The 72,089-nt window shown below is 38.9% G+C and overlaps 4 protein-coding genes across 5 annotated transcripts; 2 read left to right on the top strand and 2 right to left on the bottom strand.

Annotated features, from left to right (window-relative positions):
* The first annotated feature begins 1,987 nt into the window (after positions 1–1,987).
* LOC143886306 (myb family transcription factor MOF1-like) lies at positions 1,988–5,556 on the top strand. The gene is made up of 6 exons (XM_077390247.1): positions 1,988–2,807; positions 2,907–2,983; positions 3,085–3,121; positions 3,511–3,664; positions 3,781–4,018; positions 5,204–5,556. The coding sequence occupies exons 1-6, from the start codon at positions 2,681–2,683 to the stop codon at positions 5,513–5,515; spliced, it is 945 nt and encodes a 314-aa protein (XP_077246362.1). The 5' UTR covers positions 1,988–2,680; the 3' UTR covers positions 5,516–5,556.
* A 2,372-nt stretch (positions 5,557–7,928) lies between these two features.
* On the bottom strand, positions 7,929–33,094 carry LOC143886756 (uncharacterized). 2 transcript variants are annotated; one of them, XM_077390868.1, is made up of 7 exons: positions 32,812–33,091; positions 29,142–29,188; positions 24,709–24,865; positions 24,367–24,565; positions 10,653–10,782; positions 8,865–9,038; positions 7,929–8,445 (listed from the first exon to the last, which is right to left on the bottom strand). In XM_077390868.1, exons 1-7 carry the CDS (start codon positions 32,975–32,977, stop codon positions 8,287–8,289), a joined length of 1,032 nt encoding a protein of 343 aa, XP_077246983.1. In that variant the 5' UTR covers positions 32,978–33,091; the 3' UTR covers positions 7,929–8,286. The 2 variants fall into 2 exon arrangements, with proteins under 2 accessions (XP_077246983.1, XP_077246984.1); XM_077390869.1 differs by lacking the exon at positions 8,865–9,038 and having other exon boundaries at positions 32,812–33,094.
* A 13,863-nt stretch (positions 33,095–46,957) lies between these two features.
* Positions 46,958–53,180, top strand: LOC143886757 (phytoene synthase 2, chloroplastic-like). Its single transcript, XM_077390870.1, has 6 exons — positions 46,958–48,028; positions 48,203–48,253; positions 49,384–49,556; positions 51,112–51,347; positions 51,673–51,865; positions 52,724–53,180. The coding sequence occupies exons 1-6, from the start codon at positions 47,569–47,571 to the stop codon at positions 52,910–52,912; spliced, it is 1,302 nt and encodes a 433-aa protein (XP_077246985.1). The 5' UTR covers positions 46,958–47,568; the 3' UTR covers positions 52,913–53,180.
* A 3,098-nt stretch (positions 53,181–56,278) lies between these two features.
* Positions 56,279–59,378, bottom strand: LOC143886760 (glutathione S-transferase F12-like). Its single transcript, XM_077390872.1, has 3 exons — positions 59,156–59,378; positions 58,618–58,666; positions 56,279–57,059 (listed from the first exon to the last, which is right to left on the bottom strand). The coding sequence occupies exons 1-3, from the start codon at positions 59,300–59,302 to the stop codon at positions 56,614–56,616; spliced, it is 642 nt and encodes a 213-aa protein (XP_077246987.1). The 5' UTR covers positions 59,303–59,378; the 3' UTR covers positions 56,279–56,613.
* Between the last annotated feature and the right edge of the window lie 12,711 nt (positions 59,379–72,089).

The following is a 72,089-nucleotide window of genomic DNA, read 5'->3' on the forward strand; positions in this document are numbered from 1 at the left end:
CCCAAGAAATCAAAAGTATGGAAAAAGAAAAACCATGAAAATAGATGTTGGATTTTGGTGGCAGCTTTCAAGAAGACAAATCAGCAAAAAACAGAGAAAAGTAAATCCCTTTATTTAATGGTGTTACCGAGTGGGAAGAGTTTTTACAGTCTTACTTCCATCATTACGACAGAAATCTGGTTCTCACACATTTGGAAAACAACGCCCACCAGGAAAATTAGTAAAAACAAGAAATATTAAATCAAAAATAAAATTCAAGGGCATTAATTTCCAATGGGAACGTAAAAATCGTACTCGTCTCTCTTTCAATACTTTTCTACTTACCGCATAAACAAGAATTTATTTGTTGTCGCCTTTGCCCTCCGGTCCTAGTAACTTGAAAGCTATTCTTTCTATTACTTCAAAAGTTCAAATAGCACAATCACAAATTCACCCCTAACGTTTTGAGAACATCCACCCATTTAGATGCCTTAGTAGTTTTAACCATAGTTTTAAATTTTGACCGAAATCCGAAATTTCTGGTTCCGGTTGAGACCGAAACCCAAATCGGGTATACTCGAAATGTTACAAAATTTAGGCCGAAATTTCGTCTTTCAGGATTTTCGCCCAAAAATCTCGAGTTTCTATATTATTTAGTATTTCCCGAAATTTCGTATGAGATAAAATATTAGTTTAATAGATTTTGTTGGATTTTCGCCGAGATTTCGGTTTCGGTGAGGACCGAAACACATTCGAAAACCAAAATTTGAAACAAAAAAAATGACTAGTTTATTTAGGAAGGAGAAGCAAAAGGGAGAAGAAATGAAATTGTTATTAAAAAAGACAAACGAAAGGGGGTGAAATTTTAATTCAATGTAAGATGCTAAAAAGAATAAAAGGGCTCCATTGGGACGAGACAAACACCATGTGAGTCAGTTCGTGATGTTTCTATTTAAGATAAAGAGTCCACTATTTACATACATTCCCCTCAATAGAACCCAAAAATTTCCCCCTCTTTCCATCATTTTCACCCCTTTTGTTTGTCTTTTCCTACAAATAAATGCATTCTCCTCCCCTGTATGTTTTTTTTTGTTTGAAAATAAAGTCCTTTTTAAGAGCAAGCATAAGGTAAAAAATGCTGGGAAAGGTCGAGGACATACCATTTTCTAATTTTGTATACAAATCATGTACACGCTCTACATCATTTTTTGGTGCATAATCTATTACCCACTAACTATTTCACCTTGTGATTTTTCAAGGTTCAAGATGTGATTGAATTTTATCTGGGGATTACTATTAACGAATTATCATCCATAATGTCAAAAGACCATATACCAAGTAACAATAAAACGGTTTCTACACACAAGTGTAGATAAGTTATGTAGACACTAGCTTAAAATACAGTGGATGACATATTGTTTGAGTGATCTAAACCATTCATTTGATTGGCCCTCACATAGATAGAGTGTTCACAAAAAATCAGCTCCATAGGATCATCCTAACCCTATGATTTGTGGAGGTGAAATGAACGTGTATAAACCTTCACACTTCTGTCCATTTTTTGCCTCCACGGTTCGAAGGGTTAGGATGATCCTATGTGAGGACCCATTAAATGAATGCTTTGGATCACCCAAACAATGTCTGCCGCCACTATATTTTAAGCTGTGTGTAGAAACCGTTTTCTCATATAATTAATCCTCTTTTTGAATAACAATTTCAATTAGATTAATGATGTAATTTATTGGAAAACCATTGTAGTTTTGCATTTGGACTAGGTGGGTAATTTTAATAATCCAACAAATTCAGGTCTGTTTACAAACATAAATACGAAAAAACCACCAATTTTTCTAGAGACGGTTTGAAGTTTTCAGTGAGAGAAGGGTTAGTTTTTCAAAAGTCGGCACCGTCTGAGACATGTGATTGATTGGGAAAAGAAAAGACAAAAAGAAAAAGAAGCAAAGCCTATAATTTCTTTCTAGGGTTTTAGCCGAAATTCCAAGGCGTTTGAAGAATTCTCGAATTCTTTAGTTGACTTTATTGACAAGAAAGGAAGAGAGAGAAAAACAATGTTTTGGGTTTTGACCGGTTCAAAGAGGTGTTTGGTTTATTTAACTTGAACACACCAACTAGAAAATCATGCTCAGAGATTCTACAGCCGTTTTTTTATTACCTTTTCTTTTTTTCTCTTTCTCATTGGGCTTTTTGTGATTATGATGACATTGGCGTTTTTGGGTCAAAGCTATTTGTAATTATTTCGAGAGGATCAGAAGCTCGTGATGAGAATTTCCTTTGCAGAATAGCAGAATAGCAGAACAGAGAAAAAAGAATTTAGAGAGAGAGAGTTCTTTTTGGTGGTCTCTGATTTTTTTTCTTTTTAAATTCTGCTAGTGTTGCTTTAAACCTAGACAGTTCCAACGAGATGGAGATACTCGAGCTTTACAAGGTAGATGATGTGAGTTTTAGACTTTTGGGGTTTTGTTTTTGAGAGAACCAAGAAAGGACCCATGTGTTTTGATTGACCCAGATGTTTAAAAGGGTAGGCAAGTTGGTTTTTTTAGTGGGATTTTAGGGAGAATCTTGAGTTTTTGAAGACCTAGAAGCTTAAAAGGTTGAAGGGGCAAGAGGGATAACAGGTGTTTTGTTTGGATTTGATTTTTGTTCTAAAAGTTGCTTAGAAAGAAAGGGAAGAACACAAAGTGAAATGGGGAGTTGTGGAAGGAATGGAACTGTTAGACAGTATGTTAGGTCCAAGGTACCTCGTTTGAGATGGACTCCTGATCTTCATCACTGTTTTGTTCATGCCATTGAAAAGCTTGGGGGACAAGACAGTAAGTTATCTCTCTCCTCCCTCTCTCTCTCTCTCTCACATGGCTCTTTTGTTGTTTTGTTTCATATTTGTATGCTGAAAATGCCTTCTTTATTTGCAGAGGCCACACCCAAACTTGTTCTTCAGCTCATGGATGTTAGAGGGCTAACGATTTCTCATGTCAAAAGCCATCTTCAGGTTGGATTTAATCTATTTTTTTCTTCTTTTTTTCATCTTGAAATATGAATTTCATTATCTAACAAAGTCTTTCTTTTTTGTTTTTGCTTGATTAAAATCAGATGTATAGAAGCATGAAGAGTGACCTGAGCAGACAAGGTATGCAGAGGCTCCCCTATCTATGTTATTTTTTTACCTAATATGAAAACATACCCAGTTTTTTTTTTTTTAATATTAAAGAATTTCGAACATACCCGATTTTAGCATTCACATATCACTAGAATGTCTTCACTTCCAAACCCAGATGCTTTCAAAGGGAAGAAGAAGAGAAATCCTAATGCTTTCAAAGTTTCCATTTACAATGTTTACATGTTAAAGAATAGAAACTACTATAGGTCTATAACATTTTCACATGGTTATAACCTAGGTTGTTATGTAGCTTCTATTTATTTCCCTAACATTTTTTCCATTGTATACAAAAGAAAAGAGAGAAAAAAGAAACACCAACTCAAAAACACCACCAACTCTTTGCATTTTTTGTGTGACAGATTTGCATTCTACCGAACAAAGAAATGACCATTTTGACGATAATGATGGTGATGGTGATGTTGATGAGGAAAATGATGATGATTTTTTTTCCTCTTCAAAGCCCATCAAGGAATTCCAGTCTGATTTCTTTTACTCTCCTCTCTTTCCAAAAAGGTTAGCTTTCAGCTTCAAAAATATCCTTTCTTTTTATCTGTTCATTTGTGTTTCTTAAGTGCCCTTCATTCTCATCTCTCTTATCTATTCTTCCTTTCTGCTTTGTGTTTTTTTAGAACCCATTTAGAGACTAGTCCCATCTCTAATGGGCTCCAATTCAGCCAAAGAATGTGTGAAACAGCCACCTCAACGTACTGTTTTGATGATTATCTGCAAGCAATGACTGAGGGAAAGGGAATAAAGGATGGTGGTTTCAGATGGCAGAAAGATTCTGGAAAAAAAGGGATTTGTGCAGATGGTCTTTACAAGCTCAATACATTAGGATACACTGTAGAAGAATCTGAATTTTTCAAGGTACTACAAGTAAAAATGACCCCTGTATTTTACCTTTCTTTTACTCTCCCTCTTGGGTTTTTTTTTTTTTTTTTGGCTAGCATTTGGCTTTTTGGCCTTTTATTCTTTTCCATTTTCATCATTTCTTTGACTAAGCTTTTATGCATATATCTCTGATAATGAATATGAAGAAGAAAAAATTATCTTCTCTATTATATCCCATTAGAAACTTAGGACATATATTCTTTTCTTTTACCTATATTTCATTGTTTAATGGTAACTAGGTGTTATTTAGATGTATATAACCCACTTTCTTGCACTATTGAGATGGTCTGATTAACTGCTGAAACCTTTACAATTCCCAAAGAAATGTGTTGATAAAATGGAGTGTCATTATTAAAACAAGGAGGATGTGTTCATTGTTTTTGTCCAATGCATGTCTCACATTTTGTTTTTCTAAGTATCTGACATAAAACCATGTAATTTCTTTTTGGACTAGTTTAAGGTTTAATTGGGGACCACACCCTGTTTTCCAATCTTTTCATGGCAATGATACTTCTTGTCCCTTGATTTGATAATGACACACACTTCTCTTTATTTGAAACTTTTAAATTAGAGTTTTGTAGGCTGTTAAATTCACGACCAATCATCACACTATTTTTGCCAAAGTGAGGAGTGCCATTGTCATACCTTGGGAGTTTATTTCTTCTACTCTTTTTTTATGTTTATCTTGTACTAGCTCAAAAATCTCAGGTATTGGCATAGACACTACTATACATGTACATGCATGGGAACACACATGTATGTGCGTTATTCTGGCCCCACATGTAGTCACGTGCCTATGAATACATATCCATGACTTGTACGTCTGCATGTGTTCATGAATACATACATGCATGCACATGATGCAAAGAAAATACTTAATTTAGCTTTTCTTCTATTGTTCACAAAGCCAAGCAAGAGACATTGCTTTATAATGTACTCACACAGTCACACTCCCTTGTTTTAATAATGACACCTATCCATTCTTTTTACACTTCTTAAATTGCCTTTATTAGCCATTTATAATTCCTAAAAAGCTACAGCCAAAACATAAGAAGTGTCTAAGAAAGTTAGGTGTGGCATTATATAATCTTGAGAGTGCATGTATCACTTCTCATAATCTCACATTCATTAAACTTTTCAATAATTTCTGTGGCAAAACAGGTTACTAAACCAGATGATCAGAAACTTACATGGTCACGAAAGAGAAAGTTAGAGGACGGATTTCAGCCATTTCTAAGGGAATCCATGGATGGAAAACGCAGGGAAGAAGAGGAAAATATTGATGATTTGTCACTATCTTTAGCTTTGCAGCCATTACAAAAGAGTAATGCTTCATCCACGAGCGAAAATAGCGAGGCTTTCTCTTCTTTGTCGAGGATAAATATCAAAGAGTATTCTGGTTCTTCAGTAGAAAATTATATAAATTTGGATCTCTCTATCTCTGTCTCTGGTTCTTGTGCTGAACACATGTAAATCTCTTTTTGTTCTCATGAAATTCATCTTGTTTTTTGTCATTGTTTCTGTTTGATTTGTATCCAATTTCATTGATTTCTTCCAGGATGATGGTATTTATAATCTTGGGTTAAATACATATATGAACATTAAACAAGTGATCTACTTCCTCTTTGAGGTTTGATTGAAACAAAAAATCTCTGAAAAAATGTCAGTCTGTTACAATTCCATCAAGCTACTAATATCCGGTCAAGGTTTGGAATAAAGATTGAGGTGCAAATGTCAAACAAGAATGGCTACATATAGAACAAACCTATGTGTAATCCCCACCTTCTTAAGCAAGGTGAGGGTTCATTTTCCATCCATATAAAGGAAACTACTTTTAAAATTGGCTGTTAAATGATCCAATGGTCGGCATTCGACGGGGCATAGAAAGTCTACATCCAACGGTTATGATCATTTAATTGGTGCAATTTTCATGTTGTGGTAAATTCATGATGGGCCCACAATTTCAAAGCTACAAATCAGCCCTCTCATGTATACTATTCACAGAAATAAAAAGTAAAACGTGGGTCTTCTTCTTTCTAATTATACAATGAACAATGGTCACTTTTATGCTCCTTCCTAAAATATATTTACTGGGCTCCAATTCCGTTACATTTATGCGATTGGACCTGTTGATATAGAGTACACCTTGAGTAGATGATCTAGGCCTTTGATTCAACAAGCCTTGATCAATCCACATTTACTTTAGTATCTATAGAATTTAGACTGTTGATTTTTGTAGTCCTTTATCTTCTGTGTGGTTTATAAGATCAGCGGACTTGATCTCACATAAAGGTCTCAGGTCTGGGTGCAACTCGGGTCGATTTTTTGGGAATTCAGGTTGAACTTTTACATTAAAATGAGGTCAGGTTCGGGTTGATTCCAATACTGTAAGTATAAAAGATTAAAATACTGCCTTCTCCAAAAGAGTAAGTGGTAGTTTCACATGGTATCAGAGCAAATGCCTGGGTTCAAACCTCCTTCATAGCAAAAATCCACATGCAATTGGCAAACCCAAAAAAGAGGGGCCACACTTGAGGGGGAGTGTTAAAGTATAAAAGATTAAATACTGCCTTCTCCAAAAGCTTAAGCTTAAGCTTTTGGAGTAACTGGTAGTTTCACAAATTCATTTTTTTACCAAATGCTCAACCCGACCTGACCCAAGTTGCACCCCTACATAAAGGCCCCAATGCCTCCTTGTAGGACCCAAAAGTTTCGTCTACCAATGTTAGTAAAAGTGGCTTTTTGGCCTGTTCTCTTTTACAATCAGCTCCTCATTCTAATCTCCCGCTCATGTCCTCAAACTAGGAGTATCTGAAGGCTTTATGATGTGGTTGCTGTCTGAGTTAGAGTTTTGAGTTAGGGGTAATAAAGAGTTTCTGTTGGAGAATATTTAATCTGATGCTTGGTAGAGTGTTTTGGTGGAGCTTCTAAACAGCATCATGTGGTGTGAGGTTGCTTGTATATGAAGAGTGCATTCATTTCAAAACCATGAGTATCAGAGGTCTTTGAGAGTAGGAAAAAAAAAAAAAAAAAAACTCCTTCCAGGCCATGCATTGTATAAAAAATGTCTGAAAGAATTTTAATGTTTAATGGCCATGCATTGAATAAACAATGTTTGAAAGAGTCACTCTCTTTACATATGTAGGTAAATGATATTTCAACTCCCTCTTGATTTAATATTCTTTCATGAAGAGTCACTCTCTTACATATGTAGGTAAATGATATTTCAACTCCCTCTTGTTTGTTTGTTTGTTTTTTTTTGGTATTCCCTAAAAATGGCCGCATTTCTGCCTCCTTTTGTTAGTCTTTGTCTACATTCTCAGTTAAAGACAAACACAAGGGGATGTGTGTATATCGCACCAACCTATTTTGATAACGGAACTAATCACTGTGTTTTACACCTTTTTGATCGGCTGCTGAGAGCGTTTTGAACTTCACTTGAAATTACCAAACTCTTAATATCTGAAGGCCAAGAGCTCATAGCACAGAACCTCAATTTCATTACACATTTGAAACCCAATTTAAATATTCATGAATTATTATTTTTAGATTATAACCCACCAGTTAGATGGAAAATTTGGAGCCCTTATTGTAAAATTTACCCTTAAAATGCAAAGATAATTTTTTACATTAGTCTATGAAAGTACAAAACCATCAAGCATAATGTGGAACAGTCGACTTTGGCTTGGTTTGAAAGGCTAAATCAAGCTCTTCAAGTCAGAGTGTACAAGTGAAGTTTATGTGATAATTCACTATTTTATAGTATTATTTATGAGCTAAAGCAAACTCCTAAAGCTTAATTTGAATGGCTAAATCAAGCTCTTCATGTCAGAAGATTCAAGACAAGTACAAGTGATTAATCACTATTTTATAAACACGATAAAAATTGAAACAATGAAATAAGAATTATTTCTATTAAATAAGAATTATTTCTATTAAACAGTGTAGACCAGAATTAACAAATCAACTTTAGAGTTTGGCACAAATTTGCTCTGCATTTTCTTTGTTCCCTCAGCATCTGCCAAGTACAGAGTTTTTTCATGATGAAAATAGCACAGGCTTGTGGTTAGGTTGGATCAACGGACCCTTTTTTTGTAATATGTAGTACCATAAATACTGCCATCCTAGCTTGTAGATCTACTTATACAAAGCTGGCAAAGTACAAGGGGAAGTGACAACTGTGCTTTGTTGAGGTTGAGTTTTGTTAGGGAGTGCCATAATAGATAGTGTGTATGGTAACTGTTTTAACTCTTTGCTTTCGCGGGCTTCATATCTGAAACCAATGCTTTAACACAGAGCCGTGGCTTGGTGCTGACGAGGTTTGGCGGAAGAACAGAGACCGCAACCACCAACGATCCATGGCGTACCCCAGAAAGGGGTAGTAATTCAACAAGAACTACAAGCTGGAAAAAAAATTTACTATTATAATCAGTACAAAGTAAAATCAGTATCTGAAAAGTGAAAGATTAGCATTGGACTTTTGTGAAGTTGGATACTTCAGAAATTCAACATGTAAAGAAGTTTCAAAACTGAATACTTCAGATATCCAATATGTAAAGAAGTTTTCAAAAGTGAATGGAGGCCTAATGTTTGTGGGATAAGTCAAATAGCCTAAACATTAGGTTTTAGAGACGTAGTGAGCTGACAAACTAAAATAGGTTTCCAGCTGAAAAATATGTATTGTCCAAGATTAAGGGCAAAGGAATGGTATTTTCAGTATGTTTTCTAGGTGAATGAAAAAAAAAATCAACAGAGGAATTTGTATCTTCAACTGTCAAGTCAGGACTAACAATGAACATTACACATAATTACGAGTTGCTACCTGGGGAGATTTGAGATCTACAACTGAGTCTGTTGCAACTTCTTTCACTGCTCCAGCCACAACACTGAAACACTCGTTTCTGTCTACTAAATTCAATTCATTAGAATCTTTTGCATTTTTCTGACCCTTTATCTCTGTTTCATCGATGCCTCTTCTGTTATACCCAACTGCAAACTTGAGAGTCAAGAAAGAAGTTCCATTCAGATTCTGACATGGATACATGATGCCAGTTCGAGTGATTGAAATAGAACAATAGTCAATATATAGGTTTAGAAATACTAGTCATACAGTGGTTCCCGGAACAGATAGTATGGAAACTATGGGTGCAATTCAATTATAAGCATTTTCCTATGATCAGCAACGAAGGGTCACAAAGCTCCAAAGTAACATTGAGACATGCCAACAGATATTACCACAAAACAGATGGTCCAGTAAACTTGAGTGGCAAGACAATAACACTAAAGAAAGCAAAGGAAAATCAAAAGGGTGGTTAAAGATATCATCACATGGCACCTACAGTCAACTGGGCCTCATATTTTGTAGCCGTGAGCAAAGGAAGAGAAGAGGGGAATTAGAAGTAAATGTCTAAAATTTGCCAGTCCTTTTTCTTGAGATATAACAGAATTTTATTAATACCACCCAATAGAAACAGTAAGGGGCAGTCATTTTCAAAAACAAAAAGGAGGGAGAGTTTTGAGGGGGAGGGGTGGGCATCGAAAAAATAGAAAAGTCAGGGGCAGTAACTGTTGGAAATAACCAATCAGTGATAGTTTTAGGTATGATGTATAAATGCTTATGGTGTATTTGTTTACGAATGGCAGTCTTCTAATTAACTTAATGTCAGTATGTATGTTAGTAATTGGCATGGTTTCAAATTTCGGTTTCGGACCCCACCGAAATCGAAATTTTGGCAGAAATCTAGCGAAACGATAAAAACATTATTTTATTCGATACCAAATTTGGGCCGAAATTTCTGTAAAATATTAAATTAATTAAAAAACAGGTTTTTGGGTGAAATTTCAGAATTTCTGACGAAATTTTGGAAAAAAACAAAAATTCGACCGAAATTCAGAAATTTTGGACGAAATAAAATACTATTTCAGGTTTTTGTGATTTTGGTGTCGGTCTCGACCGAACATCCGAAATTTCGGATTTCGGTCGAAATTTAAAACCATGGTAATTAGAGACGCAATGTTATTATGAAAACATAATAAAGAACCCGCAAATTGCTATCCTCTCCACCTCATATTTCACTCTCCCCTCCACAGCAGATTGTGAGAGTTCTGACATGGTATCAGACAAAAAGTGACAAAAGATTCAACAAGAGATTTCCTATTCTTCAAAGTATGCATTTCTCAAATTTTGAAACAGATTTCCTGCGACCTCAACCATTGAGCAACAGGCCCGGCATCCCCCTCAACGAAAAAAAAAAAAGAACAGAAAAAGAAAAAGGCACCTAGTTGAAAGTTGGAACAGCTTATAGTTACATCAGGTTCATAACCATGAATGATTGTTTTATCAAGTTTCGTCAGTGCATTATATAAATTTTGAAAAACAAAAAAAATGAAAAGGTGAAGCCGAAAAGATTGCTAGATTTTAGATCGAACATGAATAGAAATATTAAGATCTAGGAGTGATAGGTGTTGCATGGCTCGGGTGCTAAGTGCCCTGAGCCAAGTGTAATTCAGCATGGCCAGCTCAGAATATACAGGCATGAAGCTCAGTGGTCGAGGCTTTGATACAAAAGCCAAGGTGTCCAAGTAACACTAAGACAGACAAAGATGATACCTTGATAGGCCTTTCAAGTTTATGCCGTTCATCATCCAAGTATTGTTGGACAAGCTTTGATACAACAGGACGGAGATCCTTCTCTTTTAGACTACAAGTCACTTGAATAGGAAGAATACGATGGCACCATCTGCACCAAATAAATGACACATCATTCAACAAGCATAATTAATTTTTAGAGGTGTATGTTGACAGGCACAAGTTCAAGCATGTTGATTGTAGACATGGAGCAAAAGTGTTGAAACACTGCAACCTGGGAAAAGTTGACACAGAAAGGTCAAAAAGGTATAACTTCAATACAAACACTTTTTAACCTTGCTATATAAGAACATATCTTTCTATATCTAGCAATACAAAAACACTGTAAGCATATAAACCACATAAAAGGCAGTTGAAATGGGAAATGACATTTCCACCTCCTTTTATTGTATTTTATGTATAGTGACCACTGGAAGAGGTAATGTTTATCTCAACAAATAATTCATAATAATAAAGTGCAAAAAGTAGAAAAAAATGTAAGGAACGCTCTCTCTCTCTCTCTCTCTCTCTCTCTCTCTCTCTCTCCACGCCAGTGACTGTGAGCCTGCAGTTCTCTCTCATCTTCTCTGACCATGGAGGTTGCTGTGAGCGGGTAGCGTGGCTCCAAGATTTTCCATTTTTAGCATTTCTGCTTCGTTGCTTTGATAAAAAATGGTGAATGGCACCATGAAGAGCATGAGCAACAATTATTCAATGTTGTTGAGTGATCCACATCATTCTAGATGAAATCCATATAGTTTGGATTGTGGGTTTTGGGTTTAGAAGATTAGAAATGTATGATTAACTCCAGCCTAGAATGGAGTTGTGGCTTGTGTGTCTAGAAGATTAGAAATTTGTCGGTGGTTTAATCATACACTTGCCTTGATAGGAGCATGCGCTTCAATTTTATAAATATGGATATCATAAAATTAGCAGAAAATGGCAGAGGTTTAAATAAAAATGGTTTCTGTGGCTGGTGTCCTGTGGGCTTTGGAAGGAAACGATGGGTTTCATTTTCATACAAGTCTGAAATAAAATTGAGCTTTTTCTGCTTTTTTGTGAATTTTACAATTTCCCTTTTCGATATGAAATCTTTTGATGGACAAGGACCCAGATTTTGACGTTCTTTTCTTTCGCTACTAGCTGCTTGCTCTTTAATTTGTTGATAGATGAGAGAGTTGCAGATTCTTCCTTTTTACGCCAAAACGTAAAACCCGAGATGTGGGAGATTGATTGTTGCAAGTTGTATTTGATCATGTCTTCAGTGGAAACTATAGAAATACAGAACATTCTCCAATCAAGGCATCCCTCGTATGATCAAATACAACAAAACACAGAGGAGAGCTGTGTATGCAGGAGAATACAAGCTGCGAAAAATCAATATGTTTCTATAGTTTTTTTTTTTTTTTTTTTTTTTTTGAATGACGATGGCAGGAGATTGGGACACAAATAATCATTCACATATGGGAAAATGGTTCGTGAGGTCGAGCGCGTGAAAGGTTGCACGGTAGAGTTTAAAAAACGTGTTTCATTGGTCGTTGCAAGTGGGTCCCAAACTTAACGCATCCAGCGTCTTCAACCTTAGGGTTTCAATAGCATAGCAAAAACTATTTTCTCTTCTTAGAGCTTGTTCTCAGGGGGAAAAAAGGTGATTTGGTTTTTTAGAGAAACCCTAGGTGCGAGAGAAAAGGGATCTTCAACCTCGCAGCATCATCTTCACAGACTGTGAGACAATCAGGAATCTTCGGCCTCTCCTTTCCACTTCAACCTCACGGCATCTTCAACATCTCCTTTCCACAGGTATGCCCCTTATCACATGAATCTCTCTCTCCCATCGGGTTTTTTTTTTTAATTAAAAAAAGGGTTCTCATGCTCTAGAGTTTGCCTCTCTGGGTTATCTGTCGAGAAAGGTAAACCCTAGTGTTTCTAAGGCCTTGTTTGTTATGGATCTCAAGAAGAGGATGCTAAGGCCCTGTTTGTAATGGATTTTGAGAAACAACTGAGTCCAAAAATTGATTATTGGACCGAAATTTATGTTTAATTTTGACTCTAATAATCAATTTTGAACTCTAATATTTGTCCTAAAAGTTGTGGTTTTTTTTCACACTTCTGACTCTTTAGAACAGAACATTTCAAGCTGTAAAAAAAAATTTAGAGCAAAGTATGCCCTCCTGTCATGCAATATCATTATTTGATTATTTAACTTGTATTTCTTACCGAAGATAGGCATGTTACATGAATTATATTTTTATTGGATGCTCGTATAGTAAATGCTTAGTGTTTGTGTGTGGCTCCTTGATTTTTAGTTTTTGTACTTCAGTACAGAATTTCCATATGAGCTTATACATCTTGAGTAATGGAAATAAAAATGTTCTTAAAAATAATTTATACTTGTGATTTACTCTATGAAGGTATGAAATATGGCTGATTTTTCGTCACAAGCTTGTATGTTTGTTGTCGAAGAAGTTGGTGCCTCATCATCGGGGTTAGTTGATGACGCTGTGTCGTAAGCTTGCGGCTTATCAATTAGTGAAGTTGATGCAAATTGATTAATTTGTATTGATGAGGAGAGAGATCCGAATGAAGGTAATGTAGTAGAAGTTGGTAATGATGGGAATGACGAGGGGAGTGTAGAGAACAAGCCATTTGTTAGCCAGGTTTTCAAAAGCGGAGAAACGGCCTATGATTGTTATAATGTTTATGCGTTGATTAAAGATTTTGGAGTACGAAGATCGAGTACATTGAAGTCTACAAAAACACAAGAAGTATATGTATGTGACAAAGAGGGTTGAAAGAAAGAGCCACATGATAAGAGTGTTTTTAAAAAAAATGTGAAGGCGCGTTGCATTGTCAGAATGGATTGTAAAGCGCAGATAGCGATAAAATTGAGAGAAGGGAAGTGGGTAGTGAAAACCTTTGATGACAATCACTCCCATGAGCTTACACCTCCTCTAAGAAGCCACATGCATCGTTCTCATTATCAACTACATAAGATGGAAAGTTGTAGGAATTTGATGGATTCTTTCCATGGGATAGAGAAGCGGCCAGCTGGTATTGCAAAGTCAATTAATTCATTATGTGATGGAGTATCTGGTGAGGTCTCAGCAAACCAAGTGCACTCCCATTTGAGAGGACAGAGGAAGAACAATATGAGAAGACACTGTGTTAGTGAACAATCGTCTCAAACAAAAACAAGCAGAAGACCCTAACTTTTATTTTCGTTTGGAGTTGGATACGGAGATGACATTGCGATCTATGTTATGGGCAAATTTAAGAGCGAGAGATGCTTACATCAACTTCAGTGATGTAATTGTATTTGATGTGACATACAAGACCAATAGGTATTTGATGCCCTTTGTACCCTTTACTGGAGTCAATCATCACAAGTAGTGTATTGCAGTGTTTAAAAACTCGTTGACTCGGCACGGAACTCAGCCGAGTCAACTCGGTTTCGTGAAGACCGCATTTTGGAGTAGCAGACTCGGCGAGTCCGGGCCGAGTCAAACACGAATATTACTTTTCTCTTGGATGGGATCGACCAGCAGGAGAATCTTGGCGATCCGTGACTTCTCCCACTAGTTGATCTTCCCAAAACATATTTCTGAATCTAAGGCTTAAAAGAACAAAAAAAAGAAAGATCCGTGCTTGATTTATTCAACAAAAATGATACGATTCATACCTATAAATCTGTGTTGAATGTCTCACATTTCTATTCATCCAAAGAAAAGCTCAATCTCCCTTAGTTTCTTCACTTTCTTGTGCAAAAACCTTTTGCCATTGCCTTCATCCACTGTTTTCTTTTGTGGAAGCAAACCCACATCTAAAGCCTATGATAAACCCTCCTTGCGGGGTTTCCGTTTCCTACTAGTTGGGCACTTGGGCCTTCAATTTTCGGCAGAAGAAGAAAAATTCTCTGGTTTTCGTGCATTTCTTTGTTAGGAGGAAGAAGAAAGGTTATTTTCTAGTTTCCTTATCTGCTAAGGTAATGAAATCCTACAATAAAGTATTTATTAGGGAAATTATACATCCGGCCCTGTCTTACCTGGGACAGCCCCCCATCTTTGTAAAAGAACAGACATAAACACATGAAGGTGGCTGTCCCAAGAAAGAAAAATGGGGTACAGTGCATTAAATGACACGTTGGGCCCTTGTTCTTACTTGGGACAGCCCCTTAAAGTTAAAGAAATGCTACAAAGTACAAAGTACAAACTACAAACACACTTGAGGACCTTGAGGTGGCTGTCCCGAGTAAAAAATGGAGCACATATAGTTTTAACTTTTAATAAAGTGAGGAGTGCCCGAATCAAAATACAATAGTGCTAATAACATTTCCCTAAAAAAAAGGAAAAAAAAATTCAAAATTGCTTTGACAGCCAGACCCATTTAATGCCATTTATTAAACACAGGCATAGCATAGCATAGCATAGGTGTATTGGGCGGCTACCCATTTTTCTATGAAAAAGTTATCTGCAATTTAAACTTTTAATGTTGGATAATCCAAACCGTTGGATAATCCCCTGTCATATCTATTTTAATTGGTTTGATCATCTGAGCCGTCCATTTGATAGGTGACAACGGAAGTAGGTTATGCTCAAAAATTCATTTCAATGTTGGATTATCCAAACCGTCCATTAGATGGGCCATAGCCTAAATAGGTTATGCCCCAAAATTATTTCCATTGGTTGATTCTAAGTAGGTTATGCCCCAAAATTATCTCCAAAAATCCTATGGAAATGATTTTTGGAGTATAACCTATTTAGGCTATGGCCCATCTAATGGACGGTTTGGATCATCCTATGGTGTGGGCCATACCATACTTTTAATAAAGTGAGAGTGCGCTCATAAGAAACAGTAGTGTTGATAACATTTCCATCTGTTTTTTATTTTATAAGAATTTGCTACCAAGCGTCTCCTATGGCAATTTCTCGGCAAGTGGCCATCGTGGTGCAAAGATACACACAGGGGCGAATGTTGCTAGCAAACGAAAAAAAACGAAAAAAAGTAATCATTACACAAAAAAAAGTAAAATAGCTAAATTATAAGGTTTTAAATGAAAAATTACCTAAAAATGGTTATAAAATTGTAAAATTACGAAAAAAATACCAATAAAATATAGAAGGTTATGACAATTACGGAAAAAACAGATGCTGTCAAATCAGAATAATTATTACAATCCCCATATTTGCGGGTGACCCGCGGGTTGACCCGGCCCACCCGCGGGTCACCTAAATTTTGACCCGCAAAAATGCGGGTCATTTCCTCACCCGACCCGTGGACCCGCACCCGCATCACCCGCGGGTTGACTCGGCCCGACCCACCCGTTTGCCAGGTTTAAATGTGAGCCTTACAGTACTTATTGAAAAATAATACATCTGGTATATTTTTAGTATGGCTCACGCATAGGATGATCCAAACCATCTATTTGTTGGGTCAAAACATCAATAGGTTGTGCCCAAAAAAATGATTGCCACAAGATGATCCTAAATCTATTGATAACTGCATATTATGGAAAGTTCTATAGATCAGAGGGTTGGGATCATCCTATGTAAATAATTTTTGGGCCACAATGCATTTACATTGTGGCTCATCCAATGGACAGTTGGGATCATGTTATATTTTAAGCCATATAGTACTTCTTGAAAAATAATGGACTATAGGGGATTACACCATATAGAAACTCATATAATCTAATCCTTTATTTTAGTAATGACAATCCTCTCCTATTTTTACACTTTTCTAGATATAGTGACACACAATGCCTCTTGATCCTGCATGAGAGCTGGGACAATGTCAAATCCACCATCGAGAAAAATGGTGCGTTGTATTTATTGTAACAAAATCACTACCGGTGGGATTAATCGCTTTAAACATCATCTTGCTAAGTTACATGGCAACGTTGCCGGGTGTCCAAGCGTGCCTGAACAAGTGATGAAAGAAATGAGAGCTGCGCTCGAAAATTATAAAGAGGAGAAACAGGCAGTAAAGAACGTGAACGAACATATTGCTGAAGAACGAGGCACAAAAGAAGAAGACATGCTAGATAGAGATATGCGTGCGGCGAGGAAAGCTAGTCAACGTACATTCTTTATGGAAATGGAAGCACAACGCATCGCACGAGATGGAGCTGGCCCATCATCAGGACCTTCACGTAGGTCAGATGCAGACCCGTCATTTGCACCTAGACGTAGGTCTAATGCTGGTCCATTTGTGGCAGCACGAAGTTCTGATGTTGGCCCATCGGCGATAGGGCCCACAGGTACGGGCAGAGGTTTTCGTTCAGCCTCTTATCACGAGGTTCCCACAAGGACTGGAACTTTAGACCCACTTACGTTTGTACCCCCATCACGACAACCTACTTTAAGAGCAGTATGGGGGAAAGACTTGAAGAAGAAGTTGGGCAGGGTGGTGGGAAGACTATGGTATTTTGCCGGACTGTCATTTCATGCGGCTTCCAATCCATACTATAGGGCGGCCATAGAAACAGCGCAACAAGTAGGACCTGGAGTTAATCCACCAACTCCATACGAACTTGGAGGTCCCATATTAGATGCAGAGGTTGAAGATGTCAGACAATATGTTAATGACTTTAAAAGAATATGGGACAGATCGAGATGTACAATTATGGCCGATGGCTGGAAAGACATCAATGGAAGGACACTGATAAACTTTTTGGCATATTGTCATCGAGGGACAGTGTTCCTTAAATGCATTGATGCTTCAAGTGAGCAGAAGAACGCAAAATATTTATTCAAACTATTTGACAAAGTGGTTGAAGAAGTTGGAGAAAAATATGTTGTTTAGTTTGTAACTGATAATGCAGCGAACTATAAAGCAGCTGGAAGACTATTGATGGAGAAAAGAAAAAATCTTTTTTGGGCCCCTTGTGCGGCACATTGCATTGACTTAATGCTGGAGGAGATAGGAGACTTGCCAGAATTAAAAGAGTGGATTGAGAAAGGAAGAAAGATAACAAAATTTATTTATAATCATTCACAAGTCCTAAATTGGATGAAACATCATACTGGTCAAAAAGATATTATTAGGCCCGCTGTCACACGATTTGCTACCGCATACCTATCACTTTCTAGCATAAATGAGTGTCAAGCAGGGTTGAAAAGCTTGTTGGCTTCGAGAGAATGGAATGGATCCCGCTATGCAAAACTGGCAGATGGAAGAGAGGTTGAACAAATTATAACAGATCGAAAGTTTTGGGAAAATATTCAGCGAATCATCAAAGTCACACAGCCACTTGTTACCGTGCTAAGAATGGTGGATTCGGAAGAAAGACCTGCTATGGGGTTTATATATGAAGCTATCGATCGTTCAAAGGAGGAGATACAAAAACTAACGAAAAACTTATGCAAAAAGTTGTGGGATATCATTGACAAGTGATGGGCAGCGCAACTCCATCACCCTCTTCATGCAGCAGGTATAAAAGCTAGTTTTTTCTAATGTAATGTTGAGAATTTTTTTGGTAAAAACATCTGAAAATTCTGATTAACTTAACTTTTGCAGGCTACTATTTAAATCCAATATTTCAGTATGGTGGTAGAATGTCCAATCACCCGGAAATTATGGAAGGGTTATCAAAGTGCATCAACCGCTTGGAGCCAAGTTCCTCAAAGCGAATGAACGCATCAATTCAAGTATAAATGTTTACCAATCAAACATAATTTATTCATTATAAATTCCTTTCATTAGATTCAATAGTATCTTATGTAGTATTACTGATGCATTCTCTTTTTATTTATAAGCTTGCGGAGTTTCGCTATGTTATTGGTAATTTTGGGAGTGAAGATGCATTGAGATCCAAATCGGCAATGGACCCAGGTAATTTATTACGATGTAATTGTAAATAACATATGATTACTATTTGACATGATTCTATCAAATTCATATGAATAATTATTTTTTACGTTTTTATTAAATATAGCGGAGTGGTGGAGTTTACATGGTACTAAGCATCCTGAATTGCAAAGGATTGCTGTGATTGTGTTAAGCCAAACTTGCTCATCTTCAGGATGTGAGCGCAATTGGAGTACATTTGCTCACATTCATCCAAAGAAGAGAAACAGGCTTGCAGTGAAGAAGATGGAAAAACTAGTGTATGTCCATTACAATTTGAGATTGCGAGAACGAAATGTCAGAAGTGGTCCCAAAGGTCCAATCGATTTGGATATAATTTTTGCTAAAGAAAATGCTGAGGAATGGTTAGTTGAGAAGGAACCACCACTTTTAGATGTTCAGACAAGTAGACGAAAAGAGATGGAATGTGAGGAGTCACCGACAAATGAAGGTGGGTCAAGTGACTGTTCTGATAGACATCAGCATTGCATAAATGATGAGCCTAGTGATAATGATGATGGTGATGGAGACGACGGGGGTGACTTTGCAGTTTATAATGAAGGTGTTGATGAGCCCAACCCTGATGCGCATGGAGACGTTGCGGGTCATGAATATTTTGTTGGATCTGATGATCAACATGATTATGATGACCGTGATCCGTATCAACACTACACTGGGGACGTTGACGCTTATGATTTGCATGGTGCTCTAGAGATGGATCCGAATATTGGCTATACATGGCAGCATAATATAAACACATTTGGCATATTTCCTGAATATTCTGAGAGTAACTCGATTGATAACCATAATTACACCGACCAAAGAATCCATCAATTTCCATATAGCCACTACGAGAGTGGCTATGATCTACACTACTGATGTGCCTACTCTTATATTCACCGAGAAGAAATTGTCTGAGCGGAAGCCCTTGTAAAATTTTGAATTTAATGTAACACAATGCATGTATTGATCATGGGCTATCTTAGGCTCTTTTCCTTTTTGTCACCATATCGACTCTTTGCATTTTTGTCAAATATAATGTATTCATTTTTTGTAAAAAATATGATCCATTTCACTAATGATTTAGTTACTAATGATACTTTAATACTTATTTTTACATTATTTCTATTTCTAAGCACTTAGTTGAGAATGTGGTGTTTGGGAATACATTTCCGCATCGGTACTAAATTCCTCATCCAATCTTCGTCGTTTTGATGTTAGGCACCACCTCCTAAACAGAGTTATGCCTTCCTTACCCTTTTCGCTCATAGGAACTCCACCCACAACTTGATATCTTGCATCAATTGTCCATCTCTTTAGTATGTAACACTCAGGAATAGAGGTTAAACGCTTCTTGTAAAAAAATACAGAGGATGTGTTTGCATAAAATTCCTTCAGTCTCAAACTTCGCGCAATCGCATGTCGCACATACACCTTCGGCATCATCATATATAACCATGCGCCCTTTAGCCAATTCAAAATCATCACACTTCCGTACTACTTTATAAGCTGTCGTAGTCCCATCTTACTACACTTCTTACTCCAACAATTATTACTCCCATTGAACTCAGCCATAAATAGATCAAAAATTTTCCTCGTATAGCATTTGGCAGCATTTTTTGCCAATGGGCTACTAGTAGTCAATGGCACTTCTAAATTTTTCGACTTCAAATCGTCTTCTGTTTCATTCTTACGTCGATCAACAAGTGTCTTATCGTATTGATCTATGAATTCATGCAAATGAGTCCTTAGGTTAACAAATCCATCGAATTAAGCATTCATGCTTTCACGGCGCCCACTAGAAGTCATGCCTGTAGCGAATGTCTCTCTCAAATATGCCGGCACCCAGTAAGTCTCTACCTCTCACATTTTAGCTAACCATTGCTTATCGTCGATCTTATACTTCTCCACCAACTTTTCTCATTCCATCTCACATTCTCTTATTCCACTCGTGTAATAATACCAACGCTTGTAATCGTCGTGAAAGTCACTTTCTCCCTGTCGTATAAACATCACATTCTCCAATAAGTGCTTATTGATATGCCAAGAACAGAAGCGATGACGGGTATTTAGGAATACAGTTCTTATTGCATTTCGTATGGCGCCATCTATATATGTTATAATATCTCCTTGAGCTTTCTTATACATGCATGTCAGCCATTACCTAAATAATCAAGTGAATGTTTCCTCGGTCTCATCTGCTAGGAGTGCACATCCAAATAAAATACACTGCTTGTGATGATCGACTCCAGTGAAGGGTGCAAAGGGCATCAAATACCTATTGGTCTTGTATGTCATATCAAATACAATTACATCACTAAAGTTTATGTAAGCATCTCTCACTCTTGAGTCTGCCCAGAACATAGATCGCAATGTCCACTCCTTATCTAACTCCAAACGAAAAAAAAAGTTGGGGTCTTCAGCTTGTTTTTGTTGGAGATGATTGGCCACTGAGACAACATCATTTCCCATATTGTTCTTCCTCTGTCCTCTCAAATGAGAATGCACTTGGTTTGCTGAGACCACACCAGATGCTCCATCACATAATGAATTAATTGACCTTGCAATACTAGTTGCCCGCATCCATATCTCATGGAAAGAATCAATCAAATTCCTACAACTTTCCATTTTATGTAGTTGATTCTGAGAACGATGCATGTGGCTTTTTCGAGGAGATGTAAGCTTATGGGACTGATTGTCAATAAAGGTTTTCACTACCCACTTCCCTTGTTTCAATTTTATCACCATCTGCGCTTTACAATTCATTCTGAAATTTCGACGCAACCTTCACATTATTTCCAACAACGCTCTTATCATGTGGCTCTTTCTCTGAACCCTCTTTGTCACATACATACTTCTTAAATATTACATCTTGTGTTTTGTAGAATTCGTTGTACTCGATCTTCGTACTCCAAAACCTTTAATCAATGCATAACCATTATAACAAATCATAGGCTGCTTCTTCGCTTTCGAAAACCTGGCCAACAAATGGCTTGTTCTCTACTCTTCTCGTTATTCCCATGATTATCAACTTCTACAACATTACTTTCATTCGGATCTCTCTCCTCATTAACACAAGTTACTCTATTTGTATCAACTTCACTGATTGATAAGCCGCAAGCTTGCGACACAGCGTCATCAATCAACCCCGATGACGAGGCACCAACTTCTTCGACAACAAACCCACAAACTTGCGACGAAGAACCAGCCATTATTCGTGCCTTCATAGAGTAATGTACAAGTACAAAATTATTTTTAGGAACATTTTTATTTTCATTACTCAAGATGTATAGCTCGTATGGAAATTCTGTACTGAAGTACAAAAATTAAAATACAATGAGCCACACACAAACACTAAGCATTTACTACAAGAGCATCCAATAAAAATATAATTCATATAACATGCATATCTTTGGTAGGAAATACAAGTTAAATAATCAAATATTGATATTGCATAACATAGGGCATACACTGCTCTAAATTATTTTTTACAGCTTGAAATGTTCTGTTCTAAAGAGTCAGATGTGTGAACAAAATCTACAACTTTTAGGATAAATATTGGAGTTCAAAACTGATTATTATAGTCAAAATTAAACATGAATTTCAGTCCAATAATCAATTTTTAGACTTACACTTGTTTCTCAAAATCCATTACAAACAGGGGCTTAACATCCTCTTCTTGGGATCCATAACAAACAGGGCCTTAGAAACACTAGGGTTTGCCTCTCGATACAGATAACCCAGAGAGGCACACCGTAGAGCATGAGAACCCTTTTTTAATCTAAAAAAACGATGGGAGAGAGATATTCATGTGATAAGGGGCATACCTGTGGAAAGAAGATGTTGAAGATGCCGTGAGGTTGAAGTGGAAATGAGAGGTTGAAGATGCCGTGAGGTTAAAGATCCCTGATTCTCTCGCACTCTGAGAAGATGCCATGAGTTTGTCCTTCTCTTTTCTGTCAGTTTGCCGCAAGATTGAAGATCCCTAGATCCCTTTTCTCTCGCATAGGGTTTCTCTGAAAAACCAAATCGCCTTTTCCGCCCTTGAGAACAAGCTCTGAGAAGAGATGATAGTTTTTGCTATGCTATCGAAACCCTAAGGTCGAAGACGCTGGCTCTGTTCTAAAAGGCGGCCGCCTAGGCGCAGAAAAAACGAACCACCCAGGCTCTGTGCATTTAAAAAAGCGGTCTCACCGCCTGGGCGTTATTAGGCGGCCGCCCAGGCGACGCCTGGGCGCTGAGCGTGGGCCTGGGCGGGGCGGGTTTGAAGACTCAGATGAAGATAGTCTTGGTCTTGGAGGGAGAGGACAATGATTGGTGAAGACTGAAGAAGTGCTTGGATTTTAATCTTTTTTTTGTCATGGATTTGTGTTATATTGTTAAATACTTAAATTATTAAGTACTTTATGCTTAATTTCTTATTATGTTTTTTACTTTTTGTTATTATTTAATGTTTAGTGCTTATGCATAAAATGGTTTGGATTGTTATGTATTCAAGTATTTATATTTTATATAAAAAAATGCAAGATATTATGAAAATATATTAATATCTAAAAATAAAAATAAAAAGCCTAAAAATGCCTGGGAGGTCAGCCAGCCGCCCAGCTCCGCCCAGTGCTTTTTAGAACACTGGATGCTGGATGCGTTAAGTTTGGGACTCACTTGCAACGACCAATGAAACACGTTGTTTAAACTCTACCGCACCAACCTTTCAAGCGCTCGACCTCACGAACCGTTTTCCCTATATATATATATATATATATATATATATATATATATATATATAGAGAGAGAGAGAGAGAGAGAGAGAGAGAGAGAGTGTGTGTAAATGGGTGGAGAGGGAGAAGATGAAGCGAGGAACTTTCCTCAACAAATCATGCAGTTTTTCATTTTTCATTTTTCTTTTATTTTCTGATAGAGATTTCATAGAAATGGGGAGAAGAGGGAAAAGAAAATGAAGTGAGGAGCTTTCCTCAACAAGTCAAGCGGTTTTTCTTTTTCTTTTTTATTTTCTCATTGCTTGTTGGGGTAACTCGCTACAGGTTGAACCTGTTTGTGGACACAGAGGTCAGTAGGGGTTGTAACGGCTAATTTAAATATCATTTCCTTATTGAAACAAAAGAGAAAGTACATCATATTATTGCCTTGCTTTCATGATGCGGCGATAGCACATTCTTCCATAGAATATTAAACACATTTAAGTGCTAGTGTTATACAGTTTTTAACTTGCACAGACATGCCACTTGGCAGTTTGCAAACAGAACAACACATCGGTTCTTACACCATTGGATATAAGAATTAAAATGTAAAGACAACACTTGGCATGGTGAATAGAACAATGGTGGAACCAACATTCTTTGACTTGAGGCACACACCCATTGCAAAAGGTAAAAGCTTATAAATGATAATATCTCGCAAAAGAAGAAGAGGATATACCATTTCAAAAAAAAAAATGGAAGAGGATATAGGACCTAAAACTACAATATCAAAGGACAAATAAAAAAAGGGACTGCAATAAATAATCATTGTCGACCCCTTGTAATTGGAATTTGACTATAGACAGAAAATATTCTAAACTGATTATCTTCACAGGAAGTAAGAAGTCAGTGACATTTAAGGTAACTAAAAGGGAGCACAAGTTTTCATGACTTCCACATAAACAATTATTTTGCTTATGACTCAAGTGTTGCAAAACAGAGGTCATGGGTTCACTCCCACCTCACAAGAACGACACCAACAATATCAAGTTTAGGTATTTAGGAAGAAAAAAAAGCAAGTCAAATGACAGAAATTTGGAAAAAAAAAAAAAACAAAGAAATAAAACATGACCACTAGTAGGTATACAACTTACAATGGTGGTCTCAAAGTCCCAGAACCCAGACAAAGAAAAATATCGGACAGAATATCAACAGTGTGCTGACAATGATTACTTGGGAAAGTAAAGAGAAGTAACCCGCTCCTAGTTAGCTTCACCAATGAGAGAACGGGACTGTCTGCCTCATTTCCATCTCTCTTAGTAGATAATAAATTAGTCTCTCTCGCAACTTCCCCTGGATTCAGAGATTAAAAGTAAGATTCAAAGGTAACAAGGAAAGGTTTTTTACCATAGCTACACTACATGTGACGGAAACCCTAGCATTCCTACATGTCAAAGCCAATGCCCATGGAAGAATTTTTTCTACAAAGTCATTACCAGAAGTCCCTACAAGATTGTTGGCCTCGTTACTTTTCGCACTCTTGGCATCGTCCCCATCTAATTTCTCAGGGCATAATTTCCTTTTTTCAAAAGAAACATTTACATCAGATGGTTCCAACTTTTCAAAGGCATCACAACCTGAGGAGCCCAAGTACTGCACCAAATCCAAAAAAATGTATATTACCACTATGTGAATAACTATCCAGATTCTTAATTTAGCAATATCTCAATAAAAAATTTGGATGGACAGAATTCAGGTAGAAGAGTAGTCCAAAAATCAATCAGAAGAACTCGATCCAGTTGGCGGTGATGATTTCCAAGATATATAATAGTAACAGTTAACTAGCATGGTAAAGTGAAATAAAAAGTTTCCAATAAAAAAATAGTTCAAACTTCAAAAGTCCAAAAAACTGTAACCTGTGCAAGGACATTTCATTTTTCTAGGAAAGTGTCACCAAATCATAGGTGTCAACTTCATGTCAAACATGTCTCAATTAGGCAATTAGGAAGAAGCTAATATATATTTTCCTGTTGATATTTCTTATATGCAAATAGTTTCACATTTTCTATTATTTGGCTATGCATTTTACTATCTGTACAAGTATGTTCGTGATAAATACCTTTTTAATATATGTATCTATCATATATTTTAAAGTCTTATAATATAACTCTCACAGTCTGTTAGGTTTCACGGTTCATCACGTTTGACAACTTGTGTCTGTGCCCACCATAAACACATTTTCATGTCTAAGATACATAAGCTCTAACAAAACATAGAGAGAAGATCCAATGAGGGATAACACATGGCCACATCATAAGTATAAGGTTCATAAAGTGAATAGGATTCAAACATGGTGGACGCAAATAACCCAATCAATTGACCTAAGTACAGAGGCAAAGGAGAAGGACCAATGTGCAACACATCCCAATCATGTAACCCTATAATTACGAAAAGGGACAGCGCTGACATAAAATATCTTTGATGCTATCCCTTGCACTCAGGCCAACAATATCCTCGAGACTTTGCTAACCAAAAACTGATGACAAGCAATCATCTTGGTTCTTATAAAAAACAAACTATAAAGATTAGAAAATATATCCCAAAGACATTGCCTGGATAAGAAAAGGTTTCTCCAATAAGTGTCAGAACTCACACTACATCAATGCGCCAACATACTCTCATGGAGTATCAGATTATTGGCAATCAGAATGGTGCTCTTACTATCCCAAAAGAGAAGAGATAGAGCTTGCAAATGAAAACACCAGTTAATTAGGGAAAAATAAAGCCAAAAAGTTTAAGTTGTTGAATGAGACATCGCTTGATATTCAGCATCAGCACTAACAAACTACAATATACTGCTTCTTATCTCTGCGAGAGAAGAACCCCAGAAATACTCATCCAAAAAAAAAAAAAGGAACCCCAGAACTACAACCAACCAGTAACAAATACTGATTGGAGTGATCAGAGACCCAATCAAAATCAACATCTTAGTACCATGGGGTGCATGGAGAAGGAAACGAGCACCGGAAATAATGCCTCTAAGATATCCAATACAAAAAGAACATCATCCAAATCAACTGACCAAGGCATCATAATAAACCCACCAAAAAATGTCCGCACATGGAATGTCAAGCTGGGAATAGTGAGATAAACATGGTTTTAAACTTCCACCAAAACTGACAAGAAACAAGTGAAATGTTTATGCTTCCTTCCCCGCCGAAAAGAGTACAGAAACTAAAAAGCATACCGAAATCAAAATCGTGATATTAGTGGTATACTATATCAATATGTGTTCCATATTTATATTTATATGAATTGCATGTGAAATGTAATATATGTATTATATATGCATTACATGTGAAATGTAGTATGTAATGTGTTAACTTACCAACTTCTCCAAAAGCTTAAGCTGTTGGAGAAAGGCGTTATTTATCTTTTATACTTTAACACTCCCCCACACATGTGGCCCACTTGGCAAACAAGTGGCACATGTGGTCCCACTTTGGGCCGACCATTGCATGTGGATTTTGCTATCCAGGAGGTTTGAACTCGAGACCTTTGGCTCTGATACCATGTTAACTTACCAACTTCTCCAAAAGCTTAAGCTGTTAGCGAAAGGAGTTATTTATCTTTTATACTTTAACATAATGAATTATCATGCATGAGTGACATCACATGTCACTAGTTGTTTGATGTTGTTAAATCATTATGGATGATTGTATTGCTTATGTGATGGCATCAAAATATTTATTCGTGCTTATTCTAGCATTTCATAAAGTGTCAACTTAAAATTCGATCATTTGTATATGTTTGTGTGACTCTACAGGATTTCCACTGAAATTTCCAACCAAAACCAAAACATTTCTGTTTCCGTGATGTAGAGTTAGTTAAATTTATTTATTCTGCTCTGTTTGGTTGCCAGTTAAAATTTTGTCCCAGGAAGAGTTAGTTAAATTTTGGTCCCATCCCATGTTTGGTTGCCTTTTAGCACTAGGTTTATTTTAATCCCACTCTTGTAATGATTACTTGTGGGGTGAATTTTTTAATCCCACTTTTGTAATGATTGCCTTTTCATCCCATCCCAAGATAACCCCAGGAACAAAAATAAACTCAGGAATCAAAAATAAGCTTGAGAAGAATTTTTTTCTACCCAACAGTTCAAGCAACCAAACAAAGGTTTTTTTTTTCCCACCATAATCCGGTCAACCAAACATGGGATTTTTATTTTACCAGGATACTTCTAGGACTTTTTTTTACCACCTATCTCCCAGGGTATTTTTTTTCTCCCACATAACTCCCAGGAACAAAAAAAACCCGGCAACCAAACAGAGCATAAGGGGCCCGTCATCAATTAGTCAGAGCTTAATATTAAGCTTAGAAGGTGTTTCAGTCACTAGGTGTTCTGTGTTGTTAAATCATTATGGATGATTGTATTGCTGTGATGGCTTCTACGTATGTATTTGTGCTTATTCTAGCATATCCGAAAGTGCCATCATAAAATTCGATCATTTGCATATGTTTCCGTGATTTTACAGGATTTCCACCAAAATTTCCTCCCAAAACCAATACATTTCTATTTCAGTAATGACCAAAACTGAAATTTAGAACCTCGGCGGTAAATCAACTGTCCATGAGTAGCACGTAGTGTGTAGGATCCATAAGGGGCTCGTCATCAATTAGTAAGAGCTTAAAGGTGTTTCAGCTGTCTTTACACCAGAGAATCTATCTTGAATAAGCAAATATCCAACATATTTCAGCAGAGAAAGCAGATAACCCTGGGGAGAGTATGCTGCCTCAAGACAAAAAATACTTGGGATGATGTAAACCCTTACCTTTTTGCTTGTCATCTGGTAGGCATGCATACTGTGTAGTTTAACTGTAAGCCTATATTTTTTAATAAATAATCTTAGTATGGCATAAGTAGCATAACCTTGTTTAGATAGGGATATATATTTCATACAGTAATCTAACTATAAGGCATGTCGGGGTACTAGGTTTCCTGGGTAGTCTCATATCTGTACAGTATGAAGGTTCTTAAACCAGCATGTATATCCATGCTAAAGTTAGTTACATAGCCTACAATGTATTTCTTGACTAATCATGTCAGTAGAAAGCATAAACTTCAGAAAAACATAAAAGATGAACTTCTCACAATATTTTTAATTGCCATGATACGTGGACATTAACTAGCGTGTCGAGTGCCGACACGGATATGAAGTGTTCAACATAGCAACCCCAAAAAATAAAAAAATAGAGACACGCCCGTACACACACATACATATCAAATTACATAATATAATCATAGTTTGCGAGAAGATAAATGTCTATTCATTTAAAAAAAACTATTAAATCAAAGGATCAAGCAACTACAAGTGTAAAATTAATATTAGATAATCAAATTGCAATGCATTCATCAAACTGTCTCCTGAGTCTCCAATATGCAATGGGAAAAGAGACGCCAATAAGAAACAATTAATATAGCATTGGAACGAGAGTTTGTTTACGTTTTAGGTTTGAGGAGAAAGAGGGGAGTGGGGGATATAGAAACAAATACTAATTAAAGAAGAGTTTATAATAAAATAAGAGTTATAATAAAAGAGGTAAACACAATATTCAACAATAAAGCATTATTTTAGACTTCACAGTTGACACAGTGCAAAAACGTTTCGACGAATCCACATTAAATATGACACTTTAAGTAGTACATTTACAAGTGTTGAAAGAGGTGTTGACGGGTGTCGACGCGTGTCAGCAATAAATTCAAAGTATCGGTTAAATCATAATTTAATTGCCATTCTAATGCGTTTAAAGCCATAGTTAGTAGAATAATCTGTTTGCTGTTAGTATATTCACTGCATAAGCAAACAAAATACAGCTAGAAGTAAATTACAATAGCATGATATCCAATAATACAAGTAAAGGTAGTGACCTTTTCAAGGATGGAAATGGCTTCTTTGGTGGCACTTTTCTCCCGTTCTGACAAGAATAAAACAACATTCAAATTCTATTCTTTTACCAGAATGAGAAATATAGCAACAAAGTAGGGGGGGATGACATTCCATACACAATGTACCCATGTTTAAGAGGTTAAAATTCCTTAATGTGAAAAGTAAGATTAGGGGCATGACACCAAAATCATGATAACAAAAAAATTGAAAGATTTGAAACATAACCAAGGAAAGGCAAACCCATAAGAATTGACTTGACAACAGGACATAGTAGTTCATAAAATTGTATATGGAAACTCCAGATGAAGTCTATGAATAGAAGATTAAGATGTTATATCTCAATAAACATGGGAGCTCCCTTGATCATATGATCGAGAACAAACTGGACATGGGACATGATAGAACCAATTTAAGAACTTTCCATCTCTCTAAGATTGGTCATCCGGACCTTGGATATAGCAACTTCCCCCAAATTTCAGAACCGGACGCATCAAGTCTTGAGGATATATTCACTAGAGAAGAGGTCTCTAAGATTGTATTTAGACTTGTAAGGCACTATGCCCTGACGGCTTTATCTCAGTTTTTTCCAAAAATTTTGGGAAATTACTGAGCCAGAGTTCATGCAGGTCATGGTTGAGTTTTGGAAATTTATCCAAATTAGATTAATTGGTGGCGTATACGAACTTCTATATGAGTCCTCTCTATTATAATTAAGAAAGTGATGTTTGTTTTAGTAGCCCTTAATTAGAGTGGATTTGCCACTAATAGACATTTTGGTTGGAATTTTTGTAGCTAATGAAGTCATCGAGTCAACCAAAAAATGAATTAAATGGTCTATTTCTTCGGTTCATTTCTCCATAATCATTAATGGTAGGCAATACGATTACTTTTTCCTCACTATTTCCCCTCTAGAGGTCTTAGACAGGGAAGTCCACTATTTCCATTCTATTTACCTTGGCAGCCTAAAACATAGGGTATATTATCTCAAAAACTGCAGATAATAATATTATTAAGGTTACTGAGTTTGCCTTGATGGTCCTTAAATCTACACCAATAGTACGTCAATGGCGCTAGTTTTTTCACCCAGGCCAACCCAAATCAAGCATTTCATATTAATATCTTACTTGCATTTATTGAGGAGGCAACTAGACAAAAAGTAAATAAGGGAAAATCATAAGTGGTCATCTCAATATCAGTCAACTAACTACGAATACTTTTGCCTCAATCATTGGTTTTAAAGCACATGCCCTTCTGATCAAATAGCTCGGCCTTCAATTGAAGGACGGCTCACTTAGCTCTCATGATTGGTATCCGGTCATTGAAAGAATTTGAGTCCAAACTTGAGACATAGAAGACTACGCACTTGTCCTTTCCTTGAAGACTTGCCATGCTAAAGACCGCTCTTTAGTATTCCTACTTATTCCTTATCGATGTATAAGATCTCGTCTTTAGTGTCAAATAATTTAGAGAAAATCAATCAAAGTTTCCTCTGGAATGATGATTCGACTTTCAGGAAGGTTCATTTAATTAACGAGAAACATGTTGACAACATAAGATGTGTGCTGGTCTGGGGATAAAGAACATCAAAATGGAAAACTCGGATCTGAGTGCCAAATGGTGGTAGAGATTTCCATAATGAAGAGAAATTGTGGACTAAGGTCATTTATGCTAAATACCAATGGGAGGGGAGATGAATTCATCTTAATGAGTGGATGAGTGAAGGCTCCATGATACGAAACACCTATAAATCCCAATTCTTGACATTCAATTCCAGTGTGACTTTTTGAGTTGGAAAGGGGACAAAATTCTATTATTGGTTGGATAAGTGTGGTGAGCCATTGGCATTAGTTTTTCCTAATCTCTTTTCCAAAGCACTCGACTCTAGAGCACCCATCTCTAATTACATGGATAATGCTGGACCTATGAAGGTGATCGCACCCATCCTAGGGGAAGGGACTTCCCTTGGGGCCTTTGGATGAATTACTCAGTCTATAAAAAAGGCTTCAGGGCCTATATTTATTGCTTGATGAATACAAGGATGAGTTTATCTGGCTTCTCGATCAAAGTGGGGTATTCTTGATGAAATCTAACAATAGGATCATATCCAAAAGTCATAGCTTTTCTAAGTACCCAAAATCTAGAAATTTATGGCTTCTCCTAGAGTGACTAATTTCTTGTGGTGTGTTTACCATGGGAAATCCTAATGGGGGCCCAATTAATTAAAAAAAAAGTGACTCACATCAATGTCTTTTCTGTGATATTACTGTCAAATCCCCACTTATCTATTTATTCAATGGGATTGGTCTTATTAGCTATGGAGTTATTTCTGTGGGTGCATTTGGCATCCATGAAGACATAGATGATATTTTAACTAACTATAACTCTAGGGGTGTAGTGGAGAAACAAGATTGGTAAAAAACGGATAAGACTGTATCTAGAATACTTGTTCCCATCATTTTTTGGTGCATTTGGAGTCCATGAAGACATAGATGATGTTTTAACTGACAATAACTCTAGGGATGTAGTGGAGAAAAAAGATTGGTAACAAAAGGATAAGACTATCACTAGAATACTTTGTTCCCATCAATAATTTGGATAATCTGGAAGGAAAGAACTAAAAAAAGAAAAAATTAACTGGTAAAGAAATGGTTTGGGAAAAGTAATTAATTGGATCATTGTGAGAGTCTTTGATCGGGCATTATCGGGCTTTCTTCATGATATTATTCAGTATTGGATATCTATCTGTGCCGAGTACTCCCTCAACCAAGACTCCTGATATTTGGTCCACTCCTGTTGGTGGATCAAACTCAATTTTGATGGAAGCAGTAGAATTTCAATTAACACTACTTTTCAATTGGCTGGTTTTGGGAGATATTCGCAAACCCTAAACTAACGTGGCATATCAAGCACATAGGACGTCTTAAATGAATAAGGGGCTCAAAAGATGTTCCTTTAAGGAAGGTGATTTGGTCGTCAGTAATCTCGTGGGAAATTCAACGAAGAATGGGAAGGACCATATGTATTGGAAAAGGTGTTGCCTATCAGTTAATTTTTGTTGAAGCATTTTTCGAAAAGTACCATAGGATGATCCAAACTGTCCATTTGATAGGCCACAACATAAATAAGTCATGCCCAATAAATCAATTCCATAGGATGATCCTAGCCCTTCGATCTAGAGAGGAACTGCATATTATGTAGTATCTGTTACGTGCCTATATGGGTCTCACTTGGAGTGGAATAAATTAATTTAGATGTTAGCAATTTCTAGGATTTGCTTTGTGGTTGTTTGGTATGTGTAGAGTCTTAGAGATAGGGGTTAGGGGCTTAGGGCTTCTATCTTGGCTTGGGTAGGAGTATCAGATGAAGTAATCAAGTGGGTTTTCAATAAAATAACATGTAACGAGTCCTTTTCAAATTAATGAAGAATTTTATCCCAAAAAATTATGTTTTGAGCACAAAGGAGAACCGACCCTTCCCTTGAAGTGGGTCAAGATGATGATTTTTCCTCTCTAAGAAGATCAAATCAGTAGCGAACCAATTTGGGTCTGTAACACTAACCATATTTATATAAGAGAACAATCAAGAAACAAACCAACCAAGTTTAATGAAAGTAAGAAAGAAATAATTAAAGGGGGGAGAAGGAAATCTCACTAATAGTGCAGGTGATTAGGAACCCAGAATGGTTGTGGTCCAAGAGGGAAGAAGGGGCTTTGTAATCAAAGCGAGGAATGCTTATTACTGTTGCATGTTGTTCCCAGGGTTTCATATCCTCTTTTCCTTTTTCCTCCACTATATCTTCTTCTTCTTCTTCCCTCATCTCTCCCCCTTTTATGTTTTGTTTTGGGCTTTAAGGAACCCTAACCCTAACCCTTAAACTCTAACCCTAACCCTAACCCTAACCCTTAAACCCTAAAGCCAGTAGTAAACATAACACGAGCAGCTTTACGCTTTCAGATGTTGAAAGGATCCTACCTATTTCAAAAAAGATGTTGAAAGGATCCTCTTATTACCAAGGGGGGGTGCATTATCCTACAGGGGGCCGAAAAAATCATCTCCCCCGCTTTAAAATGGGAGCTATGTGTCTATGTGAGACAGTGAGAGACTGAGAGGACCTTATGACGAATTCTTTAAGCTTATACGATCGAAACATCGTAAGAACTATTGGACCTGGCAAACGGGTGGGGCGGGCCGGGCTGGGTTTCACCCAACCCGTACTGGTCCGGGTGGTACGGGCCGGGTCATAAATGACCCGGAATTTTACATGTCACAATTTGGTGAACCTGGACCCAACCGTATGGGCCGAGTGGACCTGCGGGTCACCTGTTTTTTTTCGTTTTTTGCTGTTTTTATTCCCACACTATAATAAGTTGATCAAAACCGTCAATGTGATGAGCCATGACGTAAATAGGTTGTGCCCAAAAAATCATTTCCATAGGATGATCCTAACTTTTTGATCTATGGAGGAATTGCATATTATTATTTATGGAAACCTCTATAGATCGGAGGGCTAGGGTTATCCTATGGAAATGTTTTCTAGGGCACCACTTATTTACGTTGTGTTCCATCACATGGACGGTTTAGATCATCCTATGATGTGGTCCATATAGTACTTCCTGAAAAATACGGGACCATAAGGGCTCACACCATATAAAATCTTCACCATTTGGGTTTTTACAGGCACCCGCAGGTCCACCCGGCCCGGCCCAGTTTTGACGAGACCTGTACGGGCCGGGTCTGACTTCAACGAGCCACTAATTTAGTGACCTGACCCGTAGATTACGGCTGGGTCTGGTGGACCCGCGGGTCACTTTTTGCCAGGTCTTTAGAAGGCTGTGTTTGGATTGCAGGAATCAGGATCGGAATCAACATCATATTCTAATTCTCCGAAAAGTAGAATGGAAATAAATGGCTACTGATATTGGCACTATCATGTTTTAATAATTGCACAAACCCAGCTTGTGTTTTCTTTATTACGTGGTTTCTAAGAGCTTGTTGGGAACTATAGTGGCTTTTGACAGCTGTTTAAATAATAAAATACAATACGGATTTAGTAGCCAAAAAAGAAAAAGAAAAAATTAATTAAAAATTCTAATAAAAATTTCAGCCTGATCTGGAGGAGTCAAAATATCATCTCTTGTGTGGAAAAGATTCTAGCATTTTCCCCCTTTTAATTCCAGCACAGTGACATTTTTTGCCCTAATGATTCTGTTCAATTTTTTGAAACAAATGTTAGAATAGGGTGGAATCGAAATAAGATGCCAATTCCAACGTCTGATTCCGATAATTCAAATACTCCTTATTAGGGCTGCAACTCGAGCCAGGTTTTACCCGACCCGCATCGACCCGACCCGAAAATAGCCTGGGTCGGGTTCAGGTTTCATGGGTTTCGGGTCGAGCCGGGTTCAACATTCAAAAGCCCGCATGAATCTCGGGTCGAGCCGGGTTTGAAGGGGATCGACCCGACCCGACCCGAGTTACATAAGTTATAGTATGTACATTTTTTTCTATCGATAGTTAAAGGTTAAAGGGATAATTACATTTACACCCCCTCTAGTTTCTGACACATCCACTTCCACCCCTATAGTTTAAAATGTGACAAATACACCCTTGTAGTTTCAATTTGTTTAAGGTAGGCCCTCTCAGCTGAAGGTTCATCCATAGATTGAAGGGTTAGGATGATCCGATGGAGCTGATTTTTTGGGCACACCCTATCTATGTCAGGACCCATCAAATGAACGCTTTGGATCATCCAAACAATGTGGGCCCACATTATTTGGATGATTTTTTGGTAGTGTTTGGATTCGGGTAGGGGCCCACATTATGTGGATGATCCAAAGCATTGTTTGATTGTAATTACAACATTGTTTGATTACAGCATTGTTTGATTCAAGTGTGATGTGAGTGTAATTACATCATTGTTTGATTCAAGTGTAATTTCTGCTTCTATGAGTTGAGTTGCCTTGCCAAACAAGAATTTTCCTTAAAAATTTGCGTCAACGTGAAAAAACCCGACCCGACCCGAACCGACCCGAGATTTATCATGGGTAGGGCCGGGTTTGGGAATCGTGGGTTTTCCGAAAAAAAACCCGACCCGAGATATTTCTCGGGTAGGGTTGGGTTCTCCAAAACCCGACCCGCCCGACCCGAGTTGCAGCCCTACTCCTTATGTCCCCATACTTGTGTCTATGTCACATCCGACTACATTTTGGTTGCATCTAGGTGCCCCAAGGACACTCTAATGGACCATAACTTATGTGTCCCCCCTATTTAGATTTGAATCCGTTCGACTATCCAAGCCCTTTGGCAACCTTAAACTGCTTACATGTTGGTTCTTGATTCACAATTTTTGGTGAATTGCGGTGAGCTCAAAGAGCCCCAAAACTAGGGTTACATGTTGGTTCTTGATTCACAATCTTCATACTGTTGCTAAAAGAAAAAATCCACTAAATAGTGGTATAAGTCCCTTTTGGTTAATGAAAAATGAGCATGGTCCATCTAAATGATATTAGTGTGACCTAGATCACAAAATCACACTTACTAGATGAAGCCTGAAGGGTTAATTGCAGTAAACAAACCCACCCACTTGATTAATTAATATTCCTAGATCATAAAATCACACTTACTATATGAAGGGTTAATAGTAGAAAATGAACCCACCCACATGATATTGGCATGATCTTTATTTAATCAACAGGCATTATCATGGAAATGACATGACCACAAAATCGTTTAACCCACTTTTCTTCCAATAAGTTACTTATAAATATGAGAGGGAAGCCGTGTTTCTCATTCCTACTTTCCTCACGTTCTCCTCTCCTTTTCTTTATTTCTGTGAAGTGTTGTTTACATTTTGGAACATCTCCTCTATAAGATGTTCTATCGCTGATCTTTTACACCATCACCTTGCTTCCTTTGATCAAGTATGTGCCTGGCAAAGATTTTGCACGTTGGGAAGTGTGGGATCTCCTATAATGGATAAGAGACACCTCTTTCGGATTAGAAACGAAATGAACCAATCCAATCAATTGGATTAAGTCGATCTATGCTTTCCATACTAACCCTGACCCAGCCACTAGCCACTTAGCACTAGCTTCGGCCGATCCTTCGTCATATGCTGAGTCAAAACCACTCTTGCTACGATGCTACTTTTTGGATAGAGTCCCTTTTTCGGGATAGGCAGGATATCTTGGTTTGGGAAAACTTGTTAAAAAGAGGAATGCTCCTCCTTCTGTGGTTATTACTTTGGGATCCTATAATTCATCGCTACTAACTAGAAAAGAAGTTCCTGGACTAAGAAGTGCTCCCCTGTAAAGCCTTTGATTGGAATCCAATTACCCGACAACAAAGATTTCATGATCACCGGGTTGGCGGACAATATGAAAATCCAAGGTTTCCTACTTCGATTCCTAAGATGGACACCGGATTTCTCCCCTGGAGCAGAGCCCCCGATTGCACCGGTCTGGATCACCCTTCCTAGGCTTCCATTATTCTGCTACAATGAAGACTCTTTGGTCTTGGGGGTGGCACCATTGGGCGTGTGCTAAAGATCGATGGCCGATATTACAAGGAACCAAGACATGCAGCTAGGATTTTGTGGAAGTCAATGTAAACTCTCCCCTGCCAGAGAGGGTGTGGATAGGCTTCTCTAAGGATCAAGGAAGCTGATACCGACAATTTAGCCAGGAATTGCTCCTCCCTAGGGTGGTACCAACAACTGGATCCTAGTAGGCAAAAAGAAGAGTACTGCCACTACGCCTTCCCAACCCATTTCGAATAAGGCCCAACCTCAGACAGAACCAGAGGCAGGGAAAGGAATGGCATTAGAGATTGATGGAGAAGATAGTGAAGCAGAATCTGCAGACGACAGTGATATAGTAGAAAAGGAAATGGAATCTATGGCTGATCACTTCACCTATCTGGCTAGCCTCAAGAAAAATGCACCTTTGATACTCCCTACAGAGCCATTTCTCAACAGCATAGCAGCACCCATGTCTGATGACACCAGAATTACCCCAATCCAGAAGGACAAAAATCAACCCTCTTCATCAGCCCATGGGATAACCAACCTTCATCCAAGCTAGTGCCATTATTGAGCCTACATCTAAGAAAACACAGCCACAGACTACCCAAATATCCAAGACCACCCTGATGATAACACAACATCCCCATTAGTCTCACTGATATTCCTCGTCACTTGACTTTTATAGATGACAAATTGCCTACTAAACGAATGCTTCCATTCCACATGATATTGGCATAATTTTATTTAATCAATAGGCGGCTTTATCATGGAAATGACATGACCGCAAAATCGTTCATGCGCTTTTCTTCCCATATTTCCCTATAAATATGGGTGAGAGTTGAGGAAGAGACTAATAAAGCCTCATGTGAAAGATTATGGCAGTTGGAAGCCCGATATGAGCATCGGTGTGTTGTTTACATTGGAACTTCTCCTCTATACAACTTTCTATCATTAATCTTCTACACCTTGCTTCCTTTGATCAAGTATGTGTTGATATCACTTGCGGTGTGAGGTATCTCTCATAAATCTCTATCCTAGGAGATTGGAATATGTAAAATTTGAGAGAATTATATTAATCTTGGATACTTACAAAGAGAATCCATTGGTGCTTTTATAGAGCACTTACATAATAAACATAGAAATAAATCAAGACAAATATGGAAAGAGGTAACACTAGAATATTCTAATCTAACCTAATCAAATCTACTTTCCCAATCTCTCTTGCTTGCCTCTTCTAATCCACTTGGCTAATTTATCTAGTTGCTTCATTTAGCCACTTACCCAATCTACCTCCAAGGTGATCCAACGGTGAGATCTTAATCCAATCCAACCGTTGGCTTCCACATATTCTAACATGCCCCCTCAAACGTGTATGGATTGAAAATCTATATACGTTTGACAATAATGAAAAAATTCCCAATACATTATAATTCCCCAAATTACAAATGTAATCAAAATCAACCGATTTGATGCACACTTTCAAAAGTCTATGATGAAGATCCGTTGATGAAGAGTGATGTTGCTGCGAATGATCATTGATGATGGTTGCCGAAGAAGATGCCGCTTGTTGATGAGTCACGAAGAGGGCTTAAAAGCTAATAAATCATAGCCTCAATAGGACTAGATGATACCCAAGCCTCAATGGGTGAGTAAGAATGGGTCACTATGGACCAATGCCGGAATGGGCATGAAAATGGTCACTATGGACCAATGCTAAAATAGGCAACAAAGATAAATAAAAAAAAACAAAGAGATGGGCGGCAATGAATGACACGCGGCAACAAATAACGGAAGATTTTAATGACAAATTTGGCGACAACACATAACTTTTAAAACATAGGGCAATAGTAAGAAGGTTTATAAAAGATGGGATTTGCAAGATGGGAGTTGGGATTATGAAACCCAAGAGAAACTATTCTCATCTCCATGACAGAGAGATCATGACCATTTCCTATGCAGAACCAAGAGAATCACCCTGTCTAAGATTAGAATGAAGGGAACAAGGAAAACAACACAGAGAGCACATGGCCGTTTGGTGAGAGATGGAGGTCCGGCGTGGGAGATTGTAGGAGGCCCGGCGGACGGCTAGATCGGCCGTCCGCCGGAAAACGGTGTAGCAAACTTCGCGGTCAAGGCACCTTAGGACCGAATTGCTCTGATACCATGTAAAATTTGAGAGAATTATATTAATCTTGGATACTTACAAAGAGAATCCATTGGTGCTTTTATGGAGCACTTACATAATAAACATAGAAATAAATCAAGACAACTATGAAAAGATGTAACACTAGAATATTTTAATCTAATTTAATCAAATCTACTTTCCTAATTTCTCTTGCTCGCCTCTTCTAATCCACTTGGCTAATTTATCTAGTTGCTTCATTTAGCCACTTACCCAATCTACCTCCAAGATGATCCAACGGTGAGATCTTAACCCAATCCAACCGTTGGTTCCCACATATATATTCTAACAGAGAGTCTGTTGTGTTCTCAACAACATGGTAGTTGTTAGAATTAACTAAGTGTAGAAGTGGGGCAATAAGTGACTTTTATGGAGGGGATCAAAAGAATGTGGAGATCAAAAGTGGCATTGTTTTTAGCATACTTCATGAGATTACACCTTATGATCAATTACAAACTGATCATTCCTCATAAAATTATATCAAATCATAATTAAAAAAACCCAAAGGTGGGTATCACACCCTCCCTACCTCTTCATTCTTCTATAAATAAAAAATTTCATGTCCTCTTGTTTCTTTTATCCATCTCCTAAACACAATAAACTCCACTTCCTTTTCTATTCCAATGTTTGATTAGCTGTTGGGAGCATATAGAAATTGTAAATTAAAAGCGTATTAAAGTGAATTAGTGAAGTACAAAGTAACTTGTGTAGAGTAACTCATACTTGGTGCCGCATTAGCTTCTCACCAAGTGTGACAAATAATCTGCCATTGGATTAGCTTCTCTCCAAGTGCGAGTAACTCTCCATGTTTTGAAAGAGTGGAGGGCATGTCTAATGGTTGCACTAGTTATCTTACCTACGAAAATAAACTAGTGTAGTTGTTGATACAAAGGAGTGCGATATCAATTTCTTAATCTGTATTGTGCTGGTAATTTATGGAAGTGCCCATATCAGTGGTAGCATGCGCATATATAATTAACGCGTGAGGGGGAAGAAAATCAACTTTGCCTACCTTAGAACAAACCCTTGAATCCGAGCACTTGAGAATAGAGTCCCCTAAAACAAGCCTTAAACATTCCTAAAGACTCCTATCTATATATGAAAATTATATGGTGCCCAACCTTGAAGTTGAAGTACTGCCCTTGATATTTGAGCCAACAACAAAGTGGCCTGCTGTTGGATCAAATATCAAGGGTGGTACTGCTAACAATGTACTTGACGGACGGGCACCATATAAAAACCGATCAGCTATATATACTGCTTTCTATAAGCCTGAATACTAGAAATAGTAAAATTTTGAAAAATAATCAAATAGTAATGCTAGGGAAACCGAGAGTATGACCAAAAAGGGGACCGAAGAAATGGGTTTTCACCACAATATCACAAGTTCATGAGCCGGCCCTTAGATTTAGGAAAATCAACAACAATTAATTTCTTTTTGCACACATGACAAATTCTCATAGCAAGTTCCCTGTTCGGTCGTACTCTTGGTCTCCATATCATTTTCAGTAATAAAAATTGCAAAACTTAACAAAGCTCACTACCAATCGTTAATTAAGGGCCCATTTGTATACCTCATATTTTGTATTTAGATTTGGAATTGAGTTTTGAATACAAAATGAATAGATCCTCCAGCTCATGTTGAGGGAGACAGAGAGAGAAGGGGGTACTTCCTACTAGAGGGGAGAGATTGAGGAGCAAAGAGGGATAAGGAAATTGCCAGATCTGTGGATTTTCAATTTACTTATTTCCAGAGCATATTTGGAAATCTGGTTTTTGTCACTGTCAGTCGCTGATTTGGAAATCCAAGGATTTAATCCGGATCCAAATCACAACTAAAAAAGGGCTGCAAATGTGAGAAATCCAAATCAAAGTCTTCTTCACATCCAAACGGGCCCTAACAGAATTATAAGATGATGCGACTCTCAACACCCTAAAAACATGTAAAATAAAAATTGACCATAAATAGTAAATTTTGACTTCAAACCAAATGTGGCCTTCTAAATGACCTCTTTTTGAGACACTTCCGACTGGGCAGACCCCTTTCCAACGATATGCATTAATAGGATTCCGTAGGGGAAGTCCAAAATTATAAACCTTTCCAAAAGATGGAGTGCACGACAAAATTTTTAGCCTTTTTAGCATTTGGGCCAAATCTCTTCTCATTCATGTGCCCAGGTAGTTATATATATATATATATATATATATATATATATATATATATATATATATAGAGAGAGAGAAAACGGTTCCTACACATATGTGTAGATAAGTTCTCTACACACTAGCTTAAAATACAGTGGGGGCCACATTATTTGGGTGATCCAAGCCATTCATTTTTAAGGCCCTCACATAGATAGGGTGTCCATAAAAAATCAGATCCATAGGATCGATCATCCTAACCATTCGAACTGTGGAGGCAAAAAATGGACTCATTTGTGAAGGTTTAAAGACATCCATTTTACCTCCACAAATCGTAGGGTTGGGATGATCCTATGGATCTGATTTTTTGTAGACACCCTATCTATGTGAGGGCCTTTAAAATGGATGGCTTGGATCACCCAAATAATGTGGGTCCCCACTGTATTTTAAGCTAGTGTGTAGAGAACTCTCTACACATATGTGTAGGAACCGTTCTCTCATATATATATATATATATATATATATATATATATATATATGTGTGTGTGTGTGTGTGTGTGTGTGTGTGTGTGTGTGTGTGTGTGTGTGTGTGTGAGAGAGAGGGTGTCTACAAAGGCCCTCACATAGATAGGGTGTCTACAAAAAATCAGATCCATAGGATCATCCCAACCCTACGATTTGTGGAGGTAAAATGGATGTCTTTAAACCTTCACAAATGAGTCCATTTTTTGCCTCCACAGTTCGAATGGTTAGGATGATCCTATGGATCTGATTTTTTATGGACACCCTATCTATGTGAGGGCCTTAAAAATGAATGGTTTGGATCACCCAAATAATGTGGCCCCCATTGTATTTTAAGCTAGTGTATAGACATGTGATCTACACATATGTGTAGGAACCGTTCTCTCGCTCTCTCTCTCTCTCTCTCTCTCTCTCTATATATATATATATATATATATATATATATATATATATATATATATATATATATATATATATATATATATATATATAGAGGAAAGTGTTGGTGAGCTTAAGCGCCCAATCACATTGGGGCCTTCTTTGTTAGGATGATCCAAAGCATTCATTTGAAAGGCCCTTACATAGATGGGGTGTGTACCAAAAATCAGCTCCATTGGATCATCCTAACTCATCCATTTGTGGAGGTCAAAATAGACAGACATTATTTATCCACAAATCTGCCCATTTTTGTCCTCCACAATGGAGGGGTTAGGATGATCCTATGGAGCTGATTTTTGGTACACACCCTAATTATGATAGAGCCTTGCAAATGAATGGTTTGAATCACCACAGAAAATGTGGGACCCATGTGATTGGGGCGCTTAAGCTCACCAACACTTTCCTCATATATATATATATATATATATATATATATATATATATATATATATATATATATATATATGAGAAAAGTGTAGCTACACATACGTGTAGCTAACTTAGCTACACCGACGGCTTAAAATACAGTGGGCCCCACATTGTTTGGGTGATGCAAACCATTCATTTGATGGGCCCTCACATAGATAGGGTGTGCCTAAAAAATCAGCTCCATAGGATCATCTCAACCCTACGATTTGTGGAGGCAAAAATGGACGTGTAAAAACCTTCACAAATCTGTCCATTTTTGCCTCCACAGTTTGAAGGGTTGGGATCATCCAATGGAGCTGATTTTTTGAGCACACCTTATCAATGTGAGGGCCTATCAAATGAATGGTTTGGATCACCCAAACAATGTGGGCCCACTGTATTTTAAGCCGTCGGTGTAGCTAAGTTAGCTACACTTAACTTTCTCTCTCTCTCTCTCTCTCTCTCTCTATATATATATATATATATATATATATATATATATATATATATATAATTTTTTTTGGGTGACGTAAGGTGTCCTCACCTCCTTTGGAAGTAGGACTATTCCCTACAGATGCACGCAATAGCCCGTAAACCACGCGCATTGGGTAAGCCCGGGTGGGATTCGATCACACGTCTCCAGGGAGCAAACCCGAGACTTATGCCGGAGAGCCACACCGGTCCGGGCTCTCCAGGTAGTCATATTGTGTACGATACGTTCAATGTCAATAATGCTTGTACCAAATGCAGTTTTTATAGGGGGCTCACAACTCACAAGTATATGCAAGTGTACCAAACCAAACATCGTCGGGCTTATATTATTGGATGATGCAAATCGTTCATTTATTGGGTCCCAACTTAAACCTGTCTTGTCCCAAAAATCATCTCCGGAGAGCAATCCTAATCAGCCAATCTATAGTAATTTTATAGCTCTATGGTTTTTTTTAAACCTCTAGGCCATTTGGATACAAGGAATTTAAAAGGGAGATGGTTTTTTTGGCTGCCCGTACGATAGTAAAATCCAAGTTTTAGCTTTTAAAATCCAGGTTTTAACTTGTAAAATCCAGGATTATACAAACTTGAATTATAAAAGGGAATTGATAACTGCGCCCCCTTTTCATGACTCGGGGTACCCAGCTGCATTGTATGTGGCAATCAGGTCACTTCATTCCTTCAGATGTGAAGTACACCAGCAGCACCTTTTCAGTCATAGATACACTGTAGCCGGATGTCACTAGTAATGAATAGGGGCGCATTTATCATTTCCCTTATAAAATCCAAGTATCCAAAACGTCTGTAAAGAGCAATCCTAATCAGCCAATCTATTTGTTAGGGCCAAACAAATAAACAGTTTGGTACACCACGTACATGCAGGCACCAACCATATAATATATGCATAACATATGCAACTTTTGTTGGTCATTTTGGCTGAATTACGAATAGAGAAGTTCAAATAAAGCTTCCACGACAAATGTAAACCAAGTTGATGAGGATCATATACCTACTCCCAGTGTTTTGATAATGGGTCCTCCTACTTCTTATCTTCTTACTTTATTAAACACTATTTTAGCTTGGGCATTGATGGTTTTTTTTTTTTTTGCAAACTGTCACAAGAGTGATCTTTTCAGCATCATAGAGTGTTGATTGCTAGCAATATTGAATTCTTTGATGCGATTTTTTGCAAAAGAAGTCTTCTACTATGCTTTATTTGCAAAGGGAAATGATATTTACGCCCCTTTTGATCACCAGGGACACCCAGCGTCAGTGTATCAAGGAGGTTAATGTACTTTATTTCAGAAAAATCCAGTGGCTTTGATTGAAAAGTACACTGGGAAATGGGTGTCCCCGGTGATAAAAGGGGCGTAAATATCATTTCCCATTTGCAAAAACCGTCTTCTAGTTTGACAATTTACAAATAGTCATTACATTTGAGTGAATTTTGCAAATCAAGTCGTGCCATCAATATCGTGACCAAAATACCCATGGTAGATTTTTTTACTCATAAAAGACCAAAATATCCTTATATGTGAAAAGAGGAAAATTACCTTGTAAAAAGGACAAAAATCCCCCTATCAAACTTGATTCAAAACATATGCATTGACGGTCTTGGGTTTTTAGGTCTTTTACAAGGTAATTTTAGTCTTCTCATATAAAAGTACTTTTTGGCCTTTTACGAGTCAAAAAAAAAATCTACCATGGGTATTTTGGTCACAATTTATTTGGCATGACCTGATTTGCAAAAGGGGAGTGATAAATCGACTCCCCAAATTGATAAATCGACTCCCCATGTGTCTTTCTCTCTCCTCTAGGTTAGAGAGAGAAAGAGGAGAGAGATAGACACATGGAGAGTCGATTTATCACTGCCCTAAATCACTCAAATGTAATGACTCTATTTGTAAATTGGAAAACTAAATGACTGTTTTTGCAAATATAGCAAAGTAGAAGACTTCTTTTGCAAAACCCCCTTTTTTTATATATAAAATAACTAAAACACCCATAAACATTCTAGTGAGTGTATGGATTGGTATTTGTAGAGGTATTTTTGACACATTCCATTCATACGAAAATATCAATTCAATGAACCACTAAAAATGCTGAAGAGAACCTAGAGGGTGCGTTTGGATTGGTGGAATTAAAGGGGCAAATGCCGGAATCTGTTTCCCACCCAAGAGGTGGTGTTCTGATTCTGCGTGTCGGAATGGAAATTTTATTAAATTTTTTATTTTAATTTGTTTCCATTCCATTTCCAAGGCAATAGGAATAAGATGTCAATTCTGATTCTGGTCCCTGATTCTGACAACCCAAGCACAGCCAGAATATATATTTGTAGTTTTCATTGAAAACAAATTGATCATGATCATAACATTTCTTGAGATTTTAAATGTTGTCATTTATGGATGGTTTTTCTGGATACAACCAATGACCAAAATTGAACCTCAGATACTCGTATATTCTTTCCTAAAGGAGGGAACACAACGTTACACTTGGATAATCGTGAAGCTTCCATCAATTTTGTATATTCGTTCTCCATTTCTTTCGACGTAAAAATGGACGTAAAATTTGTTTTATGTTCATTTCTACAACATAAAACAAATTTTATGTCGATTTTTACTTTGAAAGAATCAGAGCGTAGGGATTCAATGTGTTTTTACGAGGACCGATGTCCACACTACCATATTTAGATAATGGCGCTACTCACTTTATGTTTTTTACTTTTTAAATTGGCTTTTCACGGCTGTTACAATACTCAAGATGCTATCAACATCCAATAATAAAAAGTTATTGATGTTGGCACTGCTATGTTTTGATAATTGCACTTACTCATCTTGTCCTTTATTATTTAAACAACAATCAAATGTTGTTATAGCCTCTCTGCAAAGCAGGAATAAGGCTGCTTACATATAGCCCTCCCCAGACCCCGCAATGGCAGGAGCCTTATGTACTGGGCCACCCCTTTTTTCAAAGGTTGTTACAGTTCCAAAAAAGCTCGCACAGGCCTAACAAGAAAGAAAAAACAAGCTGACTTTGTGCAATTATTAAAGGGCAGTGATAAATCGACCCCATAAAGGGTAATGCGTAGAGAGAGAGAGAGAGAGAGAGAGAGAGAGAGAGAGAGAGAGAGAGAGAGAGAGAGAGAGGCATGGGGTAGATTTATCACTGCGCTTATTAAAACATAGAGTAAATTAAGTAGTACCAAACTTGGTAGTGAGTATATATATCAGTCCCCTTTTAATGTCATTAACATTAACAATGATTTATTAAGGGAAATGTTATCAGCACTACTGTATTTTGATGAGGGCACTCCTCATTTTATTAAAAGTACAGTATTGACCGCACCGTAGGATGATCCAAACCGTCAATTAAATGGGGCACAGCCTAAATAGGTTGTGCCCCAAAAATCATTTACATAGGTTGATCCTAACCTTCCGATCTATAGAGGGTTAGGATCAACCCTCTAACATTCAGATCGGAGGGTTAGGATCATCAACATATGGAAATAATTTTTGGGGCACAACTTATTTAGGATGTGACCCATCTAATGGACGGTTTGGATCATCTTATGGTGCGGGCCATACCGTACTTTTTTATAAAGTGAGGAGTGGACACGAGGTTTGGATCATCTTATGGTGCAGTATGTATGCATTGATGACGTGGCACGCAGGAGACCCGCTTACAAGGAGTGGACACGAGGTGTGAATTTGGTCTTCAAGACACCTTTTGCATTGGACGACAAAAGACCTTTTAGGGTGGGTCCCACCATAAGCACTAGATCTCCTAAAAAAGCACTCAAAACTCTCCGCCACCTCATGCCACGTGTTAAAACACACGTGTCCTCCTACTAAGGCTACCACCACCTCCATGTGATAAGGTTATCTTCCATACATTGGTCGAGCCTGCCACGTGTCACGTTTTAGGGATTCATTGAAAGAGCATTGTTTAGGAATCTAGAAGATCTTGGAAACAGAATACTTTTACTGAGGGCTTTGTATTTTTCTTATTTAGTTTGTCCATGAGACAGTGATGGTGTTTTGTTTTGTTTTGTTTTTTGTAATGTTTTTTTTGTAACTGAGTGGCAGAGTAAGAACAGGTAAGTGTTTTTTTTTTTTGGCATTCTTTGTCTTTTTTGTTCTAGTGGGTTTTGATGGGTTGATTCTTTGAAGATAAATGGGTGGTGAGTGGAGCTGGTGAAGTGAAAAACTCAAAACTCTAGTTTGGAAAACAAGGAAAAAGAACCCATCTTTCTATTTCTTGAGCTGGGTTTTGATCTTTGATATATGTTCTTTAGCTTTTGTTGTTCTTGGGGTTTTTTCTGAGATTGTACCTTTGTGTTCTTATTCTTTTTTTAGTGTGTGGGAAGAAAGTTTGTTAGAAAATAAAACCCTGAACTGTTTTTGTTTTCTCAAGTATTGTAGATTTCTCATAGGAGGGACTTTGATTTTGAGTTAAGCTCCTTCTATTTGTCACAAGTGAATTTTCCTTATAGTATTGTTTATGTGAATTCCATTGACAGGTTTTGATTTGATTAAGGGTTCTTAGAGTCCTGTTTTTTTTTTGTTTTTTTTATCAAAGGTGTGCTGCCTTTTAATAGAGAGCTAGTGTTGGGATTATCTAATATGTGGTAGGAAAAAAAACAGAGAGAGAAGAAAAAGAAGAAAATCCAAGGAGAGTTAAGAGGGTCAGGGTTGATTTCAAAATGTCCATTGCCATATTATGGGTTTCTTCACCCTCAGATATCTCCTACAACCTTGGGTTTTCAGAGTCAATTCGCGAGGGAGGGCGGTTTATTAATTCGAGATCTGTTAGTAGAGCTATGAGCTCAAGATATGAAGGGAAGGTGAAGGGAAAGAAACCTTGCTCTCTTCATGCAGATTTGAACTATGCTTCTTTGGGTTTTGATCAAGAAAACAATAGAAATTTCCCTATTGTTTCGAGTTTGATTGCAAACCCATCGGGGGAAATTGTGGTTTCATCAGAGCAAAAGGTCTATGATGTGGTCCTTAAACAAGCTGCTTTGGTTAAAGATCAAATGAGGTCAAAGGGCACTCTTGATGTGAAACCAGACATGGTTGTTCCAGGGACTCTTCATCTGTTGAACGAAGCTTATGACCGTTGTGGTGAAGTTTGCGCAGAGTATGCAAAGACATTTTACTTAGGTTGCTTCCTTATCTGTGTTCTTTAATATGTAGTTCTCTAATGAGCTTGGGGATGGGATTATTGTGTTCATGTGTCTTTGACAATGTAGCTTGGGGTTTTGAATTGTGCCTTTAGATTATGCTTAAGATGGAATTCATATGGAATTAACTTAATATTTCTGTTGATTTGTCCAGGAACGCTGCTCATGACCCCTGAGAGACGAAAAGCTATCTGGGCAATCTATGGTAAGTGATGGAAAGCTGTACATGATCTTTTGATTAGAAAATTTTCTTTGTTAGGAATCCAATTAACCATGAAGACTTTCAACTAGTAGATGATTGAAGATTTGCCTTGGAAGATAAATAAGTCGACGGCTTCTTTTTCTTTTCTTTTTTTCTGTTTGATTCACATTGTGTTTCAGTGGAAAAATATTGCAAACTAGGGACATGATGTTTCTACAGGACTACCAAAACTTGATTTAGTGGTGACAATATTCTCCAACTGCTTTAGCTATCTTTGATTGACAATTCTTGTCCATAGAAATATAGAAACTAGAAATCTTAAAACTATTTGACACTCTAAAGTAGTCTCCAGAAACAAAATTTGAGCTCCATATCATGATTGCCTGGACATAACAATACCATGGAAAAAATGTGAAATTCCACATAAAGGGTTAGTTTTGGTGTGCAATCTAATTACACGGTGGTTGCAATTTGTGTAAACCTGCTATCTAAAGTTGTTTGACTGAAAGTTTATACACAAGTTGCACCCACAATGCAATTAGAGTGCACACCCAAACTAACCCAAAAGACAGTCAATACCCCACAATCGTTTTCTAGCATGATATCCTGAAGTTCAGATTTTTTTTTTTTTTTTTTTCAATTTTTTCTGCTTAGCTTAAGGGACCTTTTCATACTTTTAAGTTAAATATCAAGAATCCAATAAACAAGAACATTCTAGGCATGGAAAATGGTATATAATTTGCCATTTTACAACTTTTGAATTTACAAGGCATAGCAACATTTTAAACAAAAATTAATCCAACAACTAAACTAGTCAATAAGGACTTCATGCACATGTGCTTGAACCTAATGGGAATTTAGAATCCAGGCAGGAGTGGGAATGGGAGGACTAGTAGAGCAGAGTACAAGTAAGTTTCTAACTGTCCCATATTGGTAGTGTACTAGTGAATTAGCTAAGACTAGATCTTCATCTTACCACTCTATAGAAAAAATATGTGTTTTAAGTTTTTTCTGGACATCTGTTTGAGAAATTGATGGGTCATCCCTTATTGTTTTTTCATTACAATTTTGTCTACTTGGACTTTTTAAGGTTGATTCCTCAAATGATAGTCTAAAGTCCCATTTATGTGCAGTATGGTGCAGAAGGACAGACGAACTTGTAGACGGGCCTAATGCTTCGCACATAACGCCAACGGCCCTAGACCGGTGGCAATCCAGGTTGGAGGATCTCTTCCAAGGTCGCCCATATGATATGTTTGATGCAGCTCTATCTGATACAGTTTTGAGGTATCCTGTCGACATACAGGTATTTTGTTTCTTCTTTTTCAGAAAAAAACTGCCATACTTCTTTTCATAGCTTTGAATCCTTCGAAGTATATCAATTCCATCCATTGTATAATAATAATTTAGAAAATTGAGATGAAAATTTTCGACTACGTTTTCTCGACTGGAATCAATTATTTTTCATAGAGTTCAGCAGTTTTCAAAGAGTGCCCATCTGGGTTTCTCTTTGGAAAGGTCAAATAATTACCAATGGGTTGTGGATTCCAACATATGACACAAAGTTACAAATTTTAATGAAAACAGGTCTGCTCAGTATCATCGACCAGAAGTCCTTTTATTGTGCTGTTGTATCAGGGTAGGTTAGATATTTTATGGAATCCATCACTATTTTCTCAAAACTGCCGGACCAACAATTTGGAAAGACATAGGACATGTGTAAAAATTTCATGAAAAAAAAAACTTTCTAACCATGAAAAAAATTTCATGGAATAAGTTTTTACCATGTGTAATAGAAAAAAAAAACATAGGGAAGAGAGAGATTGATTTGAGAGGTGGTGAGTGAGGAGAGCAGGGTATGGGGTTGAAAATCAGAAAAAACAAAAATCCTATCTTAAACAGGGAATTTTTTTTTTCTTTGTTTAACAACCCCATCACATGTTCTCCTCACTTAACAGCTGTTGATGCCGAAATCTGGTTCACGTGTTGATGGACGGTAGAGCTTAAATCTGTGATAAACCTGTGCTCACAGAAAGCACGTTAGGGATACCGGAGTGTGGACTCCGGGAGACCACTTGACGCTCAAGTCAGAAATCGACACATAGGAGAAGTAAGCAATGAAACTAGAAGGTTATGGAGGTAATTGGAGGAGATGATTCAAGATGTTGAAGACGCGTTCCTTTGAGCGTGGGGGTCTCTTTATAAAGGAGTCGTCCAAGGCAATTTAGGAGATTTGCCTTAGTGGGAGTCTTTCCTTATCAGTAGACTTCCCTTTGAGTTAATTTCGATTCTTATCTTGATAAGTACCAGGTTTCCTTATGGGAACTGGTTTCTAAGTTGGTCGATCGACCTCGTGGAAGAGTAGCTTCATGACCTCAATCGGGACTTTCCTTTTGGAGTGCCTTCCTGTTTTAGGAGACGTTGCTAATCCGGAGACGGGGAGTATCGCTTGCCTTTATATTAGAGAAGCAAGGCTAGCTTCCTATTTAGGGGGATATACCAGGTGTCGTTTTTCACTGGAGATACCGATTTTACCCATAACAGCAGCCATCTCAAATCTCTCTCCCACTAGCCCTCTCACCCTTCTCTCAGCTTCGGTACAAAAATATTCCATGATTTCTTTTAATGATTGCCAAACATGCCTATAGGTGTGTTAGAATCATGAAATTGAATTAAGGCAGCATTTAGCTTGTCTTAGAAAATCAGAATCCCAATGTTCATGAGCATTTCAATCATAGTATATATTCCCTACATTCCTTAGAGGAAAATGTCCTAATTTCATTATTTTCCATCATCCTTCGCAACTGTAATGCCCATAATGTAATTGACTTTTCATCAATTCTAAATTTCTTCTCTTTCAGCCATTCGAAGACATGATTGAAGGAATGAGGATGGACCTTGTGAAGTCAAGATACATGAACTTTGATGAGCTCTATCTCTATTGTTACTACGTAGCTGGAACTGTTGGTTTAATGAGCGTGCCAGTGATGGGTATAGCTCCAGATTCACAGGCAACAACAGAAAGTGTCTACAATGCTGCCTTGGCATTAGGAATTGCAAATCAGCTCACCAATATTCTTAGGGATGTTGGAGAAGAGTAAGTGAAAATTCATTGAACTATCTTTCTACCTCTATTTGTCCTTATGTTCACCTAGCTAGTTAACAAACATTTTTTTTTGAAGAAAGATAACTATATTCATAGCAAAAAAGATATTATAGATTCACGTCAATGGGTAGAGAGGACCCACCCTCAATGCCCCAGATTTAGTCAACTGATCCGCTAGATCGTTGGCACTCTGAGGAACATGAACAAAAGATAGAAAACTATCATTAATCATAGAACTAGTCTCATCCAAAAAACTTAGTTATCTCAATAAAAAACTATCTCTTTTTATTCTTCTTATGGGTTTTTGTGTGTTCAGTGCTAGAAGAGGAAGGGTTTATCTGCCACAGGACGAGCTGGAACAAGCAGGGCTTTCGGATGATGATATATTCGCGGGGAGGGTGACGGACAAATGGAGGAGCTTTATGAAGAACCAAATTAAGAGGGCTAGGATGTTCTTCCAGGAAGCAGAGAAAGGACTAACAGAGCTTAATAAAGCCAGTAGATGGCCGGTAAATTCAAAATACACCTCTATTTTTTCATGGAACTAACACACTGTAAACTGCACAAGAAAACTCCCCAAAAGCCATTAGAAATCTGAAGGTCTTTATTTACAGATAAAGCTTACTGTCCTATAAACCCAAAATTCTTTAGATTGTAGACTTGCAACCTTAAGTCATTTATTACCAAAGTGCCCTCACCTCTATGTTTCCAATTTCTAGCTCCATGAAAATAGTTAGATCATCTATTTCCAAATGCTCTAAGCCTCTATCCCATTATATTGTAGATTTTTGAATTTATCTATTCCATTTATAGTTGTAAATGTAACAAAGTTGTTTTTCACCATCTAGACATTATAGGGATGCAAACAAACATACATACATACCATAAAACCCGAAATGTAAGCTTATACATACATACCTACATACATATAGGCCACTGATATTGGCACTACCATGTTTTAATAATTGCACAAACTCAGCCTGTCTTTTCTTATCTAATTGGCTTCTGAAAGCTTTTTGGGAACTGGAAGAACTTTTGACTGTTGCTTAAATAATAAACGACAAGACGAGTTAGTGCAATTATCAAAACATGGTTGTGCAAATATCAGTAGCCTAAATACCCCCACTCAGACTGCAAGTTTTCAATCCTATTTATGAACTTATATACCATTTGTTTATGAGATTGATCACACACCCATCAGATCTCAAATTTACAACCCAATTATACTTTTGGAGGATCGGAGACTTCCCCAATTCAACATATCTAAGGGGAGCACCAAGTAGGGCAAATAAAACAAGCTTTTTGTATAATATGAACACATATGATGGAATGACTAAAACAACATTTATGACCATCTCTTGCTACAGGTTTGGGCTTCCTTGCTTTTGTACGGCCAGATTTTAGATGAGATCGAAGCAAACGATTACGACAACTTCACAAAGAGGGCATATGTAAGCAAAGGTAAGAAGATAGTGGCATTGCCTTTTGCCTATGCAAAATCTATGGTGAGTCCTTCAAGAACACTGTCGAGCCTTGCAAAAGCAGGATCACAGTAAGAAGCAAAAACCAACATCATCACCATTATTATCATCATTTTCTGAAGAAGATTGCAACCCCTCTTCTTATATGCATTACATGGAAATATTCTCAAAGAAAAATAAGTAATTATATGTTGTAGTAAACTAGAATGAGAAAGGAATTTCTACCAGCATTTCTGGCAGTGTTCTATTCTTTATTTTTTACTTGTCCTCTTGGTTATGTGATTTTGAAGGGGGCAGTGAGAAATTGGTCCCATCAATCTAAAATTGTTTGTGGGACTGTAAATATCTATTTTTCTTCTAAATCTTTTCTTTAAACATCAACAGAAATGAATTCTGTATCTATAAACCCGTCACATGATTTAACAAAAAAAAAATCTTCTCCTCATGAAGAAAAACTAGTCACTGACTCACTGGTCAACAGACCCATGTGTGAAACAACCAATTTCTCCAAAAGCTAAAGCTGTTATTTAATCGTTTATACTTCAACAGTCTCTACTAGGACTTTTCTGATGAGTTGTTCAAGGCTGTTACAATTTCTAAAAAAAACTGTTAACAAACAATCAGAATTATAGGGGTGCAACTTGGGTCGGGCCAGTTTGAGTTTTTTGGTAAAAAATGAATTGGAATCAACCCGAACCCAACCCTATTTAAAGGTAAAAGCTCAACCTGGATTCCAAATAATCGACATGATCGGAAAAGTGTTTAGTTAAGTGAAGAATGCCATTATCAAAACAAGACAGAGGGATGTCACTTCCCTAAATAGATAATTGTGAAGGACCACATCCCATTCTCTCAACAAATCCTCAATTAAGCCTTATAAATGATCCCCAAGCAGCCTTTCTCCCTAAGCAGCCATTGCCCTGTGTACTGTCTTTTGACAATAGTAACAACTAATAAGTAATCATTGCAAGGCCCTTATCCAAATAGAGGAATTGTTAGGGCTCTACTATATCTTAGGCAAGGTGAGAAAATTCATGCACACACCCACAAGAGAACATTGGGTAACAGTCAAAAAGAAGTTTGCACTACTTGAAAGACACCATGACTAATGATATTTTTCTTAGATCATCCTTTACCAATAATCTTCCAAGTTTTCATTGATGCTGATTGGGTCGATTGCCCTGATGATTGATATTCAACTGTGAGCTATTGTATCTACTTTCGCCCTAATCTCAATTATTGGAGCTGTTGTGAAAACCCCTTACGTGGTTCAGCAAAGCGTACATTCACAACAGATGCAACGGGAAAATCCACTATAGAAATAGGAGATTACAAGAGAAGATGTATTTTTTTATGACATAAGGTATCCCCACCCCATTTTAGGGCGAGACTAATCCCTATGGATGCACGCAATCACCCATAAACCATGGGCATCGGGTTTACTACAGGGTATTCGAACTCTTGTCACTAGGGAGCATACCCATGACTTTAAGCCAAATAGCCACACCCGTTCGGGTTAACAAGAGAAGATTAGTATCTCTCACCAAAACCCCAAGAAACAACCCTGATACACCGTTTTTCCCTTTTTGATCTCAACCCTCTCCTTAAAGAACAAAGAAACCAAAGATAAGCCCTAAAACCCCTTTTATATAAATCGGGCCAAAACTTACTCGAATCGGGCTGAGATCACTTAATTAAAACGGGCCATATCGTACTTTTAATAAAATGACCTATTTAGGCTGTGGCCCATCTAATCGACGGTTTGGATCATCCTATGGTGCGGGCCATATAGTACTTTTAATATCCTATCGTGCGGGCCATATAGTACTTTTAATAAAGTGAGGAGTGCCCTCATCATTATACAGTAGTGCTTATAACATTTCCCTATAACAATCCTATTCTTAGTGGGAAAGCTATTGTTTTGGTCTTTTTATATCAAATCTCAAGGTTTTTGTCAGAAAGCCGCAATCGTCATGGCTACTAACGAGATCATCTCCAACTCACTGGAAATCTTATTTTGAAGTTTCATGGGAGAAGAAAAGTGATTTGTGAGGTAATCTTGTATTTCAGTATTTTTATGTGGCCTCTTTATATTTTTGGTAAACCTAAAGTTTTGAGCAAAGAACTTGAGGAGAGGAAAAATGGTACAATATTATGTTGTCTTAACGGATCCCTATCTTGGATTTGTCCTGTAGCTTTTTTTTTCTTCACACTAAAGGGTTTTTCATGAAAATTTGGTGCTATGGTTTGGTTTGTGCTGCTCTTATTATCTTTCTAGCGTTCTGATTTTCCATTGTCTATTTGTGGGTGATTTATTTTCCCTGCATTCTCGCATATTTGTGGGTTGTTTTGATTGTTTGATTCAAACACTCGTAGTAAGGCCTTGATTCCCAATAAGAAATTAGTGGGTTTACATGTCTCAATCTTACAAAACTGATTTTTGTGCCCAAAATTAAACACAAATTTGAAACCAATAATTAGTATTGGACTCAAAATCGATTCTCAAAATCCAAAACAAACAGCACCCTTTTTTAACTTGGAAGTCATCTTGGGACCCAGGGCAACTCCTTAAATTTTATTAATAAGAATAAAAGATACAAGAAGAGGGCATATAACCTTGCCTCTAACCCATAATTAGGGGTGTAAACGGATTGAATTTGAAGCGGATATGGCTATATCCGAATTCGATAAAAGTATACACTACCCGAATTCGGATTCGGATTCGAATTTGATGGATATTTAATATCTATTACCGAATTCAATTCCGGGGATATTGTTCGAATTCGTATATTATCCGTATTCATTTATCTGGTAAATTTGAACATTTTACTGCAGCACTTTATCTTTCTTCTCTTTCTTACTCCTCGAATGAAAATTGATCCGAGTCGTCCATTTATCATCAATCACCTTGATGGCCTTTTTGCTTTAGAATTCTCTGGAAGCTATGCCATCTTCTTTCAATCACCATCATCCATTTGTCTCTTTCATCTTACAACCCACATTTGTTGCTTCATAAAGAAGCCATGTTAAACTCCAAGAATGCCCTTAAAATGAGAGATTACTCCATTTCCAACCCAAAACACTTTTTTTGTTTTTGTTTTGTTTTTCAAAAAAGAAAATTCACTTTTCTTTTAGAAATAAAAGATAGTGTGCCATTACTAAAAAAAAATATTAATGATATTATTAATAATAAATAAAAAGGATGTACTTCTAGCCTTCTCGGATTCAGATGTTAAACGGATCGAATATACCATTTACCAGATTCGCATCCGCTAAGAGCCGGATATGTCATAAACGGACTCGGATAATATCCGCTTGAAACGGATTCAGATAATATTCGCTTTAAACGGATTCGAATGTGGACGGTAATCGAATTTTTGAATATCCATTTACACCCCTACCCATAATACGATGGAAATAGAACAGAAAACCCCTTACCCGAAAAAGAAAGCAACATTACTTATTACATTTATAGGGAATACAGCCACATCTAGTTCCTCTTCTTGAATCCTCTGGAAGGCTGGCCCAATCCCAAAAAGCTGAGTTTGTGCTAGTGTCGCAGGCATAATTAGCCAAGCTGTCTACCACAAGATTACATTCCCATACTTGGGTGACTTGCTTTTCATGAATTGTAAGTACAATACATTATAAGATAATATTACATTTATAGCAAGAGATCCCATTTATTTTACCTTCACTTGAAGCAAAAACACTTATCACTTGGATTACTAACCCCACAAACTACATAGAAGTTAAAACAAGCTTAAACCCTTAAATTATGTCATTAGCTTCATCACTTTCTTCCAAGCAGGTCTGTTAGAAATGTCCTCCCACCAGGCATTCATATTTTCCCTCTCCCTCACTAGATGACCCATTCCGGCCTCGGTTGTCAAGAAACTAATGGCAGGAAGGTGGCTTAAATCGGCCAGGGTGAAGAAGTCTCCAGCCAAATACTTGGTTTCTCCTAGTCGTTGCTCGTAAACATCGAACACATTCCCAAGCTTTTGCTCGCAGCATCGGACCAAGTGCATGTCCCCTCCCTCGCCCATTCTTGGGAGGACGAGCAATTGGAGCACAATGGTGTACACCAATTCATTGAAGTTGTGGGCTTCCACTTCCAGCCATTGATCCACCAAAGCGCGATCCTCTAGAGTGATCCCCAGTAGGTTTGTCCCCTGGTTTGGATACTTAGCTGCATAGTATCTAATAATTGCCCTGGACTCTGAGAATTTCGAGTTCATCAACGCACACATGCACACAAAAGAAAATAAAGAGCCAGACAAATCAATAATTAATATCATTAAAACAAATCTCAATGGTGATTTCAATTTATTCTGAATTTAACTATTTAAAATATATTTTCTAAAAATTTTAAAAATGGTAAATAAGTTTTTTTTTAGGAAAGTGTTCCTAAGTTATAGCTTAGATAAGCTTATCTAAGCTATAGCTCTGGCTCCACATTTTTTGGGGATCCAAAGCATTCATTTGGGAGGCCCTTCTATGGATAGGGTGTGTACAAAAAATCAGCCCTATAGGATCATCCTAACCCTGCCATCTGTTGAGGGAAAAAATGGGCAGAAACATGGATACACAGTGTCTGTCCATTTTCCACTCCACCTTTGATTGGGTTAGGATGATCCTATAGGGCTGATTTTTGGCACACACCCTATCCATGGAAGGGCCTTCCAAGTAAATGCTTTGGATCCCTCAAAAAATGTGAGGCCACATGTGTTTTTGAGCTATAGCTTAGACAAGCTTAGATAAGCTTTTTTTTAATTTTTTTCACATAAAATTGGTATAGACTATTAGATACTAAAATGAAAAGGACTAGAAATCCACGATAAGCTTAAACTAGGATCTCTACAAAAATTAAAGTTTAATCTGCATATAATCTAAATGAGTGTGGATATAGTAATATAGTAAAGTTTGAATTGCTAAATTCTTGAAGAAACAAAGTGATATAGTTATTCCCATGCTAATTACAATATTTTTGGAATAAGTCTCATGTCTTTTCCCATTAAAGCACGAACACTGGTAATATAATTATCATAATTTAATTAAATTTATAATAACGGCAAATAGCTCTAAAATGATAATAAGTAATTTATTTGGAAAATTTGAATCATTTATTTTTTTGAGGTAAGCTAGGATTTAGCAGGACCCCTACCGGTTTATTAAATGAAAAGAAAGACTATACATTTAAGAATGAAAATTGTCATCACTACCTCGAGATCCACTAGTAGATAAGGGGAAAAAAGGACTCAAATGACCAAGAAAATACTATTAGTGACCCATGAGCCATATAGGCCCCTTTTCCACATGGCTATAGTTAGCATGGAAATATGGGCCCGTTTGGATACCTTAGATTTTGTATTTGGATTTAGAATTGAGTTTTCAGTACAAAATGAATAGATCTGCCAGCTCATGTTGAGGGAGACAGAGAGGGAAGGGGGTACTTCCTGCTGCAGGGGAGAGGTTGAGGAGCCAAGATGATGAAGGAAACTGCCAGATCTGTGGATTTCCAATTTCTTATTTCCACAGTTTATTTCGAAATCTGATTTTTTTCACTGTCAGTCCCTGAATTGGAAATTCAAGAATTTGATTGGGATCCAAATGTCAACTCAAAAAGGGCTGCAAACGTGAGAATTCCAAATCAAAATCTTCTCGGCATTCAAACGTGCCCTATGTGACCAAATTACTGATCTTCTCACATATGTTCCATATTCAACTACTTAGTAGAAAGAAAAAAAAGCTAAAAAATAAATAAAAAAAGTAACTACCGAAAAGCCTGAATTTTCCATCCTCCACGACAGGAACTTGTCCGAACGGCTGCAAAATTATCCAAATAAAAAAAATCAGATTTTTTTGAAAGAGAACAAGGTGATAGATTGTCATGATGAACAAAAATGGTGATAGATTGTCATGATGAACAAAAAGTAACAAGGTGATAGATTGTCATGATGAACAAAAATGGCACAGCATAGTCACATGAGGCGCGTTTGGTGATCGACCCATTTGTAAGATTGAGACATGTAAAGAATCAATGGCTCGGATTAAACTTAATTAGAAATGGTGACACTTCCATTGCACTTAATCGAGGGATATGATCATCCAATGAGAGTGGGACCAGAGACACTTATCAAAATATTCGATGATCCAGACCATCCACCTAGTTGGCTCTTGTGGATTGCCTACGGTTAAAAAATCACACCAATCAATGTGTGATTTTTAGACCGTATCGGGATGACCCAGATCACGGATCGTTCATCAGACGCTTCAGATCGCGTCAAGATACAACTCCAACTAAAGATTAATCACCTGTATAGTAAGAAACTCTGGTCTCTTTTGCTCCCCATTCACCAAATCCACCTCTACCACTTCAAACTCTACATCTTTCTCAAAGAGGCAAGCCATTACCCTCTGAGGACAAGCTGCTCTAACAGGGCCATACACTTTCACTGCCATTTCTGTGAAAACACGACACTCCTTGAAGGACAAAAGCTCAGAAATTAAGAAGGAAAGAGACCAAAATGAGTGTTGTTAGGGACAAAGACAAGGGTGGCCAAACTCTCCCTTTTATAGGATGGTTTGATGTTTGCGAAAACAACATGTGTATATATGGTAGCTGTCGCGTGCATTCATCTACCGGGGGCTGAAACCAGAGCTCAAAGTTTCAAAGCTATGCATTTGCATGGGTAATCATGGGCCATGTGGCCAAAAGATGTACGTACACTTATCCTCCTTATGCAGTTGTCATGGAAACAGTATTATATTAAATACTAGGGATTTGCTAGGCAATTTCGAGGAAAGCCGTTTCACGGCTGGCTATTGCATGTGAGAACAGCCACCTCAGATGAATTTAATGAATAAGACGAAATCTGCCCGAAAGTCAACTTGTCTGGCTGTTCTCACATGCAAAAGCCAGCCGCGAAATGTCTTTCTACCAAATTGCCTAGTAAATCCCTATGTACTTTTAGGGGGATTTGCTGGGACTTTTGCATAAAGGCACCTCTCATAAATTAAATGAATAAGACAAAATCTGCTCAAAAGTGAGCCTGTGTGGCTGGTTTCTCATGCAAAAGCCAGCCGTGAAATTCCTTTATGCATAAGTCGCTAGCAAATCCCAACTTAAGGAGATTGAAACAAGGGGACAGACAAGATCGACGGGACCAAGATCCATGCCGATCCTGCCTTTCCATGCCCAACAACTGCCACGGCATCTTCCTTTTCACATTATCATTTCTCAACCTTTGAATCTTAATCCTACGGTAGATTTTGCTCCGTACAAAAAAAACCGATCTATAAGACCTAATTAGTAAGGAGATAGTATACGAGTCAAACCAAAAACCCTTGGCCCTGTTTGGTTGCAAAACAAATGGAAGACAGCTGGGCATTTTCCGGGATATGGAATGCCAAATGTTGTTTGGTTGTCAAATTTGAGCTTAAATTCTATTTGACTTCAAGTCATTGAGGAGACATCATCATTAGCCTTTTCCCTAGGTGGCACTTATATGGCGTGATTGTCCCCTCTACTAATCTTCCAATGTAAAACCTCCATTCTGGTGGATTTTAAAGGGAGAAGAGTGGAATCTGTCTTGCCTTGTGGAATCATTACATTTCTCTCTCTCTCTTCCCTTTCTCTCTCTTCTACCATCTATTTTGGTAATGACACCCCTACATTTTCCACATGTTTGACACCCAACCAAACACTACCACTTTTCCCCTATTATCCTCTAGACAACTCTACACACCTCCCATCCTTGTCACCTCCCACTTGACTCCTACTTCCACTACTCTCCCAACAAACCAAACACGCCCTTAAAGTATTATTTCGACGAGTCTCCTTACTAAGGGGGCAGAAATGGTCAAATAGGTCATTGGGTGGCCATATTGTGAACTATTTGCTAAGGGGGCAGAAATGATATGAGCACCCTCTCACTCTTTATATGCTCTAAACGATGGAATTGGGGAAGGCCTTTAAAGGAGGCTATGAGATGGGCATTTTTGGGCTGATTTTGCCTTAAACAGAATTGGTATTGGCACCCAACTCTTTGGTGTTTAAATGTGGGATGTAGAATGAGAAAAGAACGAAGAAAGATTTAACAAATACAAGTTTCCCTCCTTGGCTAGTGAAGCCAACCAGTTTTGAAGGCAGTGAGTCTTCCAACTGCCGGTGCAGTGGGCACCCCATCTATCTTTCCTCCTCCTTCCAACAGGTAGTGTGCCCTTGGAGATCTCCATCTTTCACAGCCATTGAAGAGAATGCCCAACCAATCTTCCCATCTTCAACCTCCATTCCAATACCAAATGTTGTTTTTTTTGTTTTTCAGTTTGTTATTGGTGATTGGAAACTTCCCAATCTTTCATATTATGAGAGCATAGCTCTATTCTCTTTTGTAAAGCCATTATTGGTGTTTGACAGAAAAAGAATTGCAAAACAGTCCCCTATGAGTTGGTGCACTTAAGGTGTTTGTTTAAATGTGTGTGTGAATGTGCATCCCCTAATTGTAGTTAACAATGGGGGTGAAAAGGGCCATAGAATTACAGTAAGTTTGGGTCATTCCGGTGGTATCAAAGCTCCTCTTGGCCAGCTATGGGTGGTGGAGATGTCCTTCCCGAAGACGCCTCCCAAGTGTTTGGCATTAGTAGTCTGCCCTGTTGGAATCTCCTTGATGTTGGGAGTTGGATGTGCTAGACAAGTTTGATTCACGGAGCTTATCATTGTGTGGAGGAAAGAGTAGCAGGGCAATCACCTTAGGAAAAAAAAAAATGCTCGCCAATTGTTTGTTTAATCTCCAAGCATAGCGTGGCGTATGTGGACATTTCTCATTGTCAAGCCCTTGCACTCCGAGTCTTCTAGAGAGTTGGGAGGAGGGTGCTGCCCATGAGCAAAAGAGAATTGAGGGCCAAGCACCGAGAACTAATCCGGAACTAAGCCGAGAGGGTTGTTGACACCTACGGGGTCCCCGAGGTCTCCATGGAACCTCGAAGGGAAGAAACGGATGACGATGGTACTGAGGACAGGTTGGTGAGGAGACTGGTCACCACCCTTGATGCACCTTTGTTCAGAATGGAAAGGGCCATTGTGGACGCTGTCGAGCGTTTGGCCATTGGGCCTAGAGGTGATGTCGTCGAGCGTTTGTTTGTTGGGCCTAGCGAAGGAGTTGATCGCACCGGGATACTGATGGTGGGTCGAGGAGGAGGCTTGACTGAGTTGCAAGAAGAGGCTGAAACTCTCATGGCTGATTACATGTCCACTCGCCAAGAGTTCAGGGACCTGATGTCTTTCAGGGACTTTTGCACATGGAGAGCCAAGAACACCATCCCACGAGCCGGAATCGAGCTAAGGACTGCCACAGACAGATTTAACCGTGTTCCTATGCCCCATTACGATGGTACCCCAAGAACAGCAGCCCGCACATGGATGCAAAAGTTGGAGGTTTTCTTCGAGGTGAATGAGATGCTTGAGCTAGACAAGGTCCGTTACGCCATCCTACACTTAGATGTTGCAGCACATGATTGGTGGCACCAAGGGAGAAGGACCTTGGATCCCAACCAAGTGACACACTTTGCCGATTTCAGCAGAAGACTCTTGCAAATGTTTGATCAAGTCCCTACAGAGCAGCATTTTAGGGAGCTTGCAGACCTTCGGCAAACAGCCAAACTACGTGCCTATGTTGATGAGTTTCGACAATTGTCCCTTATGGTTGATGGAGTGAGTGCTATCCGGCTGTCCTACATGTTTGTTCAAGGCTTGAAGGAGCCTCTACGGGGCTGGGTGTCCGCTTTTGATCCCCTTAACTTAGAGTCTGCCATGGCCAAGGCGTTGACCATGGAGGCTTCTGCCTCATTCACCACCCCCAACCGACCCAATCCGATTAGGCCCCCTTCCTCCTTTGAACAAGGACGCAACTTTGGCTTGAATCCAACAGGTCACCGACCTCCCTACCCTCAACAACAACTCGGGCCACCAAGCACTAATTCTCCAAGCAAGGGTGTTGTCCCTATTGAAGATATGTCGAGGACAATAATGAGGCAGATGAGGGTGTGTTTCAAATGTAGGGGACCATGGGAGCCTGGTCACAAGTGCTCCCAATTTCAGATTGTGGAGGTTCATCCAGAGAGTGGGACTGATATTATTGATGGCAATGACAGGGATGAAGTCAAGGAAGACGACACCGAGTTGCAGCAACAACAAGTCCCATCTGTTGAGGGGAAAAGCAACAATATAAGGTTGCATCCCTCTCTTGCATCACTTTCAGGGGTACCCAACTTTCATGCCTTCAGGGTTAAGGGAAGGATTGAGGGGCACCACTTGGTGATCTTGATGACACCGGAGCTACGCACAACTTCATTGATCAGTCTGTGGTCACAATATTATAGTTGCCAGTTGAAAGCTTTGCCGGATTTGATGTCTTCGTTGCCAATGGTTCCATCATGCGTTGCACTCAAGTGGTGAGGAAACTGTCAGTGGCCATCCAAGGCCATACCTTGCAGGATGATTTCTATGTCATCTCTATATCAGCTGCTCATATGGTCCTAGGCGTGCAATGGCTGTACTCTGTGGGGGAGTTCATGCAAAGCTTCAAAAGCATGCCATCCGTTTCATGGCAGGGGATCAAGAGGTGATCTTGCAAGGGCTTCCCGCAGGATCCACCCAATCTATATCAGCAGATCAGTTGGAGAGAGTAATGAGGAGGGATCAAGTCACTTGGGCAGCTGAGTGTTTTGCCATCCAAGGGATGCCCCAGCTTGCCAAGCCTACCACGGTCCATCCAGAAGATGTACAGGACATCCTAGACCGGTATAGTGCAGTTTTCGGGGAGCTTCCCTATGGGCTTCCGCCGGATCGTGGCCATCAACATGTCATCGAGTTGGAGCATGGGACCTCGCCCATCATGGTTCCGCCCTATCGCCATCCTCGAATTTACAAGGAGGAGATAGAGAAGGCCATACATGAACTGCTTGATATGGGGCACATCCGACCTAGGACAAGCCCCTTTGCGTCCCCTGTAGTGCTCGTTAAGAAGAGGGATGGAACCATGCGTATGTGTATTGACTATCGAGGGCTGAACCAAAGAACGATCAAGAATCGATACCCTATTCCCAGGATTGATGAGTTACTAGATGAACTTCAAGGTGCTCAATGGTTCTCCAAGATTGACCTTTGCTCTGGTTATCACCAAATCCGAATGAGGCCTGAGGATGTTTCCAAGACCTCCTTCCGATGCCATTATGGACACTATGAGTTCATGGTGATGCCATTTGGGTTAACCAATGCCCCTGCTACATTTCAAGCGACAATGAATGACATCTTTCGCTCCCACTTGAGGAAGTTTGTCTTGGTATTCTTCGACGATATACTCATCTACAGCCGAACTCGCGAGGATCACCAGCAGCATCTTGAGGTGGTGTTACTTCTTCTCCTAAGTCACACCTTCAGAGCCAAGGCAAGCAAGTGTGAGTTTGGATTGACCGAGCTACTCTACTTGGGACATGTCATTAGCGCGGAGGGGGTGCGTGTAGATACACAGAAGATTCAGTCCATTCAAGAGTGGCCGACTCCCTCTACACTCACACAGTTACGAGGGTTCCTAGGGTTGTGTAGTTATTACAGGAGGTTTGTTAGTGAATTCTCTCAGTTGGCTGCCCCATTGACCGAGCTGACTAAAAAGAATGCCTTTACCTGGACCGACTTAGCTCAAGAGGCTTTTGAGGGTCTCAAGAAGACTATGTGTTCATGCCCAATTCTCGTCCTTCCAGATTTCAGCCAACCCTTCGTTGTTGAATGCGACGCATCTGGTGTGGGCATAGGGGCTGTGCTAATGCAGGGGCTCATCCCATTACCTTCGAGAGCAGAAAGCTCAAGGGTTCAGAGTTGCATCTCTCAGTGTATGATAAGGAGATGCTTGCTTTGATGCATGCCTTGTCGAAGTTCCGACAATACCTCATTTGTGGAAAGTTTGTTGTGAGGACAGACTAGACCACCATAGCCTCCGCCTCTTCTTATCTTAGCATGAGTTGAATGATAGACAACAACGGTGGGTGAGTCGCATTCAGGCCTTTGACTTTGAGATAGAGTATAAGAAGGGGAAGTATAACATAGTGGCAGACGCCCTCTCTAGACGGGCAGAGGTGGCAGCCGTTTCAGTTGTAGATCTCCCATGGCGTGATGATTTAGTGGCTGCCTATGCCAAAGATCCCTTATGCAGTTCGGTCATGGATAAGTCATGTGGCCCTGAGCTCCAACAAGAGTACCATGTGCATAATGACATTGTCCTACGTAAGGGACGCATCTATGTCACGTAAGGGACGCATCTATGTCCCTCCATCCATTGCATTGAAGAAGAAGGCTCTCAACGCGTATCATGACTCTCCAATGTCTGGTCATCAGGGCTTCTATAAGACTTACCGCCAGGTTAGGGAGAGGTTCTCTTGGAAGCACTTAAAGAGAGATGTTTGGGAGCACATCCGTGGGTGTTCAATTTGTCAACGTATGAAGCATGAGACAATATTTTCTGCAGGGTTGCTCCAACCTCTACCTATTCCCGACAAGAAATGGGATGGCATATCCATGGACTTCATCACCGGATTACCAAGATCGGGGGGGGGGGGGGAGGATTGCATCTTGACCATCATCGACCACCTCACCAAATACGCCCACTTCCTTTCCCTTCCGGCAGACTACAAGGCTCCCCAAGTTGCTGAGTTATTTTACAAGGAGATTTTTCGCTTGCATGGGCTTCCAAGCACCATTGTGAGTGATCGGGACAGCCGCTTCATGAGCGCCTTTTGGCAGGAGTTATTTCGATTGACGGGCACCTCATTGACCCCGAGCACTAGCTACCACCCCCAAACCGATGGGCAGCCTGAGGTTACGAACAAGTGGATTGAGGGCTACTTACGCTCATACGTACAAGATCAACAATCATCTTGGCCACGATGGTTATACATGGGTGAGTATTGCTACAACACCACCCACCACATGTCAATCGACATGACACCCTTTCGTGCCCTCTATGGTTACGATGCCCCTAAGTTTGTTGACATAGCACTTCCTGAGACGAGGGTGCCCGCAGCCAAGGAATCGGTTCACACCACCAAGACCTTCTCAAAGAACTCAAGCAACACATGCAGCTTGCACAAGATCGGTACAAAGTGTATGCTGATCGGAAGAGATCCGACCGTTCATTTCAGGTGGGGGATATGGTGTATCTACGATTGCAGCCGCATAGACAATCCTCATTGAAGAAGAAGGGGGCTCATAAGCTTCAACCCCGCTTCTATGGTTCGTATCAAGTGACTTCTAAGGTGGGTAGTGTAGCGTATCGTTTGGATCTTCCAGAGGGTAGTCGAATCCACCCCGTCTTCCATGTGTCATGTTTGAAGGGTGCCATTGGGCAGAACATTCACCCCTCTCTTACTCTGCCCCCTCTTGATGATGAGGGAAAGGTCGTACTCAACCCCGAAGCCATTCTTGACATGCGACAAAGAAGGTTGAGGAGCCGCACCATCACGGAATACTTGGTGAAGTGGCAGAATTTACCGACGGAGGATGCCACATGGGAAAGGGAGAACATTCTATATTATCAGCCACACTTGCATTGCTCGAGGGCAAGCAATTCAAGAGGGGGAGATTTGTCATGTCCCCTTCTAGGAGCATAGATTATGGTGCCTAATTTTGTAGATTAGGGCCATGTGGGTCCTTCTTTTGTGTTTGGACATCGACCGTGGGGCCATCTAATGGTCCAATGGATCATTGGGTGGCCATATTGTGAACTATTTGCTAAGGGGGCAGAAATGATATGAGCACCCTCTCAATGTGTGATTTTTAGACAGTATCGGGATGACCCAGATCACGGATCGATCATCGGACGATTCAGATCGCGTCAAGATACAACTCCAACTAAAGATTAATCACCTGTATAGTAAGAAACTCTGTTCTCTTTTGCTCCCCATTCACCAAATCCACCTCTACCACTTCAAACTCTACATCTTTCTCAAAGAGGCAAGCCATTACCCTCTGAGGGCAAGCTGCTCTAACAGGGCCATACACTTTCACTGCCATTTCTGTAAAAACACGACACACCTTGAAGGACAAAAACTCAGAAATTAAGAAGGAAAGAGACCAAAATGAGTGTTGTTAGGGACAAAGACAAGGGTGGCCAAACTCTCCCTTTTATAGGATGGTTTGATGTTTGCGAAAACATGTATATGGTTGCTGTCGCGTGCATTCATCTACCGGGGGCTGAAACGAGAGCGCAAAGTTTCAAAGCTATTCATTTGCATGGGTAATCATGGGCCATGTGGCCAAAAGATGTTGATACGTACACTTATCCTCCTCATGCAGTTGTCATGGAAACAGTCTTATATTAAATACTAGGGATTTGCTAGGCAATTTCGAGGAAAGCCGTTTCACGGCTAGCTATTGCATGTGAGAACAGCCACCTCAGATGAATTTAATGAATAAGACAAAATCTGCCCCAAAGTCAACTTGTCTGGCTGTTCTCACATGCAAAAGCCAGCCACGAAATGTCTTTCTACCAAATTGCCTAGCAAATCCCTATATACTTTTAGGGGGATTTGCTGGGGACTTTTGCATAAGAGCACCTCTCATAAATTAAATGAATAAGACAAAATCCGCTCAAAAGTGAGCCTGTGTGGCTGATCTCTCATCCAAAAGCCGCCGTGAAATTCCTTTATGCATAAGTCGCTAGCAAATCCCAACTTAAGGAGATTTTTTTTTTGATGAGTAAGCAGGGGTTAGGCAAGACCCCAACCTGCATTAGGAAAAAAGAGAGGAACAACTAAGGGGGCTGAAAAGCCAACAAGAAGGGAACAAGCTCCCAACAACAGAGAATCCAAAATACAAATTTACAAGACATGGAGGAATTACATTCTACGGAACTCAGTGCCACTCCTTTCCGAATCGAGGAGCTGAAGGAGAGCCGGGGGAGACAGGAAAGGAGGGATATCGATCCCTTTGCATGGGCATTTCCGTTTGGATAGAAAATCAGCAACACTGTTTCCTTCCCTCAATATGTGAGAGATTTTCCATTGGAGAAAAAGAGATAAGAGCTGATGAATGGCCTTAATATGATGGAAGCACCTCCAAGGAATTTTCGAGTTCCCGTTGATCACATCAGCAGCGGTTTTAGAGTCAACTTCCACCCAGATTTTATCGATGCCTAAAGATGCGGCCAGCTGCAAACCTTCGAGGATAGCACGAATTTCCAGAGCAAGAATATCCTCCCCCTCCACGTTCACAGAGAACATGGAAACAAGGAAACCATTGTTGTCCCTAATTGCACCGCCAATACCACCTCCTTCAATATCCAAAGAAGCGTCGGAGTTGATTTTAAAAGACCCAAGCAGCGGCTTGATCCAGGAAACGGCTTGAGGTGAACAGATTTTAGGACATAAGGTACAACCAAAGTTGGAAGCTATAGAGAGATTGCTTTGGTTATCAACATCCTCAATCTTCAGGCCCTGAATCTTTGATCTTACCAGGGAAAGAAGATCAGACATCAGCTCTGTGTTGGGACGAGAAGTATTATGGAATACTCGCTGATTTCTCTCAATCCAGATTTTGTATATTGAAGCTTCAAAAGCAAGGTAGGCCAATTTAGCTGACTGGCCTGCACCTGTGAAGTTGGTAGCAAGCCATTGCTCTTCCTGAAGAAGGTCAAGTTTGGGATTGCGACAGTGTCCGAGCTTCACAAGAAGAGATTTCCAGATCCAATTCGAGTAGGGACATTGGAAGAAGAGGTGGTTAACAGATTCAAGACCTGATTTGCATAAGATACAAGACCTGCTTACTGAAGAGTCCAGGAAATGAAGATTATCAGTGGTACTTAGGCCATTGATGAGAGCTTTCCAGGAGACAAGAGCATGACGAGGGATATGGCATCTGAACCAGATTCTCGAGGCCCAAACAGGTTTTTCAAATTTCTGTCTGGTGACTTCCCACCCACTTTTCGCGGAGAAAAGACCATTGCTGTTTGGTTTCCAAATAGGGAGGTTGCTAGCTGAATCATTGAAGATGGCTTCGGATAAAAGGGCTTTTTCACAGATAAGAGATCCAATGTTCAGAATAGGATTCCAGGATCCCTCATAGTGCAATTGGTCAAGAGTAGTCATGGATGAAAGGGGGGAATTAGCTCTATGTCTGATATGAGGGAAGAAAGGACACCGCGCGGATGCCAAGGTTGGTTCCAAAGATCAATTTCAGCTTTATTGCCCACAAAGTAACAGATATGGGGTTTAGCCAATTCCCTACTCTTAAGGATACTTCTAATCCCCCAGGAAGGTTTGGAAGGATGGATAATGGTCCAAAAGTTTTTTCTTTTGAGATATTTCAACGAAAACCAGTGGTTCCAGAGGTTATCCTTACCTGATATGATTGACCATACCTGCTTGATTCTGAGAGACACATTAATGTCCCTGATGAGCCTAAGCCCAGCCCCCCCTTCGCTTTTGGGTTTGCACATTTCTTCCCATGAAACGGAATGGTGAGTTTTTTTTCCTTCAGCGCTACCCCATATGAAAGATCTGAAGATTAACTCAATCGTGTCCATGACACCTTTTGGAATGTCAAAAGCTGAAGACCAATATATCATGAAACTGTTTAACACAGTTTTCACGAGTTCAATTCTCCCAGCTTGGCTTAGGCATTTGCTGGACCAACTGGCAACGCGCTTGCGAACTTTAGAAATCAGCGGGGCACAGTCAGAAATAGAGAGTCTCGAAGTAAACAATGGGAGACCAAGATATCTTATGGGGAGAGCTCCTTCAACAAACCCCAGAATTTCAAGGATCTCCTTCTTATCTCTGAGCAAAGTACCTCGAAAGAAGACTTCTGATTTGGAAGGGTTAGCCTCCAGCCCAGTGATGCTGTTGAACTGCTTAAGACAGTAGGAGAGGACATTAGCATTTTCTGAAGTTCCCTTGGCGAAGATCATTAGATCATCTGCGAATAGCAAATGAGAAATGGATAAAGGGCCTTGGACAAACGGGGTGGAAAGAGCATTGGATGAGGTGGCAGAATCGAGAAGCACAGAAAGCATTTCCATGGAGATAGAGAAGAGAAGGGGGGAGAGGGGGTCTCCTTGGCGAAGGCCATTAGAAGAAGAAAAGAAGCCTTGGGGGGCGCCATTCAAAAGAATGGAAAAAGAAGGGTTCGAAATACATTCCTCAATCCAGCCTAGCCAGATGGAATCAAAGCCTTGCTTGCGCATGAAGGATAACAGGGCTTGACGATTGATGTTATCAAAGGCTTTCGCAAGATCAATTTTTAGGCACATGGAAGGGGAGGGGGAGGGGAGGTGAAAGTTATGGAGCAGATCGTGGGTGAGAAGGATATTGTCTTGAATTTGGCGCCCTCTAATAAATGCAGACTGGGAAGGGCTAATAAGGTTGGTTATTACAGTCCGAAGCCGGTTGGCCAGGATTTTGGTTATAGTTTTATATATGAAGTTGCAAAGGGAGATTGGACGGAACTGGCAAGGGGAGGATGCATCCGGACCTTTCGGAATCAGGGAAATGAAAGTGGCATTGACGGATTTGAGGAGCTTACCTGATTTGAAGAAGTTTTGAATAGCAGCAATGAAATCCTCTCCAAGGAGGTACCAGAAAGCACGAAAAAATGAGGCATTAAAACCATCCGGACCTGGAGATTTATCTCCATTTGCTTTCCAAAGCACTTCTTTGATCTCATCAGAAGAAATGGGCTTGGATAATGAGGCAGCATCCCCATCGATAAGCTTACGGATTGGGTCAGGAGTAGCTATAGTCTGAATTTTTCCATTGTTGAGGATCTTACTGAAGTGGCTTATCAGGAGAGAGGAGATTTCAGAAGGATCAGTGGCTTGAGTGCCATCTTCTCTCTTCATAGCGAGGATAGTATTTTTATTTTGCCTCACCTTCAGATGGGTATAAAAGAATTTAGAATTAGAGTCCCCCAATTGAAGCCATTGCGCTCTAGATTTCTGCTTAAGATAAGATTCTTCAAGGGAAGAGTATCTTATCAGGTCCTCTCTAAGAATGGATTCCATTTCGAGGAGATGATTGCTAGTTGGATCATCCTCAATTTTTGCTTGAACAGTAAGTAACGACTTTCTGATGAGAGGCACTTTAATATCGATTCTTCCAAAAACCTCTCTGTTCCAAACTTTCAGATTATTTTTGACCACTTTCAGCTTTTGGACAAAGGAGTACATAGGGTTACCTTTGACCTTGAGATTCCAAGCTCGTTCAACAATAGGATAAAGAGAGAGATCATCCAACCACATGTCCATGAATTTGAAAGGTCTTGGCCCAGGAGAATTGTGGTTTGAACAGGACACTATGAATGGGCTGTGATCAGAGATTCCAGGAGCAATGAACTCAGTATAGGAATTCGGAAAGGAATGAAGCCATTCTTCATTGACGAGAGATCTATCAAGCTTAGCCATTTTCAGGTTGCCCAGCTTTCCTTTGTTATTCCAAGTTAGGTTCAATCCCACAGAACGAAGGTCGGTAAGAGCACTGTTGGTGAGGCAAGAGTTAAACTCCTCCATTTGAACTATATTGGGAGGGTACCCATACCTTTCCTCCTGGCTACGCACAGCATTAAAGTCTCCAAGCACTATCCAAGGAGTCTGGTTACATGAAGCAAGTTTTTCCAGATTGGTCCACAGCTCTCTTCTAGAAATATAGTAGTTATGAGCATAAACGGAGGTCATAGTGAAGGCCATACCAGACTGGATGACTTCCACCTCACAGTGAATGTGCTGACTAGATTCCTCAACAATCTTCAGATTGATCTTAGCTTTATCCCAGAGGATCCAAATCCTACCTTTAAGAACACAAGAATAGTTACCATGAGCATCCCAACCTTCACAACATTCATGGACATAATCCTTCATCATATTACACATAGCCTTAGTTTCTAGTAAACAGCAGATTGAGGTGTTTGAGCTTTTTAAGAAACTCTTGATTTCTCTGCGCTTCAAGCGGGAGCAGAGACCCCGAGTATTCCAAACAGAGATTAGCTTCATTTAGGGTCCAGGGCAGAGGGGGTCTCGGCTCCAAGGGAGGCAGAAGAGGAGGGGTTAATACAATTCAGAGGGGGAGGGGGACAGACTTTATCAGGTTCTAATGATTGGGAACTGAGGGATTCAGAAGATAGGGCAGAATGCGAGTGTAGAACAGAAGGCTCAGGCAAGCACTTTTTATTCAGAGCTGGGTCAAGTTGTTCCTGAGTACAGATTGG

The sequence above is a fragment of the Tasmannia lanceolata genome, unplaced genomic scaffold (genome assembly GCF_043159265.1).
Source record: "Tasmannia lanceolata isolate RefF3 unplaced genomic scaffold, GAP_Taslan_0.1 ptg000011l, whole genome shotgun sequence".
In the NCBI taxonomy this organism is placed as follows: domain Eukaryota; kingdom Viridiplantae; phylum Streptophyta; class Magnoliopsida; order Canellales; family Winteraceae; genus Tasmannia; species Tasmannia lanceolata.

Coding starts and splice junctions, on each gene's coding strand:
- LOC143886757 (XM_077390870.1), top strand. CDS start 47,569: ATGTCCATTGCCATATTATGGGTTTCTTCACCCTCAGATATCTCCTAC. Junction 48,254..49,383: donor AGCTATCTGGGCAATCTATG/GTAAGTGATGGA, acceptor ATTTATGTGCAG/TATGGTGCAGAAGGACAGAC. Junction 49,557..51,111: donor GGTATCCTGTCGACATACAG/GTATTTTGTTTC, acceptor CTTCTCTTTCAG/CCATTCGAAGACATGATTGA.
- LOC143886306 (XM_077390247.1), top strand. CDS start 2,681: ATGGGGAGTTGTGGAAGGAATGGAACTGTTAGACAGTATGTTAGGTCC. Junction 2,808..2,906: donor AAAGCTTGGGGGACAAGACA/GTAAGTTATCTC, acceptor CTTTATTTGCAG/AGGCCACACCCAAACTTGTT. Junction 3,122..3,510: donor GAGTGACCTGAGCAGACAAG/GTATGCAGAGGC, acceptor TTTGTGTGACAG/ATTTGCATTCTACCGAACAA.
- LOC143886756 (XM_077390868.1), bottom strand. CDS start 32,977: ATGAGGGAAGAAGAAGAAGAAGATATAGTGGAGGAAAAAGGAAAAGAG. Junction 24,566..24,708: donor CAATCTTGTAGGGACTTCTG/GTAATGACTTTG, acceptor CTCTGAATCCAG/GGGAAGTTGCGAGAGAGACT. Junction 10,783..24,366: donor GGGACTTTGAGACCACCATT/GTAAGTTGTATA, acceptor TATTTGGTGCAG/ATGGTGCCATCGTATTCTTC.
- LOC143886760 (XM_077390872.1), bottom strand. CDS start 59,302: ATGGCAGTGAAAGTGTATGGCCCTGTTAGAGCAGCTTGTCCTCAGAGG. Junction 58,667..59,155: donor CAGAGTTTCTTACTATACAG/GTGATTAATCTT, acceptor ATAATTTTGCAG/CCGTTCGGACAAGTTCCTGT. Junction 57,060..58,617: donor TGGAAAATTCAGGCTTTTCG/GTAGTTACTTTT, acceptor CGAAATTCTCAG/AGTCCAGGGCAATTATTAGA.